Genomic DNA, 72,089 nt, shown 5'->3' on the forward strand with positions numbered 1-72,089 from the left:
GAACTCGATTGAATTCATTCTATTCATTAAGCGCTTGTTTGTTGAATGAGGCCTCAAAACCAGGTTTTTGAAGGCAAAACTAAAATTAGATTTTACCTTCAAAATCAGGATTTTTGGAGGCAAATCCAAAATTAGATTTTACCTTCAAAATCGGATTTTTGGAGGCAAAACCAAAATTAGATTTTACCTTCAAAATCAGATTTTTGGAGTGTTTGGGTGCCACCAAAACTCGGTTGGAGGACACCCAGTTTTGACAAAGTCTCTAAGGGAGAAAAAACTTTACACCTCTCAAGTCATTCATAAAAACAGAGTTTCCGGTGTCACCTAAACAAAAAGAAACAATGTTTTCAAAACTTATTAAAAGACTTGGTTCTAGTAAAAGAAAGTTTTCACAAAATTGGGTTCAACTAAGGCATCATCTAAACGCTAGGCCTGGGCATCGGGCTGAGCTGCCACTTGGATGGGGCCCAGGTAGGCATGGGCCCTGGCCCTGCTTCAATTTTTTTTTTCTTTGAGTTTACATAAAATTTAAAAAACTTCATTTGTTTTATATAAAAATTTTGAAGAAATGATATTTTGACCATAATCAACATTTAGAAACTTTAATTCGAGTAAAATTTCTGGCTTCACCCATGCACATCACCATTGACTTTGACAGACCTCAGTAGTCACAGTCAAGTTCTGTCCCTTTTGATGCTCCTTGGCCATGGCAGTCTTTATGACTTCGCTCTTCCAGTCCTTCATCGCTATCCATACTGCATAATAGCGTGACGTTTGACCCGTTAGACTTCTAAATTGAACTAAAATGAGGGGTTGCATCCATTCCCATTTGTTTGACAAAGATGTTATGCTACCAAGTTCGAGCACACAAAATATTTGTATGTATAATATGTGACAGATTATTCATATATCTAACCAGCAAGAATGATACATGTATATATAATATCGATGTGACCAAGCATACATATATAACCATCATTGTTGTCTCGTTCCGGGCCCGGCCCCGCCCATTTAAATTAAAAAATATTTTTTAATTATAAAATAACATTTTTTAATATAAAATATATTTATTAAGAATAAAAAATATTATTAAAACAAAAAAAATTTAAAAATATATATATATATTTTTTTTAGTTACCGGGTCTACCGGGCTCGGCCCGGCCTATTTAAATTAAAAAATATTTTTTAATTATAAAATATATTTATTAAGAATAAAAAATTTTATTAAAACAAAAAAATTAATATATATATATATATATATATATATATATATATATATATATATATATATATATATATATATATATATATATATATATTTTAGTTACCGGTTCTAAATGGGCCAGGCCGGGCTGGCCCGGCGGCAGACCGGCCGATGCCCAGCCTTATCCAATACTACGGTCAAATATGAGATCACGCGTAAGAGGGTCCTTTGAATAGAACACGGGTTCAAGAGTGGGGCCTGGCACCCGATGGGCTTTGGGATACCCGGTCTGATTTAGGCTGGGCCCGGGCTGTAAAGAAGGGTCTCGGGTCAATCCGACAACTTTTTAAGTGGGCTGGGTCCAATAATATATATAAAAAAATTATGTTTATTATATTTTTTATTTTAAATGAATGTTTATGTATTAAATATATGTTCTAAATATAAATCACGCTGGAGCTGGCCCGAGCATCAAACCGGCCTGCTGCCCAGTCCTACTGATGAATATTATATTAACTTATATAACAGGAGTAGAATGTAAATGGTTCGGATTCAGGTCTGCTCTTGCCTTTGTGGAACTCGACTTAATCTTATTCAGATTCAGGATTTGAACCTCATTTCTTAAAATTAATGAATCCAAATCCGACTAACATAAAATCCTACGTAGGTCTATATGTAATCGTTTCAGACCTGTATCGGAACTTGGAGTATGCTCCAATTCAGATTCGACTACGAGATTACATCCCGAATCAAAACCTAACTGGATCTGGATTATGTTTTCAAATTTGGAACAACGCTTCTGAATTCGGATCAGAAATTAGAATAGGCCAATTCATTTACAGCCGGGAATGCTTGTCTCGGCAAGAACCTCCTCGGAAAGTTTCTCAGAGGCAAGTAAATTTTGATATGTGAAAATTGTCCTGAAAATATCTCTATAATCATGATTTCAAAATGAATTATAATTATATTAAGTGAGCCAAGTAATATGCAGTATTGTATCAACAAATTACATATTTCATACGTAATTTTTATATTGAGAAAATGTTCTTATATACCCATAAAGTGGTATTCTAAATAAAAAATGTGTTACCAAAATTTCAAAAAATTGAACTTGATTTAAAAATGAATTTCCTGTGGTTCTTGCTAGAAACGATGCCTTCTCACACTCAGAAAACAAAAGGAATAGGAATAGAAAGATTTCTAGCAACTCTTCCTACATCTACGATCGCAATGAGTTTAGACAACACCTTGAAGGTATAAAATTACAATAATGCCCCTTACGACCAAAATTTGGATACACGTAAATCAAAGGAAACTTATTTGATATACGTAAATCCGGAGAAGGGCATTAAATTAGGATCAGACTCCACATTCCAGCAAGCAATATCCAAGCTTTGACCTAGACTTCCCCATCACATGAACTGTCATCCCTAATTAATTGAGGCCAAACAAAAGTCATGTCACATTGTCATTGGGGTCCTTCGGGTATCCTAGTCAGGACAACGAAGTACAGTTAGTTACCGGTGAACAACGACTCGACTCGTTAAAGCTCGGTTCATGAACGAGTTTGAGCAAAGTAATTTGCTTAACGAATCGAACTCGAGTTTATGAGCAGAGTAATTTGCTTAACGAATCGAACTCGAGTTTATGAGCAGAGTAATTTGCTTAACGAATCGAACTCGAGTTTATGAGTCGACTTGTTCAAATAATCGAATCGAGTTCGAGCTCAACACGTAATGTCGATTCGAGCTAGAGCTTTAATGGAGTTTGTCAAGCCTTAATCAAGTCGATACATTCAAACGAGTTTACGAGTTTGTCGAGCTCAACATGTAACAATGAATATCAATTCTTTAATCAAGTCGATACATTCAAACGAGTTTACGAGTTTGTCGAGCTCGAGTTCAACACGTAACAATGAATATCAATTATATTCAAACTAGTTTCTCGAACCTTAATCGAGTCGAGTTCAATCTCAACACATAAAGATGAATATCAATTTTCGTGCCTTAATTGAGTTGAGTTCGAGCTCAACACGTAACCGCCGAGTCGAGCTCGAGCTGCTTCTGTCGAGCTATTCTCGAGCTCGAGCTGAGTTGAGCTTGAGGTTTCATTAGTCGAGCCGAGCTCAAGCTGACTGAACGCGGGTTCGTGTTCACCCCTAAGTATAGTTACATGTTCATGGAAATAGATGATTTTTTTTCTTAGGGGACACTATTTAAAAATTCTCATTTCATGTAGAGAACAAGATATATAAATAAACAGATAATTGTGAGACATCTATATAAAAATAAAAAAAAATGTTAGGATTGGTGTAGTGGTGTGGGCTCCATGTAGCGGATGCTCTCCCTCTGGATGTGAAGTTTTTTTATCATACTTGTCACATCCACTTATCAACGTCAGCACATGTTTGGAAGGTGTGCTTCTCATCCTAAGTTTCTCAAAGTTGATAATGCTTTAATCACAATAGTCACCTCCTAAAAGTCTCAAACTAAATGAAGGCAAAAAATTGAACAAATACCACCAGGTTCTGATGTAAACCAGTTGGTCCTGCCAAGCTTCTAAGGTGGAGCTAAAAAATTCTCGTCAAGAGAGACTAGTTGTATAATTTTTATTTTTAAGAAGCACCTGTATGTAAATGAGAAAAACAGATATAAAGTTTTAATATCAAAATGAACACTTTTTGTGGGTCTGTATAGGGAGTTGTCTACGTCATGCTTGTGTGCCAAATTCATTTTACCCATCAAAATATTAACGTGATTCATTGCATCACAATTGTTCCATCACAACTGAAGGGACCTTCTGTTCTATCTTATAATTTCAAGGGGTGCGCAAATTTTATGATTTTCTTACAACCAAGGAACAAGAAAACCAGGATTTAAAATCCTTTGGCTTACCCTGTTTTTTCATACCTTTCTACTTAGAAAGACAGTTAGAGATATCGTCCACGTAGGCAGAGCTAGGGATGTCAATATATCCGATTTGAAGCGGATATTTGACCGAACCGATCCTATAAATTGGAGATGGAAAAAAATTTAATAACCGATTAAGAAATCAGATTGGATTCGCATTCATATTCAGATATACATAAATATCGTCGGATTCAGATACGAATTCAGATTAGATTTATTTTTAGACAAATATCATGTATTTAACACTATTAAATTTTGAAAATTGTCAAAATCCTATTCAAAATTCGGATTCGGATATAAATGTAAAAATAAGATTTGGATCGGATTCAGATTGTAAAAAATCAGATTTTGGATTCAGGTATAACTTTTCTTTATTTGAATTCGAATTTGAATATGTGAATATTTGAAAAAGCAGATTTGATTTGGGATATATCTTATCCATATGACAATCCAATAGAAATAGAAGAACCATATGACAATCCGAAATTCAACACAACTAGTTCATTATGCTAGTCAACTTGTGCTGCCTTTGCCCATTAGTCACATGACACGCCAAAAAAATTTTCATGAGGGAGGATGAATTAAAGTTTCTAAATTTTGAAAGGAGTCGAAATATCATTTTTTTAAATTTTTATATATGACAAGTGAAAATTTCTAAAATTTACATGTGATTTTTTTAAAAAAGTTATGTTGAGAGGTGGGGGGGGGAGCAAAGGGCCGCTGCGGACCCCCTAGGCTTCGCTCTTCTGACTAGCGCATCAGTCGGTCCTAAGCTGCAACTCATGCATGGATCCATATTGACTTTCAGTTGGCATTTCAGTCCAGGAACGGTTCCTGGATCTGCTTGCTTAATCCAAATCAATTAAAAAAAAAAGGGTTTTTACTGACGTGAGAAAAACGTTAAAAAAAATGCAAAACACCAATAAAGGTTTTACTATTTACAAACATCAATGAAAATAGTGTCGCTGATACTTTAACTAACGTTTTGCACTAGCCATGAATCGTTCCGGGTTCACTCAACATCACTTCAGGACCAGGATCAATAAAGGTTTTACTATTTACAAACATCAATAGTAAAAGTGATAACTAGTATTTGGGTTGGGAAACAACCACATTATATACGTAAAAGTGATAACTAGTATAATACCATTTGATATGCGTAAGTATTAGGGGCACAACCACAAATTTTTTATGAGGAGTGTTGAATTAAAATTTTTAGATTTTCACTAGAGTCGAAATATCATTTTTTAAGATTTTTACGTAAAACAAGTGAATGTTTTTTTTTTTTTGCATGTAAGTGAATGTTTTTTTTTTTTTGCATGTAATTTTTTTTAAGAAAAAGAATTGGGGTGGGGCCACGACCCAAACGTGCCCTACCTTGGCTCCACCCCCCGCAAGTACTGATACAGTACGCGACCCAAACCCCAAACTTTTTTATATCCCAAATCAGATAATGCCACAGCAATTTTAGATCTTCTATTTGATAGTTTCCTCTTTAATATATTTCATGAAGAAGTTGGATGTCATTCATGTCCGAGAGATCCGCAAAGTGTTCGACACAAGACAGGAACTAGAAACCAGACCACTTAACGGACCCGCACCTTAAAAGGTAAACAGAGCTGCCAGATGTGTTGCCAACATATTATAGTTACGGCCGGATGAAAGAAAGAAAAGGAAAGGAAAGGAAAAAAAATTCAATATTTGGATCATCCAGCTGGAATTGGGGCTCACCACCGTAACCAGACCACTTAACGGACCCGCACCTTAAAAGGTAAACAGAGCTGCCAGATGTGTTGCCAACATATTATAGTTACGGCCGGATGAAAGAAAGAAAAGGAAAGGAAAGGAAAAAAAATTCATTATTTGGATCATGCAGCTGGAATTGGGGCTCACCACCACATGTAGAGTGGTCGGAGGCATATGTGGGTTTGTGTGAGCAATTGCCCACACAGATTTCAAGCAAATTATCTTGGGGGCGACTGACTTTCATGATAGGGGTCAATATATTTTTTGAATTAAAGCTTTCAAACATGTAAACTTATAAATTATAAAATTTCAAAATCTAAGTAGCAGCTGTCAGCCTCCTTGGCTCCGACCCTGATCCTTATGATCATTATATGGCGTTAAGTGTTACCCGAGTAGTGCACTCCATCAATTAAGAACAGACCAAAGGAGTTGGGATTGAAGCGTTTGGCCGGATTTTTTCGTCCACATGTACTGGGGCAGAGCCAAGGGGGCCCAGCATGGGCCTGGCCCCACTGAAATGCATGTAAATTTTAGAAAATTTTACTTGTTTTATATAAAAATTTTAAAAAATGATGTTTCGGCCCGTGTTAAGATTTAGAAACTTTAATTCGACCCCCTCATGGAAAATTTCTAGCTTCACCCATGCACACATACAACATGGACTCAACCAGTTTCATATTAAGGAGATATGATGATATATCACCCTTTCTGGCTAAGCCGATATCGAACTCATTGTTACGCAATGAGTTGCTTCAAACTTTTTATTAAGTGTGTGTTTGCGCGATATCCTTACATACAGTTGTTCCAGAGTTTTAGGGCGTTGGTGATGGCTGAAACTGAATCTTTAGGAAGATTTGAAATGCTGGTTTGAATATCCAAGAGAGTGGAAATCACTTTCCTTCCCCCAACCTATAGGGTTGAGGGTTGCTTTAGGACATAAGTAGTTAGCATTACATCCGTCAGCTAAAGTGTTGTGCATTGAAGTGAAGGAATCAAAATAACCTTAATTTCAAAGTTTTTAAAAAGGGAAAATGCGAGTAGCGACCATGAAATTTTATCAAAGGGGCACTTACCTTAGTGGGTTTGGTGCCTATGAGACATTAACGTGAGTTTGCCATGAGCACCACATCTGACTGGACCCAGATCCAACCCCTTCCTAATAAAAATTTTCAAGTACTGGTGTTGGTTGGCATGGGCAATGGCCCACACATAGCTCAGCTATGTAAAACGGGCAGGTACATGTCATGATGGCCAGCGTGCAAATCCAAGGCGCGTGCGCCATGGGCCCATAACACAAAGAAGTGTCTAAACGGGCCGAGCCAAATGAAGCCAACTCTGGTCAACAGCTTGGAGAAGGGAGCTAGGAACATCGCAAAATGAAAAAGACAAGGCGGAGCCAGGCCTCTGTTTGCAACTATATACTTGGTTGCTTCTGACTCATCCCCCTTCCCAATCAAACACTGCTTGCTTCTCAGGCGTTGCATGGCGGGCGGCAACAAGTACTTCCATGGGGTCCTTTGTCCCAGTCCGGAAGGAAAATCTAATACTGACCAAATTGGACATTTATGAAGTGACCAAAATACCCTTATGCAAGGGAAATAGTAGGGACACCCTTATATATATATATATATATATATATGAAGATAAAAAAAACAAAGAAAAAACACTTGGCTGAAAATACAAAAATACTCCTAAATCCATCCAGATGTGGTGGCCTTTGAGGGGTCTGAGTGGCTGATGACCCGAGCATCGACCACATTCATACTTTTCTGGTACCACTGCATCACAATGAGCTCAAGTCGTCAGCCATGTTGTGGCTGATGTGGACAATTGCCTACACCAACCTATAAGATTTGCTTTATTTACATAAAAGAAACTTCATTAGTTTTTCACTTTTTAAAGTATAACTGGCCCGTTAAAATTTAAAGTAATAGTGCTGCATAGCCAGAAATTTCTAGCTCGACCGATGGACGTAAAAAAAAAAACTTCAATTTGTGCTCGTACAAGTATATCAGACATGGCCAATATGTATCTAGTTTGATAAAAGAATGTTGTGGCAAATAACAAACTAGCTTTTGTTCTTCATGGGAATACATGACATAGAGTAGAAACATGTGGTTTGTGAAAGGTGAAGCCTTTCCCTTCCATCCACCCCTATTTCTAAGGTTGTTTCAAAATCTTCTACGTCATGTGATACACCATTCAACTCGAGTGTTGCACATGTCACTGTTTACAGTTTAGGAGAGTAGTACCCATAAAAAGCAAATTGAGAACACATCATCAGCAGGATCGTTATACTTACCAAATATGCTACTAGCAACATAAAAAATATGCTACTAGCAACATAAAGTATAAACTTTAAAGTGTGTAAATGCATGTACTCATGTCTATGTCTATAGATGCTGCACAAGTTAACCAATGCTAACTGGGTGTACCTCGGGCTAAAACTTGAATTGAATATTTGTATAACTTGAAAGTGTTCACCATCTTGTGCAAGGTAATCCCAACAAGTTGACTAAGTTAACTGGTTGGTGCAGGCCCGGGGTACAGTGAGTTGTTCTGTTCCAAGCTCCGTTTATTTGGGCTCATTTGTGAAATGAGCTGCTAAGGAGCAGCTCAGCTTGTGCGTGTGGCTCAAGATTATGTGTTATTGTATGCTGCCAACTAATATACGCTATGTATCGTTTTCTAAGCCACTTTATTTGTTATATACATATTCAGTTATTTATTTATTTATTTGTTTTCCAAGCTCATGTAGTTGTAACCTTTTGAAATAAATGTGACCGGTATATATGTATATAATATCTTTTCTGCTTGTATAGCCTCCTTATGTTCACTAAATTAAAATGGCAACTTTGCAATATCAATTGAACGGTTTGTGAATCGCATGCAAATATATAGTTTATTTAATGGTGCAGATTCATATGTAGTTGAAATTAGCGTTAAACTCATCCAGTAAGACCGATTTAGGCTGCATTGTCCAAGGTAAGAGCATATATAGATATGGAGTCCATTTTCTCTTTTAGTTTTGTTAAAAAGATGTACCCACCCCAATAAACCGAGCGCCAAAAGGGGTGCAACATAGCTGATCAAATCGAGGGCCGGTGAAAGTCCAATCATGTTTGCCTCTAGTGGGTGCTACTACTCATCTAAAGTGTCAATGATAAATGCACAACACTTTAGTTGACGGGTGTCTCATACCCCACCCAAACCTTGAAATAGCCCTCCACCTCGTGGCCAGACAAAAAGGAAAAGAGGCTTCGGTCTTTTCAGTATCTCCCCAACAAACTCTGGGTGGGTGGTGTATGTTTGATGCTTCCCGTGCATCGTCCACCCTTAAGGGTAAAATGAGAAATGACCTTTTCTATTCATTTTTAGGAACCATTTCTATAATTTCAGGCACACATCAAACACGTTCAAGAATGATAGAGAAAAATAAACACAGCTGCCTACAATAAAGATCGATAAAACATGGCTATCTTGTTAATGGCTTGTCGATTGATGTATTTTCCTGACCTATGCAAGGGGGATGCTTATGTCCATTCCTAGAACCTGTTCTCAATTTAGATATTCAAGTTTCAATACATCTCCCTTTTTTATGCTTCGCATAAGTGAAGAGGTTCATCCCTACCGCCCAGAGCGAGCCAGAACGAGAAAAAAGAGGTATCTTAAAGTGCATTGAGTTCCAAAAGTAGGCAAATATTGTCTCCGTCACTCAAAACAATTGAAAAATAAACAAAACAGTCGGGATGCGACAATGGATGGTGAAGTGAGCTAAGTTGGCAAGCAAACACCACGATAATTGACTGCCACGATGCTGTGGGATCCATTCATGGTGCGGATCTCTTTGATAAGCTGTGATCAGTTGGTCGAGGGCCCCCAATCAAACAGCAAGCCCATGGCAAGTGGGTGCAACCGATCACCTTCTTCTTCTCCTTCTCCTTGTAGGGATGTGAATGGTAGGACTCCAGTTGGGCCCTTCTACTGCCAAAGGATGGACTAAGTGGAACGTTGTATCTTCAGAATCAGATTCAGCATCCCAAGGTAGATGTTCCTACCCAAATGGCATGACCAGATTGCACACAACAAATATATATATATATATATATAGGGTATTTTTTGAAAATTTTTATAAAATAATAAACATTTTAGATTTTTTTCACTTTTCTAAAAAGCTTTTTTTAAATATTTTAATAAGGGCATTTTGATCATTGCATACTTCTATGCACCAAAATCAGGGGTGTGCATATAACCAATTTTGCAGGCATCAGCTCAATTAATTTGGCCTTTTTATGTGTCTGTGATCCGGTTCTTAGCAGTGGCGGTGCTTAAGGGAAAAACAAATTTTACCACATAAATTTTACAGAAGATTTCGCTTAATAAGTCCTAATGAAAATTTTAAAAATTATAAAATGCCTCCTTTAGGAAAAATTTTGACTCCACCATCATACTGGATCTTAAGGGTCATGTTCCAGCAGCGTCCAATGAATCTGCTCAAAAAATTGGGCCAAATTCACGAAACATTTATGAAATACTCTCGTTAGGGGGAAGTTCTGTTTTAATTCACTTGGTATTGAACTTAGCTTAACTACACATCTTTCTGTACCATACAGGCAAGGCGGGGTTTAGAAGAAAGCTGCCGGTTTAAATCATTGACAAAGCCAGAAATTTTTTTGGTGGATATAGATAAAAAAATATCTTACACCTTTAAGGTACCCAAAATAACTGACGGATGCCAGTATATAAATAGGCAAATGGCTGGGGTCAACTAAATATGTCGCATACTAATTCCAAAAAGAAAAAAATATCTTGCACCCTTCAGATACGTAAAATAAATAACTGAGGGATGTCAATATATAAATAAGCAAATGGCTGGGGTCAACTAATATGTAGATAAGTATATTTTGTGGGGCAGTGTGGACAACTGCCCACACAATCCTACATGTGGCTCTGCCCCCTGTTATTCCAAAAGAGCCACATGGATGTTGAATGCCCATTACCTCCTTAAAGATCTTACGTCAACATATATAGGTCTGACTGTTAGTCAGACTATATATATTTCATTCCGCCAAGCCCAAATAATGTAATTGAACCATTGACATTTCGCTGCAATATATACTGATATAAATGCTTCCGATGTATCTGATCACTTATCTGACTTCAAGTCCATTTAGATTTAGATACAGGTAAAGGAATTTGGACATGATCGTTAATCAAATTCAGATTTAATATGCAGTTTCACTAACAAAATCCAAGTCCAACTTTGATACATCATAAGTGGAATCACATAAAAATCTGCCCGGATTTCATATCAAGAAAATAAACAGTTATGACCCACGTACATTCCTAAGAAGAAGTTGTTGACATGAATAAAAAAATTGTTACTGTCCAATGAAACTCATGAAATATATAACTGGTACATTAATGTGGCGGAAAATTAGGACAAATTCATATGACACCTTAAAAGTGTTTGTGAATCTTCCCCGACTTTTTTGAGATAACTTCAATAGGCAGGACTCAATTATTGGTCCAGTAAATAAAAAATCGTTATGCATTCATGTGTATATTTACCGGAATATTAATTATTGAATTAATAATGTCACACATGTTGATGTCTGAATCTGCATGTCCAAATTCTTCACTTGTTTAGCAAGGACGCAGTACCCTCAAAATCACATCTCCTTGAGAGAGAGAGAGAGAAATGTCAAGATCATATGAAGACTGAGTATAGGAGGTGAGTGCATCTGAAAGACCTTAACGACATCTGAATGAACATGTCCATTCTTTTGTTGACAAACAGCTTCACCTTCTCTTGTTCATGTCGAAAGAGAAAGAAAAAATGGGTTATGGAACAAGGAATCCAAGTCTTGCCCATTGGAAAAGTAGGGAACAATACAATTCCCAATACATGATGTGATACATCCTTTGTACCCATCCTTCTTAAGGAAATGAGTTAAGGGTGACCGCATCTTGGCCGATTATAGTTAACATCAGAACCAGAAAAGTCACTGCTTAATTGTTTTATTCCGACCGTTAGGATGATCTCTACTATGTTCAATAAACAAGAAGTAGTTCCTTCCTATTCAAATTAGGAACCCAATCCATTCAATTGATCGCATATACGATTGAATAATCCCTTTTAGCAGATTTGATAGACAAAATTAAGAATGTTACACTCAAACTGGATTCATATCCAAGTCTGATTTATGTGTTCATGAAGCCAAATAGTTTGCTGCATGTACAAATGCAATTATGCGTGAAATTGTCACAAAATATTATTGGAAACATTTAGTGCAATCGAGCATGCATTACTACTGTCGAATTAGAATCTAGATCTTTTGCGTGAGTTGGAGTATTCCATCCTACCATTTTCCTGAGAAAAAAGCCATTGCCAAGTATCCCAAGAGATGCCGTGCTTTCCATTCTCTTGGGATACTAGGCTTGCTTTTGGTGTCTTGGGATGGCGCTTGAGATATGCTTCAACTTGCATATTGCTGCATTCCTTTTGCAACATAAGAGGTTTATGTCATGAAAGTTCAAAATAAATGCTGGCTGCTTACCAGCCTCACCCATTTTGCAGCATAAGAAGTTATATTAGTTAATTTTGATACGTAAGCAAGCAAGTATATGCACCAAATCTGGCGAGTTTATGTAAGTATCTAGGTATGAAAATGCACCGTAGGTCTAAGTGAGTTTATGGACTTCCGATTAATGAAGGCCACATTCATTTCGAGGCCATTCACCTCTGCAAGAAATGAATATCCGAAATATTCATTTTTTGTGTCCTCATTTTGATAGTAAAAGGTAGGTTTTTGCGACGTCTATACTAGTTTAAATTACATCCTGGTGATATAAATGGTACCTAATGGCTATATATATTTATTGCGCAGAAGGATATGTCCATGGCTGGCTTTCCATCTATCAACTAGATTATATTTGCAAACTTAAATGGAAAAAGACAATATGAAGATATTCCACCAAAAAAATAAAAAGGACCAAGAAGAAAAAACAAGAGGAAGCATGATGTATATATATATACAGGGAGGGATATTTAATTTCATTAGAGGGATGCAGAGTAGTGCACGCAACAAGGTAATTGTCACAGAAGGCCATTTGAAACATCTGTGCATGCAGACTGAACTTGTTGGCGAAAGGAAAGGGACGAAGGTAGGGCCATGAACACATGCTGCTGAAATGGGTGAACTTGAAGTTTCTCATATATTTCAATTGAAGCATGTCATGAGCACCTGCTTACGACTTTTTGTTGGCAGGAGTTATTACATAAAGTTTCCGATGGGCACTAGTACAAGAAAAATTTATTAATTGCGTGAACAGCTGTTTAAAAAACGTATAAGTTTTATATATATATATATATATATATATATATATATATATATATATATATATATATAACGATGACTCTGATTATTTAAAGTAACCCAATCATCTAACCAAAACCGTCAATTTAAAGCAGATAGATGTTTGAGAGAAACACAAAAAGAAAAAAGTATAAACTAATATTAAATGACGTAAATGCTCATCACTTTATTTCTTTATTTTTTTCTTAACCGTTCATGATGTTGTATCAAATAATGCAGATTGTATGTTTGGGTGACTCTAAAAAGCTAGAATCATTATATATATATCCATCTCATGCAATTGAATGGTTAAGGAAAAAACATAAAGAAAAAAGTGGAAATTAAACTAAATGAAAAAATGAGTTTTTGGGCCACTCTTTTAGTATAGCTGGTTATGCTTAGTGTTTCATCAATTCGATCGTGGGAGCTAAATCTTGAAGAGCACGTTGACTCTCAGTAATACCGGATCAGTGAACGAGAGTAGATCATACTGGGCTTCTCATCAGTTTGAAAGGTTTTCTAAGGCAGAACTTTGTTTAAGAGAAACCCCCTTGAAAACTTAAAAAAGAGAACGGAGAAAAAGTGTTTTCTAACATTACCTTTTTTTTTCTTTAAAAAATGACCATGAGTCTCTCTCTTTGTGTAATGATGTTTTCTGAAATGGCGCCACTGAAGACCCGATAATATTTGGACTTTCAGTGATATTTTGTTTTGAAATTGGGTTATCGGAGACGTAGATACTGAATAGAACCTTCAGTGACATTTTCAGAAACAGTGCGACTGCGGACCTAGTGCTGGGAAACTCCTGAAGATGCAATATTTGCTGGGACCTTCAGTGACATTCATTCCCGAATAAATGTTGATGCCATCAGTCGCACTTTATAAAAATAGCGTTACTAAAGTCCAATTCTTGGACTAGAACTAGCGTCAGCGGAAAAACACATCTACTAATGTTTTACTTTCTCGACGTAAGTTGCGCCTCTTATGCTTCTCTTTCCGCATCACTGAATAGTGAATACCCACTTTTTAGTGTTGATTTCTTTTTTGTCACATCACTAAGGGCATATTCTTTTGAAGCGAGCATTTTTCTTCTCAATATTTGAACAAGATTGCAAACAATAGGTCTAATGATAAATTAAGTTCCGCTTTGGAGATTTCTTATAAGAGTTGAGCTCGAGCTCGACTTTATTAGCGAGCGGAGTTCGAGTCAACTCGGCTCGAACTCGAACTCGATTATTTGTTTTCTTCCTCAAGGCCCCGTTTGATTGCAGGAGAAAATACTGCGGGTGAAAATCGTATGGAAATGAAACTTTAACGCGGTGTGTGGTGAGAGCATTGATGCCGAAAAGTTTACCCCGCAAAATTCGTACGAACGGGGAGATTTTAATCCTCAAAAAAGTCTGACCTCCTGAGGTTGGACTTTTTTCCGCTGATTTTTTTTAGATCCGCTAGGACTCTCAAGTTCCTCTCCTTTTCTCTCCACGTTTCTTTTCCCCTCTCGCTGCCTCTCCTCTCTCTCTTTCTCATTCCTCTCATCACTCGCTCTCTCGTTCATCTCCTCTTTCCCCAAGTGGCTCCCTTGCAGCCCTAGGTGAGCCCTATGATAGTCTTTGTCGCTCTCCCACATGCACGTTCTGTCGATAACCCATCCATCTTTACTCTCTCTTCACACGCAGGTCTTCAGCACCATCTTCAATAGGAAATTTGGGTTTATCCCTCTTGGCTGCTCATTTACTAGGTATGCCTCAACACGATTCCCTTCTTTTCACTTCTACCATGCTTTGTTTGGTGGGTGCTTACTATGCAACTTAGAAGAAAACAATGTTGGTTCTTATCTGGTTTTTTGAAGCAGTAAATTGGATGTTTTGGGATCAACTTTATATTTGGGCGATTGTGTTCGTGTGCTCTGGAATATAAAGCCAAGCGAGTTGAAAACTAGTTTTGTTCATGTGATTAGGAGTGACAGTCATCCTTTCTTAGTAGCTAATAACCTACCAGTTACTAGTGTCTTGTAGACTTGGGCAATAGGCTGGGTATCCTTTGGGTACCTGGCCCGGGTCCGGGCCCAGAAAACGGCCCGACAGGCCGGACCCAGGCTTGATGAGCGGTTCGACCTGTTTATAATTAAAAAATAATTTTTTAAATTTTTTAAAACTTAATATATGTATTTTATTATTAAAAATATATTTTATATTATTAAAAAAATTTTATAATTAAAATTTTTTTTATAAACAAACGGGCCGAACCGGGCTTCGGGCCCGACGGGCCGACCTGGGCCCAGTTTTACTGGGCTAGGCTGGCCCGGCCGGGCCCGTTGCCCAGATCTAGTGTCTCGTGCTTCACATTAGCTTGCTGATCTTTTTAGTTAGTTAATGACATTTCTATTATTTTGCCTCTCATAAAAGACTCAGACTCTCAAATCCAAGAAATGACCATTAACTTGGTGTTCTGCTTCTGTGGTGAAGAAAGGAAAAAGTTAGCAGAATAATAATATTGAACTGTTTATGTTTGCCTTTTGATTTTGACAACTTACTTTGTTTGATTCATAGGACTTGCTGTTTGGAAATATGATAATGCATTTAAGTTTTTTAACACCTACATAAATTCATTTGTTTCAATACAATATATTAGTTGTTAATGGATGACGAACTTGTTAATGGATGACCAACTGTAAAAAGAATTTAATGCCACGACAGTTAATTTTATCATGCAATTGCATTGCAAAAAACTTTTCTGTCATGAAACAGGGACCTAAGATTAAAAGAGGGTAAAATTTCATTTTGTATTATTTTCAACATTTTTTTTATCATATAGTTACCACTTCAAATTCTTTTACAAACTTTTTATTACTTTTCCGTTTTTGCTTTTCTCCACTCACCTCACTTTTCTCGAACCGCAACATTACTTTTTCATTCTTTTTTAACCATCATCATTATTCACCCATTTTCCCTCTCTTTTTCTCTCTCTTCACCCATGCTCCATTCATCCTCACCCACCCATGCTCCCTTCATCCTCACCCATGGCTTCATTTTTTCTTATTATCTTTCCTCTCATCTCTCATCACTCTTTCTCCTTCATCCTCAACGGAGGCTTCCTCTATCCTCTGGTGATGGCAGATGGTAACATCCATCGGCCATAGCTACGTTGGTGATTCAACGACCGGCGGCAGCGAGTGAGACCAAAGGGAAGTCATCTGCAGCCCATTTTCCTCCTTCCTCTTCTCATTTGTCTCTCTCTTCGGAGGTTCTGAGCTCTCAAAAACTCTCTTGCTCGAGTGAGGGTTCTGATGCTCCCGTGGCTCGAGTGAGGGTTTCTTGGTTTTTACTTAGAACCTCACTCGAGCTACCTAGAACCAAAAACCCTTGCTCGCCTGAGCTTGAGTTCTTTGCTTGAGCTGAGTAAGGGCTCTAAGCATAGAACCCTCGCTCCAGGGCTCTGTTGCTTGTTCGCTTGCTCGCTCAAATGAGGACTTTGAGTACAAAATCCACAATCTATTTTTTTTTTTTAAGGTTTTTGTCATTATTATTTTTCTGTTTTTCAACAGAGACCTCTAATGCTTGGCTGTCATCATCTCGCCTACGCGGCCATCTCTATCGAAAAATGTAGCAAGGAAGAAAGAAGTCATGTCTCTGTGAACCTAAATGAGTTAAACGAGCCAACTCAAGTCGAGCTTGAGTTCCTTCATTGTCAACCGAGTTGAGTTCGGGCTAACTTTTGAAGCTTGAATCTATTTAAGTAAAAATGAGAGTTGAGCTGAGTTCAAGTTGGCTGAGCTCAGGTTCAATTCGGCAGCCCTACCTAGTGCTGGGAAACTAAGGTGCACTATTTGCTGGGACCCTCTGTGACATTGTTTCTGGAATAAATATTGAGACCATCAGTCGCACTTTATATAAATACCGTTACTAAAGTTCAATTCTTAGACTAGAACTAGCGTCAGCGGGAAAACACATTCACTAACGTTTTTCTATCTCATGTCATGTCAAATAAGACATGCGCCTCTTACGCTTCTTTTTCCGCATCACTGAAGACTCACTCTTTAGTGTCAATTTCTTTTTCTCGCGTCACTAAAGGAATATTCTTTTTGAAGCAAGCATTTTTCTTTTTAATATTTGAACAAGATAGCAAACAATCGGCCTAATGATAAATTAAAGTTATGCTTTGGATATTTCTTATCGTGGCCATAATTAGAGCAGTCATGATTTCTACCTGACTTTAAACATGCCGGCAACGATACACATATTTGCAAGAAATTTCTATTTTCAAGAGGAAATAATGAAAAGAGGTGAGCACGAATGCAAACTATACGCCCTTCCGAAAACAAATAAAATAAAGATGAGAGATGTCAACGGTTCGGACTATGGTCAGATGCATGTGCTCCCTAGAAAATCTTATTAGATGGATAGTCATGTATCGGATTTGGATTAATCAGGTCCGAAGTCCAATGAATAAAAGCCATGTGATATCCTAATATGGTCACCAAAACCGTAACTACCATCTGATCCAAAGTTCTCTGAGGACCGCAATACGTTCAACATTTGAGTTCCAGTCCAAAAACATTGAAATTGAAACCCATATATATATATATATATATATATATATATTCCGATTGGATATCCATGTAAAACTGAATTAAAAAATAACTAAATGAAGTTTGAATTAAAGTGGTTAGGTGGATATTTAATTTGAAACTGATCTAGTTGATAACCCTAAATCTTTTATATTTCAAAATCCAATTTTCTCTTTTTCCCCATAGTCGACTGACTAATTGAGGTGGTTCAGCCAGGTATCTAATCATCCAAGTCTCATTCATTGATTTCACTGTAAAGAAGTTGCATATCAAAACATCCTTCTTCCAGGGCTGGGCATTGGGCCGACCGGACTCTATTCCAAGTCGGGCTCGAACGAGCCTGGAGCCTGTGCCCATGGCCCGAGCCTAGGCTCAACCATCAAGGCCTGGGCTAGGGCCCAGCCCGGCCTGACCCAATTTTTTTTTTAAAAGTCATGATATATGAAATATAGTATTTATAACAAAAAAAAAATTCTTCGCCATTGGGTACTGGCCGGACCCCATTGTTACCTCCTGCCAGGGCATCAAGATATCCTCCTGCTAATAACGAGTATGTACTAGAGATTGACAATACGTGCATGATTGACATCATATTGATACTATTACTGCTTCACAGTGAGGCTTTGGAGACATTTCAATATATCACTTGTGATTCTCAACCATGAAATAAATGCTCTTTCAAAACCTTTATTATGCATGCACCTGTTTGATGATCCGGAAGAATTTTTTCTACAAGAAGAATTCTAGAAAAATTTTCCCCCGAAGACGGTTGAGGAAGAAAAAAATCTTCCTCATTCCATATTCAAGGACTGTTTGATATTCTGGAAACATAATTTCAGAATATCCTCTCTGCTGAAAACCTTTTCCGGGATGAAAAACCTTAGTTACCTCTACATCTCTACGTAGTATGATGCCAAAAATTCACACTTACTACCGGAAATGATATTCCCTACCTACACATCAGCCAACAAAAAAATGTAGGTAGCACGAGTTTCTTTATGATAGTCAACCAGCAATTGCGTGCTTTGTTTTGACTTGCAGAGCCAAAAAAATTGGCTGGAGGGGCACTTGATTAAAAATACTCATATATGGTGGGCATATATATATGAGGATAAATGTTTAAAGATGCCTATTTAAAAATAAAGAAATTTGAAGAGACTGAGCGGCTCTGCCGCTGAAAAGATGGTTTCAGCAACGAAAATATGGACATCAGTGCAAACATTTGTATATATCAGCAGCAAAATCAGTTAAAACATGAAAGCGCTTCAAAATTCTTCCACCACTTAGCAACAAAATTATGTATATGTGATCAGCACAGCAAAATATTGATCAGTTCATCAAAACAGAGTTGTAAAACTTTTCCATTATGCCAAAGTTTTCTTCTAAATAATTGTCATCACATATATGTGCAAGGTAAAAGAATCATGTAGAACTGATCAAACTAGTGACAATTTTGGTTCCAATGAAAGGACCCATGTGCATATTCCATGTGAAAATGTGCTAAGACAGATATCTACAAACCTATTATGTTCAAGCAGACTAGAAATCCCAAGACACCGAATGCAGACCTGGTACGTCTCATAAATCTACCATAAAAATAAATTAGGATTGATTCATAGGACACTGTTTTATCATGGTCTATAAATCAGTCCAAATCTTTATGGTAGATTTATAAGAGAGCAACAACTTGTTACTGTCACCAAACATGCTATAAGCCTAAGGGAATATGAGAAAAGATGGGGCTTCAACTGTCTTGTTGGGTGACAGGATAAAATATTCCTCGTTCTCACCCAACCAAACCATAAATCAACGACTTATAACCAATAACCTAGAAAAAAATATATCAAAAGACAAAGAATCATGAACACATCCTCCATTGAGACTTAAATCTACAACATTTAATCATAGATGATGTGCAAGGCCAAATCCAAATATGGCACTTGGGCTGAAAAACGAAGACTAGAACATAGAGAAAACAAAGACAAGATTTCCAAATCGATGCTTTTGTGTACATAGAAGAAACTGTGTATCACCAACAACGCGCCATGCATCATTTTTTACTCACATCCTAAATTTGTACTTCTACAGGCTTCAGCAATATCCCTGCACAGAAGAGAAGAGGCCATGCAAATATGATACATAAACAGCCTCAATCGCGGCAACATTTCTGACCGATGCCATATGTCACAAAAACAAACAGGCAAGGGTTACCAAATGAACAAGCGTACTATTTTGCTTCAAACAGCTTGAATCTGGAAACAGCTCCACTGGGAGGAGAGGTGAAGTTGTATATGTAAATAGACAAAATAAGCATAGAAGGCATGCATCGTATAAAATGGCAAACGTAACTACCAGAAATGACATGATAAAGAAGGACCAGGTGTCCAACATGGGAGACCAGTTGGGCAGTCCATCCATTTGCAGTGGTGGAGCTAGAAATTTCTTCTGGTGAAGGAGCACTAATGCTCCAATTATAACTTTTAAGTAAGTAAATGTCTGTTACGTACCAATATTATATAAACAATTTATGTGGGCTTGACATGTTCCTCCTTCCATTGATATATATATATATATATCAAATTGAAAAGATATATGCAATCTAGAGAGCCAATGTGGAACCTAGCTCCTCCTATAAGAACATTATTCAAAGCCACCTTGAAGGGAAGGACCAATGCATTGAATCCAATGATTTAGGTACGTCACGTACTTTGACCATGAAGGATTGGCCGTGCAAAGAGTGAACGACCTAATTAGTGAGGACGGTGGCCTCACTTTTGGTCAATCGATTGAATCAACTCCCACCAGCATCTGATGGTCTTGGGCTGTGTTTTTCTTGTTTAATATCTATGGACCTAAACCACTACGTGCTTTTGGGTGGTGGCTATGAATACAAGACAGTCAGTATTTAATTACGTTTTGGAGGACTGCATCCACACCAAATTAAGTATATTCTACCAGTCAACTTGCTATCATAGCTTGAACATACAAAGCAAGTGTCAGCTGGAGATAAGGCTAGGGTTGTACACACATATATATATATATATAAGAAAGAGAGAGAGAGTGAGAGTTAGTAGGTGAGAGACAAAAACCAGACCCTTTAAATATGGTATTGGAATTGTTTTTTTGAAATCTAACCTTACCAATATGATGTTAAAAGAAGATGTTGATGCAAAATATATATTAAGTTGATTATTTTTGGGTTTTATAATAAGTAAAAATGAATGGCTCTCATAGCATCAGCATTTTGATAGTAAAAAAATCAACAATTTTCATAAAAACAGCTTGATTCAAAGCATGTTTTATATCAAAATCGTTTTATAAATGTATTAGGATGTTTGTTTTAAAAAAAATTAAAGGTCTGGTTTTTATCCCTAGCCTAAGTGTTTGGTTTTTACGACTACACAACCGATGCAATGCATCAAATAATATGCTATGAGAGGTAAAAGGATTTTTTCATCCAATTCTAGATATAGAATACAGAAATCCTTCAACCATCTCGATCCAATCACAATAACCCAATGCAATTTATTGGAAAGATGTGATTAAACACACAACTCGATGAAATGCATCGTGCAATATGCTATGAGAGGTTGAAGGATTTTTCTGTCTAATTTTATATATATAATGGTCACCTAACTCATTGATAAAAGACAACTGATTCATAGCCATTGACGTTGAAAAAAAAACCAAAAACAAAAAAAAAGGTATGAAATAATACTGCATGACAAAAATACATGCATTTTCTTCTGTTTGTTTTACTCTTAACGCTATTACGAGGACCCTCCGGAATCACCATTCAATTTAATAATAATAATAATAATAACAGTAATAGTAATAATAATAAAGCTGGTGGATCTGGGGTGTGGTCCAACCCGATTTCCCGCCCCAACTGGATGGTGTATAACACACGGTTTATCGATTGTGGATCACGATGACAATCTTGAGTAAATTTATTGAGATTGAAATCCATGACCGACCAAGATATATCCACCTTGCAAGAGAAAGATGGTTTCCTTATCAGCGTTGAATAAGTAAATAGCTAATTGATATCCAATCTCAGTAGAGCTCTTTTATAATTTTTGCCCCCCAAAGGGCCCAATCTTACCTAGGTGACAAAATCTAAGAATTTTATTGTATACCATGTAAAAATGTAAATATTACAGTGTAGTAACAATGAGGGGGTGGAGGCAGGTGTGGGTATTGGGTGGGCACTTGCCCATATAGACTCACAAAAAAATCTTATTTTTATATTGATATTTAAATTCTTATTTACATATAGAAATATCATTAATTTTTAGTTTTTCATAGATGAGTGCCCTCAGCCAGAAATTTCTGGCTCTGCCATTGCTACGGAGGGCATTATCCTAGACCCTTTTTGTACGCCTGAAGTAATGGACTGATTAGTACTAGCATGCCATGCAATTTCATAGATGGTCCTCCAACTGGTCATCTCACTCCCTCGAAAGGAAGGATATTTTTTTGAAACTAAATTTATGATCAGGTGTCATTTCCTGAATTTAAATCTAATTTAATTTTTTAATTTTTTTTTCTTGTCCTATGTTTTATGAAGATATATTGACATCTCTAAAATGTGAACTGTACAAACAAATGTCAAAAGAAAATGGTTTTTAATGAAATCTTTACGTAAATATGACTTGCCTAATATGGTAGACTTTAAGAAAGAAAATTTTCATGACCTAATAATCTACTATAATTTTCCTAGAAGAGGGCACGTTTGGTGTTAGCCATTTGATAGTTACATATGAACAAGTGGCGACAAATAACTATAGTGTTGTTATCTATTTTGCACATTTCACCTGCGATGGTAAAATAATATAGCAAATATAATTTGTTGCTGTGTGAGTTGTGTGGTACAGAGTTGAAGATAATAGAAGCAACACTTCAACGGGCAATTAAAGCCTAATTCTTTAAGTATATTTGCCACATCAGGTTTGACCATAATAGTAACCGTTGACAGGCGCATGGATGGGACTTCTTTGCTATTTTGAGAAGCCATGTAATCCTCCTATATGAAAAAGTTAGCCCTCCCCATGCTATTGAAACAAAAATGCTGAACCATTTTTAATTTTTTTATAGGAACACGATCGGACTTTAATAGTATGACAAACAGGTGCTTTCCGTTTGAACCTTTTACATTTAATCGCCTGTTTGTTACTTATTTTTTAAGATGTAAAATGAAAGGAATTAAAGTTTAATCACGTTTTTGCAATTCTACAAAAGTTTGAGTACGTTTCTGTAAACTTGCCAACTCTTCTATTGGCTCGAAGGTTAAATTAAAATAGGAAATGAAAAAAGAAAAAGAAAAACAAGAGAATTGTTTTCGAAGCGCGTCCGAGTAAGGCGGAAACAGCAAGCCTCGTCTACCACAAGAAAAAATCGCCGATCCCGCTCCCGGTTTTTCGAACCAAGGCAAAATAACCAGACGCCGGCTGCCGAGGAATCGAAGCAAAGATCGGCGTGGGTTTGAAAATTTAAGAAATTTGGCTTTCAGCCATCATTTTATACGTAATCTCAAAAACAAGACTAGACTTAAAATGTTTTTTTAATATGGTGTCCCTTCTTTTCTTTTTACAAAAAAGACATAAACGCTGATTATTAACCTAATATATATATTTTTTTCTCAAACAAATTCGAGTTAAACGGAACACTACACTTTTGTGGTACCAAGTATACTGGTAGTAAAATCTTTGGCGCGTCTAAGGTAAATTTTTGAATCTAGTCTCTTAGATATGAAGTAGTGAACTATTTTTTTTTTTACGTAATCTCTTAGATATGAAAGTGAGCCTTTCTTGGTAAAGTAATCCTTTTCTTATATCTAATCTCTTCAACGTCAAACTTGATAAATTTTTTAAAATCTAATATTAAATATGAAATGGAATCATTTCTTGGCAACCCTTTCTCTTTTCCTAGAAAAAAGTCAAGTGCTTTCAAACTTACAAGGCAAAATGTGAAAGATGAGAACTTACGTAGTGCCAAAAATGTCAAAAATATCTCTCCTTGTGGTGGAAAAGAGAAAAACATCAGGAGAGGCCTCTGTTTCACGGTTGTCACTTGACAATAAAAGCCCATGAATAGTTCTCCAAAATTTTAATTATACAGGTCATCTTTGTGCATTAAGGGAAATGGATCGGACCAAAATAGAAATTATTTTTTGGAAAAAATCGTTGAGAGTGGGGAATGATAAAGAAAAAGAAAAGAATGGGAAGGGAAGGAGAGAGGTGGCGAAGAAAAGGGCGGGGGTGAGGAGGGGAGGGGAAAAGAAAGAGAGGGAATGCGTGTCGACAGCGACAGTTTGGAGGAAATGGCGGACAGACATTGAGAGGGAGACCTCGGAAGAGGGAGGAGAGAGCGCCTGAGAGAGATTGAGAGAGAGAGAGGGACGACAGAGATTGAAAGAGACAGAAAGAGAGAGAGAGAGAGGGAGAGAGAACGTCAGCGGGGTGGAGAATTCGTTCTTCTCGTCCCGTTCCCCCGTTTACCTTTCTCCTTCGTCGTCGTCCTCTTTTTCGAACCCCACCACGTCTTCCCCCCGCCCCCTCCGGCAGGCAGACTTCTGTTGAATTTTGGCTCGCCGTTGTTATTATCATCTCTTCTCTGGTCCGCTGTTTCTCTCCGGTAAGGATTCCATGCGTATCGTGCTTTCGCTTCTATCTGATCGTCGTTGTCGCAGGAGCGAGATTGCATACTTGGTTTTCTTCTTCGTCAGTCGTCATAGGCATCGCCATAATCGTTTTCCGAGTCATGATTGGAATAGCTACTTTCAATCTTCGTCGTGATCATCAATGGCTCAATCGCCATGCTTTTTCGACTACGTGATATTATGATTTGAACTTTCCCACTATAAGATCTAAACTATGATGAATAGTTTTCTTTTGCCACTTGACTTACGGAGAATTAGCTTCAACATTTATGATTCATCATTAATTTGAAATTCGGAACATTAATTTTAAACTAGTATTTGTTTTTACCGCTAGCTCCGATCTGCGAGTTGATCCCGTTTAGCTACATCATATGAATCTCTGCCTCTCTCTCGCTTTCTCTTCGAGATTTTTATTTACGCATTGTTAAAGCAATCACTTTCTTGACATTTGTTCCGTTATTTAATTCTGGATTAGTATGATCAATATTTCAGTTAATCTTCTAATTAGTTAATTAATTAAATAATTAATGTTTTCACTACGTTAAATCGATTTGCATTTAAAGTTTTGAAGGCTCTTTTATAATTTTCAAATGATTAGATGTTCCTTCTTTGTGCCATTTCATTTATATGCATCGCGTGTCTCCTGGATTGTATCTTTCTCTCTTTCTGTCCTTATGCATTGAAATGTGGCTTTGAAAAACCTCTATTTTTCGTTTATTTTTTTATACTAATTTCTATCTAATTATAGTTGACATCCTTTTTTTTTTTGTGAATACTTACTGTTGATTAGGGCAGAAATTCATGAAATTATATTAAATTTCTTTTTTGCTTCGTCCGGATTATAAGTTGTGAAACAATGAGCGCTTTTCGCGTTTTTGATTACCATTTATATCATTGTTTTCTCGAATTATAAGTTCGATGAATTTGTGATGCGATACCAATCTGATTGATCGAAGTTATTCCGTTTATTCTTCTTCAATATTCTTTCTCTTTCCTACTTTTCGTTCTCACTTTTTCAGAGGATTACTTGCAAAAGAGGTTTCCTTTCTTAGGCTCAATGATTTGGCTTTCTTTCTCTCTTTTATGTCTATGGTGAATGTATACAGATTGGCTTTGGCTTTTTACGTTACAGATTGGTGGCCATTTGCAATGTTGAGTAACTATTTCTCTCTCTCAATCCTTAAATTTGTTTCTTTCCCTTTTGGGGTTTTAATCCTGTGAAAGCGTCGCTTTCATTTCCTTGTAAACCTTGTAAAATATTCTTGAATTTTCAAGCTTGCGTTCTTCACTTGCAGTTTCTAGGTTATCGACAATCTGTAAGCTTGTATTATTTGGCTGCAATTTTCTCGATAATGGATTTATGGGTTCATTTTGCTGATCGTTTTGGACTTAACCCTTCAAAGACATGTAATATTTAATTTACTTTGGTGACGCAGTCTTGGTGACTATGCAGTTGACCCTTCTTTTTTCACCCTCCAGTTTCTTGTTTGATATTTCCTCCTAATTATTTGCAGAAAAGTCAAATTTTTGGCTGCTTTGAGGACGGGTAGATTTGTTCAAGTTGCTCCATAGCTAGAATTGTATGGTTTATGTTTTGACAGATTGTGCTCGCTGAGGTTCTTCTTCGGTTTAGAAAGGTAAGATGAGGTCTGATACCTGTAACAATGAATTCATTACCAGCTTCATGCAAGATAACTATTTCTATATTGTATGCAGGAAAATACTTAATCCTATGGTCGCTTTTGTCTTCTCCAAAGAGATGATATGTTTTTTTCAACTTCGTTGGTAATAAATCAGAAGGGTTTCATGTATGAAAAGCTGGCAACCTCAAAGCTCTTATTGACTTAGCGGTTACTGCATTTGTTCCGTTGAGGAAATGGGCGGTCGAGGGAACCTGTTTGGGTTTCCGCTCCGCTGGATCATTCTTGTAGTTTTGACATTCCTCTTCAAGATCAAAGCATGCTGCTCACTTAATCTGGAAGGTACAAGATTAGATCTCGTCCCTTTTATTCCAGCAAGTTCAAAAGGCAGTTTCCATCAAATTTACCTTTTGTTCTGCGTGCTTCTCTCCTTCTCGCAATTGTCTATTTGATGATTAGTGCTCATAATTTGAAAATCAGGCTTAGCTTTGTTGGAGTTTCGTGCAAGAGTGGATTCAGATCCATATGGTGCCCTTTCTAATTGGGACCCCAATGATGACAGTCCATGTATGTGGTCTGGAGTGCTCTGCCGTGATGATAAAGTGCACATTCTGTAAGTATTGATGTGCTGCCCTTTCTTCTCTCAAATTAATCGTTCCAGACTCCTGAGGATCAGCTACAGAGCTTTTTCGCTCTTTCTTGACCCACCAAAAATAATGTTGTTTTCATGCAGTGATTAATGGTAATGGTGCCTCAAAGTATGAGACTGGATTCTATTTCCTGTCCAAAATTAGAAAAAGTGAATTTGTAATGTTTGTTTTCCTGAGTTCTACATCTCCGTGTCCCTCCCAATTGTTTTGAGGAATAATTGTTGGGCCAACTTTTGACGAACAGTTCATTGTGCGAATCTCATTTTTATATGTTTTTTCATCTGCATCGGTACATTCATCTTATTTTATAGGAGATTCCGTGGATCAAGATCAACCTGGGCCCAAGTAGGTCTTGGTTCTGATTATTTCTTTTTTCAATGGGTCCTTTAGATTCTTGTTTCCTTACCGGACTCAAATTGCTGTATGGCACCAAAGGAAAAATGAGAAAAGAGCTCTAGTTGTTGTTGTGACTTTGAATATCTTGAAAAGTCATGTGGAGCTTCTTGTCTATTTCCAGGTTTTACCTTGTCAATATGCATCACTAACCAAGTAAATTTACATTTCTTTTTGGTTTTATTGGTTGGCTATTGGTGTCAAAGCTTTTGGGTTCATGTTGCAACTGAATTTCCACCTATTTGCTCTGAGTTTCTAATTTAGGACTTCGACTTTCCATGGAAGTTGGAAATGTTTCGTGGTTTATCTTTTGCCTCTTTGACTGGCATTTTAAATTGTCACTTGATTTTACCAGGAATCTCAGTGAGTTTGCTCTAGGAGGAAGCCTGGCACCTGAGATAGGGAAGCTTAGCAACATGAGAGCACTGTAAGCATTTATTTTAGATGTTGTCATGTAATAGAAAAATTTATATCCATGAAATTACATCATGATGTCTTTGCCCTTTGGATACCATATTCTTTGTGTCCTTGATGTATTCCAGTTATCAAAACTATGAAATCCTATTGGCCTGCTTTCACACAGTCTTTAGCTTCAAAATTCCTAGCCATCACATTTTCTCTTGACATTTCCTACCAAAGCATTCTTTCTAAAGGATCTTTTTGCGTTTCTAATGTTTATGAAAATATTTTCTTCTAGTAATATTATTATCGGCTGACTGTTCTTAGATGGGCCCATGTGTTCTTTGTGTTGTAAATTTTAGCAAGCATATGCAGAAACTATTACGGGCATTAAGAAGATTTTGAAGTGTAACTGTTTCATGCTTCTTTATACATTCATTTATTTCTCTTCTCTAGACACCATTTTTGTCTAACATACTCATCGGGGGGTAAATCTCATTGATATAGGACAACTCACTCTATTCTAGAGATCTTCCAGAAAAGGAGGAAATGAAAAGATTTTTTCGTGGATTCAGATTCCTTTTTCATCACTAGTAAATTATTCTTTCATTTGGATATGTACATTAAGTTGAAAGCTTGTCATAGAGTTACTATCATTTAGCATTTTAGGAAAAATGTCATCGTATTGTCATATTATGATAAAATAATTAGATTGCTTAATCATCTGGAAATCATCTGAAATTATTATGAAATTTCATTTTTCCTGTTCATTTGATTTTTATCTTTTAAACCTTTTTTTTGTCTTTCTTTCAAAAATTTTATGTATTCTAATTGCTACCTTCATTTTTTTCCCTTATTCTTTCTTAGTTATTTAAGCTAGAAATTTGTCCAAGAGTATATGCAAAGAAACATTAAATCCATTTTGAGTGAAATTTGATGAGATATGCAAGTTGGAATTTGGTGATACATGCTAGTGAAAGTGAACTAGCAATTGCATTAAAGAAATATCTATTACTTGGTTGGGTGCATATCTTGTACAAGGCACCAATGAACCAACTTATATTATTGACCTTTTGTTTTAAACGAAGTTGCTTGAATGTGCCACCTGAATATATCATCCTGATGAATCCAAATGCATCTACCTTGAAATACAAAAAGACTGTTTGATGTTGCAACATGCATATTGAAACTAAGTAGATACTTGGCATTTAATTGGAACCATTATGCGAACCAATTATTTCCCCATGTGTCTCAGATTCCAAAACAAAGATAATATCTGTTGTGAATAAAAGATATAATGGTAGAACTTAATATTATAGTCACAAATATAGGCAATTGAAAATATCACATTCTTTCTCCCACAACAGTATAGGGCATTTTCAGAAGGATAATTTTATGATAGTATCACCAGAAAATATTTTCAAATATTTTCTTTTATCTTTTTTATCTTATATTTCCGTTTTTATTCATTTTAATTTTTTCAAAAATTATTTCAAATCTTTATCAATTGTTTGGAAGAAAATTAGTGTAAGATTCTTAATTTCATAAATTTTCTATTATTTTTTCTGCTTTTGTCAATGTTTTAAATTCTCAAAATTTCCCCTAGATAAACAAATCTGCCTTAAGACGCCCAACCAAAAGCTAAGATGGAAACCTGAGAGCTATATTTGTGATGATGCTTAGGACCAAAGTCCAGGCGGGTGATTGTGCAGAGGGACCACAGACTGTACACCAATAGCTTGAAAATGGTCTTCCCAGAAAACAGGCATGAACACAGTGGAGTTAGAAAACAAGGATAATGTTATTTGTGAAGAAGTAGGACATCTAACAATCTTCTTTGAAAAACGACAAATGGCCATCACCTAGACAAATGGACCTTGAAGATTATCGTTCTTTCAATTTTGTGCTACTGCTTGAGAAAAATATAAAAGAAAAACTGTAAAGAATAAGATATAAAGAAATTATCCTTACTAAGGGCATAATGGGAGAGAGGGTCTTGACACGTAGTTCTTTGATGATGTTTCTGGTCAGCTGAGTTAGTGTGCAAATCTCTCTTCCTCCACCTGTGAATGTGAAAGGGAGTAAAAGAGACGGCAATGAAGGTTTGCCCTCTTGATCCAGTTCCATATGCCAAGATTTCCCTTCAACTTTGAACCTGGCAACTCATACCTCAGTCTTCATCATTGCCTCTGTTCTGATCTCATCCATAGACCATTCATTCTCTGTGCCCTATAACCTGAAAAACTTTTTTCCAGCTTTCCAGTTCCTCAATGTGTATCTCTAGAAAGGTCACTCATAACAATTTGAAGATGTCATCAAATCTCTTGAGCTGCTGACATTTAACCCAAAACACTACTTCTTATTCATGTGATGGTGAAATTCACAAAATATCTTCTTCCCATGTATAATTATTACATCTTGTTCCTGGTCATGACGAAATAGCTTCCTTTAGTGTGAATAAATTTCCTAACAAATGTAAAGAAGACATTTAAGCACCAAGAACCCAAGTTTGAAAAACTTTCAAACATAAATATCTGTTCCAAAATGTCCATCAATATTTAACTAGTAAGATATATGGTTGTCTGTTGCTCCTTGTGGTCCCAAATTAAGTTCGCCTTGCAATCTTTATGGAACATTTGGGGATATTTTACATGATTGATCTACCGTTTTGTATTAGTGAACAGTGTCTTAATTGTATCCAAATGCTCACATACGGATTTGTTTCCCTTAAACTTATGCTGTATTACATTTTCACTTATTTGGCAGTATCCTCTATAAGAATAATTTCCAAGGTATAATCCCGAAGGAGATTGGAGAACTTAGGAGACTGGAGTTTCTAGACCTAAGGCACAACAGGCTAAGTGGTCAGATTCCTACTGAAATTAGAAACATGTCATCATTAAAGCGCCTGTAAGCCTGTGAATGCAGATTAATATTTGATTTTTTCCCTTTTTGTTTTATATTCATGCATCCTGATTACTGTCTATATTCCTCCCATTGTAGCCTTCTTTGCAACAACAGTTTTGAAGATGGTTTGTCTCCAGAATTGCTAAAGCTTTGCATACACTTGGAATCACAAGTTGATAAAACTCTTACAACAGATTTTAGACCTCAAGCAGACTTCATGAGCAAGAGGTAAAGGAATTGGTGTTTACATTATACATTTGGCAGCTTCTCTGAAAATTTATGTCAACTTTGTTGAAATTGAAAACTTGAAGGAAATGAACGTTTTGTTGTTTAACTTTTTATTCAGTCTTGAACTATGTCACATAGGTATGGGTACGGGTACGGGTACTGGTGCAGGTACGGGTACGGATCATTTTCAAAAAATTTGGGTGCGGCGGTACGGCCGTACACACACGCGGACATATATATATATATATATATATACATGTCAAAAAATTTCAAAATGAATAACATATTCACAAAACACAATATGGAAGTAATTAACATACAAATATATCAGCTTTCTTGATTCTCCGTCGCATCATCAAAATTAGGAGCAACAGGTCATGCTTTTAAGATATATTGACATCGCTATGGTTATGGCTCACACTATTATCGAAGAGACAAGTTATAGAGAAGGAATGGATTTTCGAAACATTATATGAAAGATTTTAAATGAAAAGTTGTGAGAAACTATGTACAACAAAGGTTTAGAGTGAAAAAGGAAACAAGAAAAGAGGGGGATTTTTAATTTTCAACTAAAAAACTGGACAACTTTGGACTTGGTCAAAGTTGACCGAGTCTGAAAATGGACAAAAATGATCTCGGATACGTTGACCGTGCCTAGTACTGCGTTGACCGCACCAGGGCCGTACCCAGGGCCGCCGTACCAGTACTCGTACCCGTACCATACGGGTACTCCTCCTTAAGGGGAGTACCCGTGTGACATAGGTCTTGAAGTGATTACTCCTTTTCTAATACCAGCAAAGAAACCATGCAAAACACACATTAATATTGGTTAGTGGTCAGAGACAATCTCTCCTCTTCCTCTCTCCCAAAACCTATCATCTATAGTAATATTGATTGGGAAGGTTCAGGATAGGGTACTAAAATTATTATTGAGCTAATTCAAAAACTTTTTGTTCTTTAACTTGTGGACTAAAGTTGTTGAGATGATGAGGACAAAACTAATGTAGCATTTTGAAGGCATTAGCAGCATGTTTAGAGTCTTTTCTTTTTATCATTGCCAGATGGGATGCTGAACGCTGGTCGCATTTTCTTTGGCATTTCACTGTCATGATTCTTAAATAGTACTTGCTGACTTAATCTTCATAAATGCTTTGAGTTTCACTTTTGACACTATTTGAGTAGAAAAATCGACATAATGATGGATCAATGATGCCATAGTATCATAGTCAGTCTGAATACCGTAAGTTTTTTTAGCTCAAATTATGTTGTATCTTGAGCTATGGCCATCCCTAGGACTAGGTTCCCCACTGACCAAAAATTGCTGAATGTTCATCTAGTTCCTTTGTCCTTGATGATCATCCACGTTTCTGAAATTCTCATTGCAATACTCTTACTTCTTAGTCTTTCAAGGCAGTTTATGCACTTGTTATTTCAACAGTCTATGGGAACTGACTGCATTTAGTTTTTGTTGCTTTATTTTATGATCCATATTGAACTCTTTTGGTGCATAGTAGTTATACTTTGTGTTCTTAATTGACCCTATGCCATTAAAACTTCAAATAATAATAGCTAGGGATAGTGGTTAGGAAAAAGGCTTCTGAATTCAAAATTTTCGCTCTATGTTTGAGGAAAAGGCTCATATGTCTATTGCTTGGTGGGCGTCTTGTCTATTTTTAGAGAGCATCATTTTTCACAAATTTTCTTATAGGCTTTCAAGAAGTTTGTCAGACGGAAATGAGGGGAATCGTCAGGCACTTTCAAGTAAGTGACTGATTATTTTGAGGCCATCCTTTTGTAGGATGCAGTGTTTCCTGTCTCGCACAGATTGAAGCTATGCTATGCTTGCAGGTGAGGGGAAACCATGTAAAGCTGAGCACATGCAGTACCTACTTACTGCTCGTCGCAAACTTCTTGAAGTGGCAGTGAATCTGCCTGCTGCTCCTAACGACGGAGGTCAAATCTCAGCAGATGTTCCTTCTCTAAGCAGTGGTTCTTTTAAGGCCCATAGTCCTGCTTCAGAAGGGATTTCCTCATCTCCACCTCCTTCATCATCATCCCCTGTTCCTGGCAATGATTCAAGTCAGAAGCCCAGCTCTCCTCCTTCCAAGGAATCAGACAGTAGCTCTGAAATTGGTCAGCAAGCAGCAAGCAAGTGGGTTTATACCGTCGCACTTCCTGGTGTTGTTGTCACTCTAGTTCTCTGTCTTGCATTGCTCTTCATGTGTAGAAGCCGAGGTGTGGCTACAATTGGACCCTGGAAGTCTGGATTAAGTGGTCAGTTGCAGAAAGCATTTGTGACAGGTGAGTCATTTAACCATCATATAAATTGTCTGTATCACATGTCTGAGTGTGTCCAACTTCCTTGCTTTAAACTTTTCCCAATGTTGTATTGGCCATAATATTTGATATTATATGCCATCGAAATAGCCACTTATGAGTGTCTAGCCAGGCTGCTCTTTGTCCTTTTTAATGCTTTCAGTATTTTTGGTGCTGCAGTTGTGCAGCTTGTAGCAAAAAAAGGTTTTTGCTTGTGTGGCCTTTTCATAATATTTTCTTATCTTTTAGGAATCAATTAAATAAATCAAGCTTGTCTGCTAAATTTTTTAAGACTTGAAAAATGCAAATTGAATTTTCAAACGTTATTGTAATTTTCTGTTACGTGGGTATCATAGGTAGGCTACCTGACAAAATGCACATTAGGTGTGGGTGCTACATGGGTTTATATCTCTCTCTCTATATATAGAGTTATATACATATGCACACACAGAAACTTGCATTCGCATCCCGTACCTGTACTCATGTGAAATAGGTAGGTTCTTGGCAAGTTTGGTTGCTTGTGACCTTTGTGCCTTCATTATCTGTATCTCATGATTATTGTCTCTTTGCCTTCGTTATCAGTCACATCGTATCACTTTTTTATTGACTATATTTTTCTTGTTCTAAAGCATTCGCAAAATCATATTTGCCTTTCAATGTTGGTAAAAGTCCAACATATTCATTTCAGTAGGTTGCATTTTCGAGTTATTTATCTTCATCCATTTCATGTTTTGTCTTTTCTAGTTCAAAAAAACTAGCCGTTATTTTAAAAATGTTTTTTTGAATCTATACCATGATTAATGTGTATATATTCTTTTTTTTATCTTTTCTTGAACTGAATGTTATGATCCTTGTTTATTCCTAATGTGTACATGTGGTAACAGGAGCCCCTAAACTCAATCGTGCCGAACTGGAGACTGCTTGTGAAGATTTTAGTAATATCATTGGCACCTTGCCTGATTGCACAATATTCAAAGGAACATTATCAAGTGGAGTTGAAATAGCAGTAACATCGGCTGCAGCTACATCTACCAAAGATTGGTCCAAATGTTCTGAGCTATACTTCCGCAAAAAGGTTTTTTATTGTTCAGTCTAGCAATACAACGTACTTCTTTAAGGCTTTGGTTTCTCATTTATATTTTTGTCATGTGCAGATAGACACACTATCACGCTTAAACCATAAAAACTTAGTCAACCTTCTTGGTTATTGCATTGAGGATGAGCCTTTTACAAGAATGATGGTTTTTGAGTATGCTCCGAATGGGACTCTCTTTGAACATTTGCATGGTAAGTGTCATTTGATTGGTTCCACATATTCATATATTAGGTGAGAAGGTACTAAGATGCTGACTTCTACATCAAGATTAACAATTTCATGTTGTCAATGTCTACATTTTTGTTGAAAATATTTTTTTTTCTAAAGAATGTGATTTTTCTTTAAATTATAAAAAGGTTAAAAAACAATTAAAAGACATGAAAATGAGGTTTTACGTTTATTCTTTGTCAAAAGTAAAACACAGTTGAAAAAATGTTTAAAAATGGAAGACAAAAATGTAGGTGAACGCATACTACAAAATCACAAATATATGACAAGTGTTTCTTTTTTTAGGTTCTAAGCATATATATTTTTTGCTGACACTTTGCAAACCTTGGGATATTTTGAAAGTATTATTGATCACCTTGAAAATAAATTGTCCAAAATTGGGGCACTCCAAATGACTGTTTTAGGGAGCAAACAGTGACGTAGAGATGTTGAACTGTTCGCCTGAACTTTCAATCTGAATGATTTCGATTAGGTAGAGTGTGCTTGTCCAATTTGCACCTCCTGTTCTCAGTCATGACTTTGTGACCCATGCTTGATTACAAACTAATCAATTTTTGTTTCTCTTCATTTACAGTTCAAGAAGTTGAACACTTGGATTGGAGTGCAAGAATGAGGATTGTCATGGGTGTGGCTTATTGCTTACAATACATGCACCATGATTTAAGCCCACCAGTTGCTCATCCTAATCTACATTCGACTTCAATTTATTTGACAGATGATTTTGCTGCCAAGGTACTTAATGAATCATTTTCTATTACTCATGTTGCACGCACTGAAAGTATGAGAATTCAGCCATTTTTTTGTACTCTTTAGTTGGCAGATTTTAGCTATTGGAAGGCACCGGTGGAGAAGGCAAAGACATGTGACGATGATTTGGAGCAACTGGACTGGCCTTACAAAGATTTGGAAAGCAACATTTATAACTTTGGAATTCTTCTTTTGGAAATTATCTCTGGAAAGCTTCCTTACTCTGAAGAACAAGGGTTCCTTGTGAATTGGGTAATGTTTCAAAGCGTGTGTTTTTATTGTGCTTTACATCTCCTCCCTTTCTGCCTTTCATGACACTGATGTGGTAAATGAGTGTTAGCCTTCCACTATAAAAACTTCGGATTTATCGAAGTTTTATCAGCCATCTAATTAAATATCTGGTCTCGCTAATCAAGTCTGTTGTGGATTATAGTCAATAAACTATTTTCATTTTCTTATTCTACTATCACTTGTAGTTAAATGGTTCTTTGCTTTTGTTTAATTTTTTGGATGCACGTGTTTCAGGCTGTTGATTACTTGAATGACAAACGGAGCATCAGCTACATGATTGACCCCACTTTGAAGTCCTTCAAAAACAATGAGTTGGATGCAATTTGTGAGGTCATTCAACAATGCATTCACCCAGACACAAAGCAAAGGCCAACAATGAAAGAAGTAACCACTAAATTGAGGGATGTGTTATCAATTTCACCTGAAGCTGCTACTCCAAGGCTATCTCCTCTCTGGTGGGCCGAACTCGAGATACTTTCAGTTGAAGCCAGTTAGCCACCTCGCTTGCTCGCTTGTGCATGTGAATCACTTCTTGTAAGCTTTTACCATTGTACAATCTGTATGTTTTGTTTCATCATCTCTTTTGTATGTTTTTCTCCATTTCCCTTTGATCAACAATAACCCATCCCCCTGTCTCTTTCGCTTTGGTGTTTATTTTTTTTTAATTTTTAACTTTTATTTTATTTTTTCCTCCTAAGAAACCTAAGAACTCTAAATAAAGGTGGTCTATGTGATGGGGTTACATGTAAATTGAATATGTTTAAGAGATTGAGATGAAAATAACAATGTGCATCTCGATCCAAGTACAATTCATTTTTTATTCTCTTTTCTAACGTTTTAAATTGTGCCATTGTAATCTTGTATTATAGAAATGTCTTTTTGGAAAATTGACGAGAATTGTTTCACAGTGGCTACTCAAGTTTGCTGCAGATTCTTCTTTTGTATGTTCATATGCTTAATTTTCTTAATTTTCTCTCTGTTTGGGTTCCAGATGTTTCTTTCAACCTAACTCATTTTGTGTGAGCTCAAAAGGAACATGGAAACTGAACAAATTGGTGAACATGTTGACAGATCAGCAACTCCTCATATTCTATATATTTTTACTTAAAATTATTTTCGTGTTGAATGTTGCATTGCTATAAAATTGAGATTGTGCGAGTGGACTTGGTTTTATATATGCATTACTTATTTACTTAAAAGAACCTGCAGGCCTCTCTCTCTCTCTCTCTATATATATATATATATATATATATATATATATATATATATATATATATATGTATATATATATATATTGCGAGTGGACTTGGTTTTATATGCACTACTTATTTACTAAAATGAACCGTGCAGGCCTCTCTTTCTCTCTCTCTCTCATATATATATATATATATATATATATGTGTGTGTTTGATTTTAGCGACTATTTTTTAAGATAATTCGAACTAACCCTTTCTCTCGTTATGAATAATGGTTGTTGTTGAGCATTTATCGCAAATGAATACTTCAGTAGAGTCCGAGCTGTCCTGGGAGTATATATATATATATATTTGTGTGTGTGTGTGTGTGGAGAGAGAGAGAGAACCAGTGGGCAACATTATTGACTGGACGGACGAATCGTAATAGTTTTTTTCACATTTTTAAGTTGTTTTCTCGTGAAATCAGCAGTATGGAAGTTGTTTTCGTCATCCAAAAAATTGGAAATCTATATAAAAATGACGTTTGATAATTATTAACTAAGATTCTATAAAAAAATAATAGTATGACTAATTAATATGACGCAGATGTCTATTTCGTACTTTTGATCATGGAGTACCTTTATGTTTCTGAAAAGAAAAATGGAGGATATGTGACTGGACGGATCAGTTGACTGGTTTTATACAAATATATATAACAATAATTAGCAACTGAAGTCTTTTCATAACAAGTACAACAAAATGAAGTACGCTGGCCGAGCCGAGGATAAAAGGGAATGGTCTCCGATTCTGATGCTGGGTCCCTAGGACGTGTGTGGCAGCACGGACACAATGTAGGACGTGTGTGGCAGCACGGACACAATGTATGTGATATTATGAATCTGTTTCAATGATGGGTCAGGTTCACGAAACATGGGGTCAGGTTCCGAAACATTAATTCTAGTGTGTTTTATGAATCTCTTTCAATTTTTGGTATATCCACTGGAGTGCCATTGTTGCCAAATAACCCTTTTAGTTGGTGCCCCGTTACATTTTTTTGTGCTTGCACGGAATTAACGAGGATGAGAAGATAAAAAAGACAAGACAAGTTGGTAAAGACATTGTCACTTTGATCCCTAATGTGGACAGTGAAGACCGTAGCAGCACTATCAGATTCTTTGATTTGCACTTTCATCCTCAGTCTATTGGTTTCATCCAACCACTTATGATGCAGATGGTCACAACCCACCAAAACCACATTATTGTTGCTCTGATGTGATCGGATGAGTAGGAAAAGTATTTCATCCTATTGCCCGATCGAGAGCCGGATCTCCCACCTTTCCCCAATCATAACCCAAGATGCTTCAGCATGCATACCAGTGACCCTTATTTTCCTTTTTTTCTTCTTTTTGCAACATAAAGAGTTGATGCTACAAAAACTCGAAACAGAGACTGGCCACCTATCAAACCTACCCTGCCAGTTGCACCAACCCCATTGCTAGTGCCAGGATGATGTTCTCAAATAAAGTGATCCGCTCTATTCTCTCAGTGGAATGGGTTTTTTAATCAAGAAAAAATTTCCCAAGTGTTTTGCACAAAATAAAAATCTTAGTCAAGCATGAGACAGCTTGTCATCGCTGTCAAGATTTATGAACACAATTAGGGATGTTAACGAGTCGGAAGGATCTGATTACAGACCTAAAACTAGATCCATTTAGTTGGTTCCACTAGAAAAATAGATCCATATTCTAATATAATACCGGATTAAGTACATAGCTGAGGTTTTCAAATCAAATACGTGTTTGAAATTTGATAAGCATATGGCCACTTTCTAGTTTCTATGCAAAAATTGGATCTAGACTCAGTTTAGAAAAAGGTTTCAAGTTTGAACTTGATCATGAGCCTAAATCCAATATAAAGGGTAACCAAAAACAATCTAACTGTGAATCTAACATTGCCGGTGCTAGAAATGGAAACAAAAAAACATTGTCTGGTCCATTCCCATCCATGAATGCGTAACCCAAATTTATTTGTGGAACGGAAACAACTCTTTGGGAGCATTTGACAATCATAATAATATGTTACTATTCTATATATCGGTTCCAAATACTTGAAATGCTAACATATTATTTATGCTACCTAATGTCCCTTTCTAACAAAAAGTGTTCTCCTCAAAGCATTCATCAAGGTGGAAGGTGGACTGCAGAATACATAAACAAACCATTTGACAATGAAAACAATTTGTAACTATTCTATGATTATATCCCAAAATTTAGGACAGATTCGTGAACACTTCTAAGTGTTTCACAAATTTGCTCGAAATTTTGGAGTATATTCATGAAACAGTTACATATTGTTTCTTTAGGGGCTGTTTGGTACCAGTAACAAATTGTCAATGTCCAGTGAAGTAGGCCCAGAAATTGGGTAAATACATGAAATTCTATGTTACAATGTTTCATAAATCTGCCCCAGTTTTTTGGATAGTTTTACTAGACAGTAGCAATAAACTGCCTCTTAGGAGGCGTTTGGTATTAGACACGTTATGAATAATGAATTTATTTTAAGAATAAAGCAGATTCATGGAATACTAGAACTAGTGTCATATGAATATGCCCCAATTTTTAGAGCACATTCATAGGACATTCTCAGAATGTCCTTTCCTTGCTGCCAAATGGCCCCTTAGCTAAACAAGCCCAAAAAGTAAAAACTGCTATTATGTGTTTTGACTGCCTATTGTTTGTTTGATAAATTAAGCATGGATCTGAAATAATATGGGCATGCAGTGACCCCCATTGAGATAGACTACCTGCCACAATATGGATCACATTGACTGATGGCAACTCCATGGTAGATGTGACAAGATAAAAGAACTACTGTCAAGTGCATAAATCACATTAGAGTGTTTGTTTCACTGTAGGTTTGAGGTGTCTAAGATCACTAGGATCTCAAGTTCGTGGATAGGTCAGAACCCCTCAATAGACCTTACCATAGACCTCAGCATTGGGCCGGGCTGGCCTGATAAGAACCGATAAGAACCAGGTCCTAGTCGGCCTGACGTCCGAAATTTGAGCATGAGCCCGGGCCTGATGCCTGAAACCCGAGCCCGGGCCCCACATGGTTACAATAAAAAATATTTTTAAAATATAAAATAACTTTTTTGAATATAAAACATATTTGTTAATAACCAAATATATATTATTAATAAATAAATTTAATATTTAAAAGTTATCGAGTTAGATCGGACCCCGTGGGGCCGGCCAAAGCCTGTTTTCTCTGGCCCAGGCACGAGCCCGATCGGGCCAGGTACTAGGTACCCATTGGGTACCTGGCCCGATGCCTAGGTCTAATGTACCATGGATTTAAGATCCACATTATTGAGATAAGCTAACCTTCTAAAGCATACCTTTTAATGCAGCCTGAAGTTACCAAATGCAACCATTGACAATTGCTTAAATTGACATATGTAGTTAGTGAGAAAGGGTACTTGCTGAGTTAAGAGTAAGCGAGGCCTTGTGTGAAAGAATTAATACTCTTAGAAATTGAGATACTTCTTTCGTTCACTATGCATGCCTAGGTTCCATTTTTCATCTATATTTATCTTGTTTTCAAGATAATCATCAGTTACATGAGAATTCAAAAATTGAATAGAAGTTATAGATAATTGATGCAAACTTTACAAAAATAAGAGATTTATTATTATCTCAAAATATCTTCCCTTTATTCATGTTGAGATTGATTTCCATGATTGTTGGTTAACTAATGATGAGAATTTATGTTCTTATCATCCATAGTTATATTTCCATTAACACACCCCACAATCTGTGCATAGGGTTTTGCACACACAGATTGCCTCAAAATAATGTGAAGATAGAAATACTAGGAGTTTAATAACACCATCGACCAACTGATTTTACCATATAAAAATTGAATTTGAATATCTTGCTTACATGGTATCTAACAAAATGGAAATCAATTTTAACAAGTTTAGCTCTGGTGTGAAAAACTGGATTGGCTGCCAGGTAAAGTGCTCCTATATCGTTGCACTAGAGAGTAGGAGCCTCACTAAAACTAAATCCAAGTTCTTTGATTAATGATTGAAGCCACAGAAGTTCTGCCACGCCACTAGCCAACGCTTTATATTCGGCTTTTTTGTACTAGGTTATGCAACAATTGTTTGTGTTGAAGTGGAGGTAGTTTTTAGAATATTAAAGAACCTGAAAGTTCTTTAATTATTTTCACAAAACTTTTCGTTTACATTGTAATTTTGTTTTTACCCTAATTTTCCCTTAAGTAAGGGTTAGGGTACGTGATGAATAATAAGTTGGACGTGTTTTCTTTTCTCTCCTTCTCTCACGACAACATGGTATCAGAGCCAGCAGCATGATCACTTCAGGCTGCCGGCAACTGACAGATTTTCGGCGATCTCCTCTCTGGTGACTGTTAGGTTTCTAACCCCCAAACTCTCTCTTCCTCTCTCTTCGGTTGATGGGCAGAGACTGAATCTCCCTCTCTCGTTCTTCCCCCTCTCTTGTTTCTCCATCTCCTTTATCATCTCCTTCTTCTTCCTTTTATTGCTCGTTGGAGGGTGGAATCTGATCACGCCTATGTGGAACGCGTGATCAGATCCACTAGTGGAACATGGTGTGGCTGCTGGGATCCTGTCACTGCTGCTGATCAGAAATTGCTTGTTGCTGTTTCTGGTTGTGGATAGCTGCTGCTGATCGGGGAGATGGTTTATTGACGTTGCTAATTGTGGAACAGCAAGATGTGGACTTGCTGTTTGAGAGTTGAGGTTGAGAACAGAAAAAGCAGCGGCAGTCTTCGTCTGTAAGTTTGTTTTTTCAGCAGTAATTATTGTCCAAGTTTCCTACTATTCAGGGACGTGAAGGAAGTGTGACTGCTACCTGCTTTGAATGCATGTTAACAACATCTAGATGTTAAAATCTGTGACTAGATTTTTCTGCCTGCACGTTCACTTTTTTCAGCCGTCTATATTTAAGTGTGCAAAGATTCTTTTCTTTGATCTTCACTATGGAGCAGAGGGATAGTATTGTTGATACACAGGGAGAATATAAAGTCTCTGGGAATCTTCTTTCATTTGGGTCTACCGTGAAGTTAGATGGCTCAAATTATGAAATCTGGTGTCGCGTATTTATGATGTCTGTTAAGGGGCATAGAAAGAAACATGTTATTGAGGAGGAAGAACCCCTAACTAAGACTGAAAAATATTCTACATGGGAGGAAGATAACAATATTGTGATGTCATGGATTATGAATAGTGTAGGCACACATCACTCCTACGATTGCTTATTATACCTCTGCCAAGCATATGTGGGAATTTCTAAAGCAAACTTACTCTCATGATAAGAATATGAGCAAAGTCTTGCAGGTTGAAGAAGAACTTCCTAAACTCCAACAAGGTGACTCAGATCTGGCCCAATACTTTGCGTCAGTCAAATCAGCCTATGAGAGGCTCAAAGCCCTACGTCCCCCGTGTCAATCATGCTACAAAACCCACTTTGAGCAGCACATGGTGGCGAAACTTTTAGCTGGGTTATCTCCTGATTTTGCAGTGGCCAAAGCCCAAATGTTGACTAGGGCTGAAATTCCAGACCTTGCTGGAATGTTGGGGGCAAAACCTACCACCATTCCCATGAATCCATGATTGCACCTACATGATGAGCAGTCAGAACTTGTAGAGTCCAAGACGTATAGATCCTTAATTGGAAAGCTTCTTTATGTGACAGTTACAAGACCAGATATTAGTTTTGCAGTGAGAAAGTTGAGTCAATTTATGGAGAAACCGAGGAAGATTCATTGGGAAGCTGCATTGATGATACTCAAATACTTAAAGTCTTCTCCTGGTAAAGGACTACTATTCAAGAAAGGGAAAACCTTAGATGTCCAAGCCTATAGTGATGCAGACTATGCAGGATCTGTTGAAGATAGAAAATCTACCACTGGATTTTGTGTTTTTGTAGGAGGGAATCTTATATCTTGGAGGAGCAAGAAACAGAATGTGGTCTCACGGTCTAGTGCTGAGTCAGAATATAGGGCCATGGCCCAAACGGCAGCAAAATTAACATGGGTTAAATCCATGCTTGAAAGCCTTGACATTCCAGTTCAACTACCAATAACAATGTTTTGTGATAACAGGGCTGCCACTTATATTGCAAATAACCCAGTCTTTCACGAAAGAACTAAACATATTGAAGTTGATTGTCATTACATTCGTGATTTAGTTCAAGGAGGAGTGATTTCTACAACTCATGTGGTCTCTGAAGAACAAACTGCTGATATCTTTACTAAGACTCTTGCAATTAGAGAATTTTCAAAGTGTTGTAACAAGCTGAGCATGGTAGATATCTATGCTCCAGCTTGAGGGAGAGTGTTGAAGTTGAGATAGTTTTTAGAATATTAAAGAACCTGACAGTTCTTTAATTATTTTCACAAAACTTTTCGTTTACATCGTAATTTTATTTTTACCCTAATTCTCCCTTAAGTAAGGGTTAGGGTACGTGATGAATAATAAGTTGGACGTGTTTTCTTCTCTCTCCTTCTCTCACGACAACAGTTTGTTTGCAAGAAGACCAAGATATAATATTTTCTCCAAGGTAGACAACACAACCAACCGTGGTTTTTTTGTTGTTTAGGCATTCTGTCCAGTTCACATCGGCAAAGGCTTGCAAAGTTAGAGGTGCTCGATTAGCTTTGAAGTGTAGACTGAGATTCATGGATTCCTTTACATACCTTAATATCCATTTTACCGCTGCCCAATGCTTATCCATAGGACTTTGCATGTATCAACACATTTTGTTTATCACAAACTTTATGTCAAGGCAAGTGAGACATACATATTGTAATGCTCCTACAGTATTTTGATAACAAGTTGGATCACTAAAGGCCTTCTATATTTGATTTAATTGAACTGATGAACTCATAGGCATCAGGGCAGGTTTTGAATTCTCCATGTTGGTCTCTTTTAGTATACTCTGGAGATAACTTTGCTGATCATGATAGAGATAATCTCCTTTGGATGATGCCTTTATGCCAAGGAAATATGACAGCAAGCCAAGATCTTCAATGGAGAAAGATCTCGAACTCTAGTTGATGAATATTCCACTGATGTCAAGTTGCTTGGGCCATCAACACTCAGATGGTCGTGGGCTGGATGACTGGGGGAATGTCTTTCCATAATCCACTCAAGCCTCTTACAAGAACCCCCTTGTAGTAACCAATAGTTCCATTAGGATTTTCTTTTATTTTATAGACCCACTTGGAGTCTATTACATTCATGTTTGACTAATTATAAGGAACAAGGTGCCCTGTTTTGTTGGCTTCCAAAATATGAAATTGATTATCCATAGCCTTGTGCCACTTGTTTGAGCTTGCGGCTTGAACATATGAGAATATATAGTTCACTTGCCTTTAGATCTTGTTCACATTTTGTCATTAGAGCTTTGGGTTTCAATGAACCCATCATTGATCTTGTCACCACTAAATGAGTATGATTAGTGGGGGACAAAATAAAACTCTATTGGAATATGAAAGCTCATTTTCTTGAGAACTAGCAGAAGCACTTTCTTTACTTCCTTGTTCTAAGGTTGGAGTAGTTAGTTGTGACATTAACACGTTTTCATTTCTTTCTCCTCCTTCATGTTCAAAACTAGGAAAAACAGATGCATTATGATCAAGAATATTTTGATCTTCATGCCTTTCATCTTTGGTCATGTTATTCCTCAAGTTAGGGTTTACAAGATCTATATCTCAGTAAGATAAATCTGTATTGGAAACATTTCTTCTTTCAAAGTTTTCAGATTTTGCTTTTATCAAAATACACATGACAAGAGATAGTTTTCTTTGTCATAACACAAGTATCCCTTGTGCATGCTTCCATAACTGATAAAGATGCATGACCTTATTTTTGAGTTTAGATCATAAGAACATAGGAGAAGTTAGTTTCAAATACTCTCCATGTTTCGTAATCCGGTAGTTTGCAAAACAACAATTCATAAAGAGTATTTCTTCCAAGATTGAGCATAGGCAAGTGATTCACAATAAATGTGGCACAATGAAAAGTATCAGACCATAATGACAAAGATATTTTTTCCTTGATTAAGTAGTGTTAGACCAGTCTCCACTACATGACGATGCTTACACTCTACAAGGCTGCTTTATTTTGGCATGTGTAGACAAAATAGGCGATGTAAAATTCCATGTGACTTTAGATAGCTTTCAAACTGATTACTCATAAACTCATCCCCATTATCGGTTTGGAAGATATTGATCATTCCATGCAACAGATTTTCATTAATGTTCTTGAAATAAATGAAACAATCAAAAGTTTCAGACTTGAATTTCAAGGAAAACAACCAAGTAATAAAATCATCTACTAGAAGTAAGTAGTAGTAGATGCTTTGCATGAGCTGATTGGTTCCGGCGTCTAAATATCTCCATGTATAATTTTCAAAGGTCTATTTTCCAAATGTTCAACAACTTTGAATGGAAGGTGGTGAGCCTTGCCCACTAAATGATCTTCACATACAAGTCCTTATTCTTGATGCCAACCTGACTTTGCCTTTTGGAATTGAGATATTCCATAATCCGCTTGTTTGCATGCCCCAAGCATCAGTGCCAAATATCAAATAAGCCTCCATTAGCACCCTTATCTGCCATTATCACACGTGGAGCTGTCCTCTTAGGCTTAATTTGGTACAACCCTACCTTGTTTTTGTCCCTTTGACGATGAACCTCTTGAGTTTGAAGATCATTAACACTTTTTAGTAACATTAGGAGCATGAAGTAGATTTTAAGAGTAATTGAAGTTTGCCCTGCATTCAAACACGTATTACCAATATGAAAAATTGGAATACAAGACCCATTAGCAACAACTATACCTTTATCGCCTGGATATGTCTTTTCATTATTCAGTTAAGAGTCATTACTACTGCCATGGTGAGTGACACCTACATCTGGGTACCAACTCTTATCTTTGCTTTTTCTATTAACATCATCGAGAATGCCTTGGGATTGAGATCCTAACAATTTCTAGCTACGTGACCTTTACGACCACAGTATTGGCATTCTACATAAGGACATTGGTTGTTGTTCGAACTTCCAAGAAGGGCTGATTTGTTTGAGTTCTGATCATAAGACTGTCCCCCATAGCATCACGACATCAGTTTGTCAAGAAAGCTACTACAGTACTTTAATTTGTTTCAGTTGGTTTAGGCTTCATGATATCTACATGTTTCTCTTGATTAATCAAGAGATGATATAAGTCTGAAAACATCGAGGTTGAAATGGATGGCCCAGTGGTAAGAGATGTGATGAACCTTTCATACTCGGGAGGAAGATAATTGAGTGTGATTTGAATAAGATTTGTATCTAGAACATGTTATTTTGCAGCAGCAAGGAGGTTGGACAAATTCTTGATTTGCTCCAAAAGTGCCACCATATCAATTTTTTTTTCTTTTTGATGAAGGTTAACTCTTTTTTTATCATCAAGATCCTCAAAGGAGATCGAGATCCATAGGCTTGCGGGAGAGCATCCCATGCCTTCTTAGTTGTTTCATAGTGAAGAATATAGTTTAATATTCCTCGATGGTAGCTTTGATCCAACTTAATGCAAGTTGGTTTGAGCTACTTCAATCCTCATACAAAGGATTGGAGACTCGTTCGCTTGTTGCTTCAATAGTTTTTGATGGAGCACTCTTAGATTCATTAACAAATGATAGTAGCCTCTAAAATTTCATGACTAAAACAAGTTAGATCCTCCAAAGAATATAGTTGTCTCTATCTAGTTTGATAGACACAAGACTGGCTACAACATTCCACTAAGCTCTGTGACTTGATGACATGGTGAGGCTGATAAAAAAGGAAGGCAAACTGAAGAGCTACAGGGCATGCAAAAAGATGCAAGGGTCTAATACCATGACAAAATTACTCTTAGAAATTGAGATACTTCTTTGGTTCACAATTAATGCCCAGGTTCCATCCTCATCTATATTTATCTTGTGTACAAGATAATAGTCAATTACATAATAATTAAAAAATTGAATGGAAGTTAGAAATAATTGTTACAGACTTTGCAAAGATAAGATATTTATTGTTATCTCAAAATATCTTCCCATGATTCACATTGAGATTGCTTTCCATGATTGTTGCTTAACTGATCATGAGAATTTAAGTTCTTGCCACCTATAGTTATATTTTCATTGACATTTTGGTTCTATTATTAAGGGGTACATATGTATTGAAAAAATTGACCATTATTGTATTTGAAGTTTGACATTTGTGAGATTTGGGCAGCATTTGACTTCAACTAGTTGATTTTTCTTGGAACATTATGAACATGAACACACTTTCTTCAATTCAGCGTGATTCTCAAAATGGTTTGTACTATATAGATACGCAATATATCTTTAAATTAATTAGGTTTATTGAGTACCTGTACTGGCTGATTTTGAATTAAAGTGGATGTGTAAAATTTTGCTACCATGTTTTTAAACTACTATCTGAAGTTTTATCAAACCTAAGACTAGAAATATTGCTTTATAATGTTGGACAAATTACATTTAGTTGATAGAAGAAGATCTAATTTTAAAAGTGAACACAATTAAATGAAAACAAAAAGGCAGGTACCACAACAAGAGTCACGCACAACCATTAGTTAAGATGGAGAAACATTGTGGAAAGTATTAGTGACTCAATTTGTGGCATAAAACTGAACATTAGTAAAAGCAATGTCATAGATAATTTAATGGCAAAAATGCATGTGCCAGAGAAAGAGGACTTCTATCATGTGGAAGGAGTGACAAAGATAATGTGAGAAAAACGTGGATTATCGAAGAATAATACATTTTAATGATGCGGTAGAGAAAGTGTACATTTTGACTTACTATGTGCACAATTGAATTAATGTTCGCATACAATGATGCAATATTGACATGCAAGAAGGGTCTAGTAGTCACCATAGATTTTCATAAAAATATTGAATTGCATCACTAAGGATCTTTCAAAAAGATTTATAGTGCACAATTAAACAGTTTTAGTTTCTGTGGCACATTATTTCGTGCCAATGATGGCTATTTGTTAATTTTTATGTATATTACAAAAGTACATCTACTTTTGGAACATAAAATGCCTGTATTGTATAAAAGTATCAGCTAGACCAACAACATACAACAACAAATGTATATTTACATTTACATAAATCAATACATCTCTCAAAAATGGGAATTCAAGATACAACACTAGTACATCTATATTATGTTGAACCAGTATATCCTAAATGAAAAAATATACAACAATAAAATTGTATGTACATGGAACATGTATATTTTCAGCCCACATTATCCCTTTCTTTTTGTTTCTTCTCATGCATCTTCAATCCTTGATTTTAGATCCCTGCAAGAACATAATAGTAACTCACAATTAATAATACTCCATAATAAAGACAATTCCAAATGAAATAACATATATACAACAACAATATAGTACATAGAATATCCATGCTTTCAATCCTCATTATCTCCTTCTCATTGTCCCTACTCATGCATCTTCAATTTTTTACTTTAAGGCCTTGCAACAATAATTAGCATTTCTTACTGTCTTGTTTGTTTTCCCTTTTTATGTGTTTTTTACTGTTTGCTACTGCCATTTATATAAATTAACGTTTTACGAAAAGAAATTACCTTTTTTTGTCCATTTTCCCTTTCTATGTGTTTTTTACTGTCTGCTACTGCCATTTATATGAATTTTTCATTGAAATTAACATTATTTGTTTCCAGTAAGTTTCTTTGAAATTAAAGTTGATTTTCCGGTGAGTTTCTTTGAAACTAAAGTTATTTGTTTAGGATTTTAGAAACCCTGTTCATTCAGAAAAGTTGTTGGAGTACTCTAGGGAAGGAAATGTTTCAGATCCCGATGGCTTGAGTCCCTAATTCCAAGATGTCCAACCTTTTCAGAAGTGACCAGCCTTTATAAAAAATGCAAATGAACAAATATGGCTCAAAACAAGCAACTCTTTAGGACTTCTTTCAATGATGGGTGCATATACATGAGACTAAATAAAAAAAACTGGGATATTCTCTATCCTCGAATCTTTTTTGCCCTTTATGTATTTTCTATAAAAGAGAAACATAAACATACAGCTTGTGAAAGTTTCAAAATACCCCTGACCTAAGCAATTGCAAATTTAAGGATGGTAAATAACCAGTTTTCAAGAATTCAAAACGAACTTGATCAAATTAGACTCCAAAGTAGATAAAATTTATGCAACTTATCAACATGTAGTGGAACTGCTGTAAAAATTTTAAAATAAATCTCAAAAGAAATCTCCACAAAATGGCCTGCAGCGTTACTGGAAAATAATGATTTTTTTATTGTTCAACTATCTTCAATAATACTTGATTTCTTGAACTATGAACTAACGTAATCCTAAGTCTAACACCATTCTAAAAGTATATAAAGCAACTTATTAAAAAAATAAGCTATCCTAAAGTAAGAACCTAACAAACTTCAACAATAGTGAATAACTACTGTTACAAGAAAATGAAGAAACCCAGTCTAATCGCTACACTACTAAGTAAAAGCAATATATACTACTTAATCTAAAATAATACAGCAAAAGGCAATGAAACAGTAATTATTAAATTAATACATTAATCAACTAAAAAAGGATATACATGGCACTAGAAGCAATCTAACTCTATAATAAGGAAATAATTCCTAATTGCTAGCTATAATGTGACATGAGCTGAAGGCCACGTTAGTGCACGTAGGCAGCTAGGTCATAAAGAGGAGGGAGATCAAGTAGGGAATCTGACCATAAACCGTCAAAGTTAACAGATAACATTATAGGCATCAAAAACCTCCTCCATTGCAATTAGGGCTGCACACAAGCCGGATTGAGCTGAGTCTGGCCAACTCGAGCTCGACTTGACTCAGAAAACTCGAACCCGAACTCGTTTCAAACTCGAATCGAGCTCAATAGAACAAATTCAAGCTCAACTCGACAATACAACATCGAGCTCAAACTCGACTTGTTTGACTCATTTATGTTAAACATGTCTCATTTTTAAACTCATTTAACTTGTTTAGTTGTTATTCATTTAACTATTTTCTCATTATAATTCAACATTTATTATATAGTTGAGCTGAGTCTAGTTTAAACAAATTGAGTTCTTGTAGATCAAACTCGACTCTTTAACATTTCGAGCATACACTTGAACTCTAGCTCGACTCATTTGTAAATGAGTTGAGTTTAGATGTGCAAGTTCGAGTCAAGCTCGAGCTGGCTCGACTCATTGTGCAACCCTAATTGCAATTACATGGACTTCGAAGAAAAATATTGTGTTCTAAAATATGTTCATAGTTCACATACTCTTTCTTGGATCAAGAAACAGAGGAATGTATATTCTTCTAAATCAAATATTCAAATGACAAACATTTTCCGCAAAATGCTTCCAAGGAGACAGGTCCCCATTTTTTTTTCAAAAAAATAATAATAAATATATATATATAAGATCCCATAATGGGAACAAAACACTGCAGATACACAAAATGGGGATCCCGGCCCAGAAAACGAGCCCAAAATGAAAAATAAAAAACAAGGCAGTAACAAATCAAGCAAAACCATGCCTCGATACTTAACTATATCAAGGAGAAGCTGCATCCTAGAACAACCCATGGCCATGTAAATCACTCCACCCTTGTGAATGGAACCTCACAAAATGGGAGGACAGGTGAAGATCGTACTCCTGCTACACTAGTACTAGTATGTTTATCACGCCCTGACTTGGGTCATTTGACATGTATCCAACTGAAATTCTCTTTTATTTTTCTCCAGCAATTCTCATTAGAAGGTATATAGAGATTGCCATCCACAAGCTTGACGACTTCCGTTTCAGCAACCTGCAGGCCATTTTTCTTTTTTCGAAGCGACTATCATCCTTGCATTTTAGCACGGCTTCATATATATGAGGGGAAGGGCCAATAGTGTCAATAATTACAACCTCACACAAGCCATCAATTGAATCCTCCACCAGACTCATCTCAAATTCGGCAATCAGCTTGAAATTGAGAAGCACTTCCAAATAAATTCAGGCATAACCTGATTGAACCTCCAAACAAGCAAGCAATAGCAGTAAAATAAAAATATGTCCCATCATGGCATTGAAGGCAACCTTCGAGATTATGATTCTTTAATTTCCTATGGCCCATCCTATGCACCTCTAGCAGTTGGACAGGAGGGAGCACGTTCATCTTGCAATCTTTTGCCACCAGACCTGCCCAAGAAGATGAGGGAGAGGAAACACCCAAACTGACCCATTCCTTGCATTCCTTGAAAATAAAGCTGAGGTAGCATGGGCACCACCATCGACGTCAATAATGGCGAGAGGGAAGATACATTAATCTCCTGTGCAGATGGTTTCTTTTATATTAATGCTAAATAATCATAGATTCTAATTGTTGGTAGGATTGTCTTAATTTGTGAGTTCATTACAGAGTTTTCATAAAAAAACCTGTACTAAATTAAGAAGGAATGGATCATTATTAAGCCTGGGCATTGGGCCGGCCGGCCCGGCCCAATAAAAGAATCCAAAATTGAGCCTGATTATTGTATCACACCAGCCCGATACCCAGCCCATTAATAATAGGGCCGGGCCGACAGTTAATCGGGCCTCGGGCTTGATCTTATGCCCGAGGCCCGGCCCGGTCCGATTATTAACGGGCCCTGAGGGATGGGCTGGGCTTCTTGCTGTGAATCTTCTCTTTCTAGAGAGAGAAGCATCAAGAAGAGGCAGGTTTCCCTTCTTTGGTCACTGGTTTCTGAAAGAGAGAGGAAGAGTATGGGAATAGAGAAGGCAGAATGGGGTCGTCGTCCAATGGCATCGACGCGGCAAGCAAGGGGGCAAAGCTGGAGCGCTATAACAGCTACCTCCGCCGGATCAACACCACCAAGTTGATCGCTGCCTCTTCCAAGCTTCTCTTCCACGCCAGCCTCCTCATTGCCCTATTGCTTGTCCTCTTCATCAGCTTGTTCCTCACCACCACCCGCTCCTCCCCCACCGACGCCCACTACCACCACCGGCTCCTCCCTCCACCACCACTGCCGTTCTCTCTAGTTGCATAGCAGAACGATGGTCAATGGGGGACAAACAATGAAACTATAAAATGGAACGAAACCAAACTGAAACCCTAACATAACTTAATTTTTCAATATATATATATCTATATCTATTTAATTACCGGGCTTCTCGGGCCCCTGGCAATCAGAGTTTGAAGCCCAAGCCCGACCCGTTTATTACCAGGCCGGGCTGGGCCCGTTAATATGAGATCGTTATCACTTATTTCAGGGCCCGGGCCTGGACCGGGTACCGGGTACTGGGTACCTAGCGACGGCCCGGCCCAGTGCCCAGGCTTAATCATTATTGAACAATCGGTTTATCAAGTCAAATTTTGACAAACCAAATCCAGATTCAAACTGGATGCATTTAATGTTGGAACCCTTATATTACGCGTTGTTTGGATGGAGGGAAAAGGAAGGAAAAGAAGGGATGGAAAGGAAAGAAAAGGAAAGGAAAGTGATGAGAAATGAAGAAAATGGAAAGGAAAGGAAACAAAAGAGGTGATTGTAAAGCTTGTTTGGATAGAAAAAAAAAGAAATGATATAATTTATAATATTTCACAATAATATCTCTAACTTTCAAAATATTTAAAAAATTGAGAGGTTTCCCCAACATCTGAAAATCATCCTTCATCAACAAGATCACTCGCATTGATGTTGTTGTCCAACCCTACACCTTCTGATATATTGGCATGGCTTGAGGAATTGTAGAGGGAGGAGGGCCTTTGTCTTCAAGCAAAAGAGGGCAACGAGGACGAGGAGATGGAGGGAGCAGAATTGACAAAGGAAGAACAGAAGGTGTTGGCAAAGATAGAGTTGGGTGGGTGGAATGGGTATAGATGGTAGAAAGAGGCAGACGATTCATTTCCTTCCCAATCGCTCCAATTTTGGAGCGATTGAATTTTCCAATCCCTCCAATTTTTGGAGCGATTGAATTCTCCAATCCCTCCAATTTTCGATGGATTAAATTTACATTACATTTCCCTTTCCTTTCCCTCCCTTGCCTTTCCCTCCATTTGCAACCAAACAAACTTTTTAATTTTCTTTCATTTCATTCCTCTCTAATTAATCAACCAAACAAAGGATTGATTGTTTGTTCTTACCCCACCCCCTTTCTCAAAGGGGGCCGCAATGCGAATTAGCAAAATTCTTTTAAAATTGAGGTTTTGAAGAAAAATTTTTAAGAGAAAGGGATCCGCTCGTCTGTACGAGGTCCAACCGTTCATGCCACCTTTAACATGGGTAATTGGACCAAGGACTAAGGATCACTTGGATCATGTACGAGTTATTGATGCAAATCCTATATGCTTGTGCATTGAGATTTTGGATTCAAGAACCAAAATTCATTTTGAATAAGTGATTTGAACTTGTTTTGAAAATGGATTCCTTTGATTTGAAGATTGGAGGGTTTTTAAATTGATTTAAAAACCTTTGTTTTTGTGTCATTTGAAATCCATAATTCTTAGAAAATTTGAAATTGAGTTCTTGTTGTGAACTCAATTTGATTCATGAGTTAAAATGATGATCATCTTATGATCAAAATTGATTTTGAACTCTTATTTTGCCAAATCGTGTGATTTAAAAACTTGTATAGAGTTCATTATTTTGATGGGACATAAGCCCAAATTGTTAGAAAACGTTTTGTTTTCTAAACATATTTTGATCAAAATTATGAATGCATTGCTTATGTTTTCTTTGAAAGTTAAGTGAAGTTTACAAATTCTTGTTATTGATTTTACGTGAAAGTGAATGCATGAAATGAGAAGATAAACTATATGAAACATTCATTCTTGTCTCTCTCTCATAATCTCTCAATATTCATTCATTGCAATCACACGTCATATAATCTAGCATGAAGATTTATTTTAATTAAAATATAGGACTTTCTCTAAATGTGCTTATTATATTGTTAAGCACATGATTTAAAGATGTAGTCCATAAGGTTGAGTCATGGATGAGAAATTCAAAACAATTAAGAATTAAGCAAATAAGGATGAAATCAAACTTTACAATATAGAAGAAATGTGGATATCATTCTTTTTCCTCAAAATTGTCATAAAAATCGGATTTTATTCTGATTTAAATGGATTAAAATTAAAATATTGATTCTAAGAGTGTTTGACTCTTGCAAAATGATGAAATTCAGTTTTACTCCATACGAACTAAGCATCAAGTTGGCAAAAATCATGTGCCACATGTTCTCGTTCATGCCATGGAGTTCTAAGAACATTTCTTTCTCTCCAAAATCAAACAAAATTTCATATTCTTGTCCTTGAAGATCCATTCATTTCTTAGACTATTAAAACACTTTTGATATTGTTCTTTAAGGGATACAAAGATTATGGTTTTTGAAATGTGATCTTACATTATTTTTGAGACTCAATCAATCACTGAAAATTGGTAAAGGAAATCGGAAATTTCTAAAAGGCTTTTGGAGAGCCGATTAGGTAGGGCTAGAACCTTTTTATTGTTCTTCAAAACATAGCCACTTCGTGGCTGAAAATTGACATTTTAAGCATATTATGGTCTGATTTCAACAACTTACATACATCTTACGTATGAATTGCTGAAAATAAATTAAAATTTAAGGTTAAATGAAATGATTTTATAGCATTGTACTACGAAAACCAACAAAATGATCCCCTTTTCTTAAAAAAAAAGAACAGTTTGAAAACGTGTTCCAACCTGATTTCAAAAGGAAAAAATGATTTTTAACAAGAGATTGCATGTGCATATATATAACTATATATATATATATATATAACTATATATATATATATATATATATAAATATAAATATATATATATATATATATATATATATACGTACCCTACTATTCAAAACAAAATTTTACCAAGGGACCGCACGACTCATGAATCATGATGATTCATGGCTGGGTTCTTTTACGTATAAAGATTGAAAACTTGTTTCTAATCTCCTCTACCTCCCTTGATCAACTAAATTGAAAGACATGAATCCAAATGACTTCAAATGAGAAGGAAAAAAAATGCTCAAGCTAATTTGTCAATAATTTTTCCATACAAGGGTGGATCACATTCATAAGAATGTATCCATCCCTAATAGGCATTTTTATCACATATGTTGCAGCAAAATCATTGTCTCACCGTGGTATTCTCTCATGGTGAGAAGTTCAAAATGGTTTTAAGCTTGTGGTTTTGAAATGGACGTGGCCTTGGGGCCCTTTTTCAAAACTTGATACATGGGTTCATCTCTAAGAAAAATTGACACATGCATACATTATGCATTAACATGTACATTCAATCGTAGGTTTTCCCTAATTGGACATCATTCCCAACTATAAAATAAATGACAATAAGCCCCTCCCACGAATTGTTGAAATTAAAATGAACCAACAACAAGCTAAAGTATATGAGAAAATAGTTAAAATCACCTACATTGCAGTCGGTCTTGATGCTTGATCTTCTTCTTCACTTGTTTTCTAAATCGAGCAATCCTAAGCAAGAATCCAAGTTTGGATTCGAGCTTAGCAAAGGTAGAGTAAGAATAGCTCGTGTGCTGGAATTTACAGTGGGAAAGAAAGATCTTCTCTCTACGAAAATCCTAGTAAGGGTTCACTTAAGCACCCTCACTTAGCAAACTTGATAGAGAGAATAGAGGAAACGAAGAAGAAAATGAGATAGAGGGGGGAAGAAGGCTTCGACGAATCTTCTTTCTCCTCCTTGGCTTATCCCTCCTAGCTCCTTGGCTTCAGCAACTTGATGGAATCTTCAAAATTTTTGTCCTCCTCTTTGGTGGCCAAGTAGAGGTTTATATAGATGAGGAGGTGGGTTCAACCACCTTCTTAACTCACCTTGGTAACTTGCTTCAGACATTGGGGACTTGTAAAATGGGTTACATAGGGTTTAATGGCTCTAATTGACCATTCTTAGCTCATTTACATGAGCTAAGAAAGACCTTAATTGAGCTGAACTGTACTTCGACAAAGTCTAGTCAGAGTGGGTTTGATTTGGTCAAAGTCTATTCTCGTCCACTGATTGGGTCGCGGGATAGACCTACCTTTTGAGTGTGCTGAGCCCAAGTTGACCGAACCTAGCTGAAATTGGCACCACATTTGGGTGCACCTGGGTCAAACCTACTTGGATTAAGTAGGTTAGGTGAATTTGACCAGCTTAGTTATTGCTTTTTAGAAATTGATTCCTCTTTAAAGAGGACCTGGTTAAAGAAGAGAGAGACATAAATGTCCCCCTTTTCCTAGGTTTCTCATTCATTTCTCCTTGAAAATGACTTTTCTTCATTTAATTGAAAAAAAATATATTATTTTTTTGAAATGGGGCGGTTGTGACCCCTGGGGGGCTCTTGACCATATGGGCTAGGAGGGGCCTACACGTGGTTCCCACTTAGCATTCTAGACTGAATTAGATCCAATTCTTGGATTTAAGTTAAAATTTGAATTTTGTAATTAGATTTGGATTTCAAACGACATTTGCACATAGTTTGGATTCCTGATCCTGCACTGAGATTTGTGTCACAGGTTAAATTGAATCTAAATTGTTCTTTAGATTTGAAATTAGCTTTGAAATTGTAATTTTTCACAATTCTTTTGTAAAATTTTCACATTGCTTCAATTTTGATGTGAAAAAAAATTGGGGTGTTAACAAATGGCCCTCTTTGCTGTTAAGCACGTTGAAGAATTTGGTTAATGGCAAAGATTTACGCACCAAATTTTTGCAAGTTGAAATTGAAAAATCCATTTTTCAAATGATGTTGAACCATCCTCACTCGAGGGGAAATGCTAAGCATAGACCTGAAATAAAAAGAATTTCCTCCATCTCACTGGAGACTTTGTAGAGAAATTAATGTTGGTTGAAAAATTTTGCAATTGTAAAAGTTTTTGCATTTGATGCTTGGAGAACTTAACCCTTGACGCCTTCTAGACCATCGACAAGTGCTTTTTCTCTCATTTTTACTTAGTTTTTCACTTATTGACTTGAGCTTTTAAATTTTAATTTTCTTTTTGAGCTACCATTCACTCTTGGGGGAAATTCTTTTGCTTTGGTGGTTTTGTGTAGTTTGCTTTGTGCAATATCAAGTCTATCAGGCTTTTCTTCTAAACCATTGTAGCAAGCTTTGGGCCGGTAACTCCTAGACCAGTTGGCCTTAGGGCACCGAGTGTAAAACACTCCTTAGACTTACTCGAATTCAGAAGGCTTTAGGAGACTTAATATAAGCAAAATGTTCATGGATTGCTTTTTAGCTTCACGGTGTAAGCATAGGTCATATGCCCACCCCCGCCTGCAGAGCTTTGAGCCAGAGGAACAACTAAACTCACCCTGAGCTCATTGCTCAACTCATCTTGCTTGATAGCTTTTTCTTGCATCTTGCCAAGGTCTTTTCGGTCACAGCGGCTTTTTCTTATGGCGTCTCATGCTATACCTTTACAAGTGTCAATTGTCGGGACCAACATTAATTTCTATACATTAATCCCTCCATTTCATTGAGAATTTCTTGTGTAGTTCAAGTCAATGCCCTTGCTGTTCTTCTCAAGACGTGGGCTTAGTTTGAAAATTTTGAAAATTTTGATGCATTTTTGAAACTTTCTCTAAGGGATACTATGCCCCTTAGTTTGAAAATTGTTTATCAAAGCACAATTGTTTTGAAATTTTTGAATTACAAATTTAAGTATAGAATTTTTTGAGATGAAAACATTAATTGGATCAGGGATTTCGACTCCATCGGCATCAACCAGCCGATAAGAATTGTGAGGTAGAACCTCTTTGACGACATATGGGCCTTCCCAGTTCGGTGCTCATTTTCTTTTGGGTATACTATTGAGTGGAACTATAGATCTTAGTACCAAATCATTTACTTGAATTTTCTTTCAATGACCGATTTGACATAATGTCAGTGACTCTCTTGCAATAGACTTTAGCATACTCTGCCGCTTGTAGCCTTTTCTCGTCTAAGAGGTCTAATTGAGCAAGTCTCTTTTTTTTAATGCTTGCTAATTGGGAGTTCAATGAGAGCAGCAAATTTCATTGCTGGTTTTTGGACATGTAATGGAAGGACTATTTCTGTTCCATATACTAATTCTGTTGGTGTAGCATTGGTGGGCGTTCGAATTGTGGATTTTCTCGTGCCAATTTTGGCCTGTTTCAACAGTCCTTTCTAAGACACGAATCAAAATCTTGTTGGTTGCTTCTGTCTGACCATTACCTTGAGGGTAATATGGGACAAAAAAGTGATGTATTTTGTGTTTGTGATAGAGATTGCGCACTTTCTCATTTTTAAAATGAGTACTGTTGTCAGAAACGATATCGTGCGGGATGCCGAATCTACAGTAAAGCTTTTTGTGAATGAAGGACACTATATGTTGTCATTCGACTGTTTTTAAGGTGATTGCTTCGACCCATTTGGTGAAATAATCTGTACCTGCAAGAAAATACCTATGTCCATTTGAAGCAGGTGGATTGATTGGACTGACCATGTCGAAGGCCCACATAGAGAACGGCCATGGTGAGCTGACCGAATGAAGGTATGCTGTTGGAGCATGAATTGATGGTGCATTGTTAACATCCCAACTTTTTTCACATCAGAACTGAAGCGATATCAAAATTTTACAAAAGAATTGTGAAAAATTGTAATTTCAAAGCTAGTTTCGAATCTAAAGAAAAATTTAGATTTAATTTCACCTGCGACACAAATCCCAATGCAAGATTACAAGTCCAAACTATTTGCAAACGTCATTTGATATCCAAATTCAATTGCAAATGTCATTTGACATGCAAATCCAATTGCAAATGTCATATGAAATCCAAATCCAATTGCAAAATTCAAATTTTGACTTAAATCCAAGAATTGAATCTAATTCAGTTTAGAATGCTACGTAGGACCCACATGTGGGCCTCACCTAGCCCGTGTGGTCAAGATCCCCCCCAGGGGTCATGCCCTTAAAAAAAATATTTATTTTCTCTCAATTAAATGAAAATAAGTCATTTTCAAGGATAAATGAATGAGAAACCTAGAAAAAGAGGGACATTTACGTCTCTCTCTCTTCTTTAACCAAGTCATCTTTAAAGACGAGTCAATTTCCAAAAAGCAATAGATAGGCTGGTCAAACTCACTTAACCTACTTAATCCAAGTAGGTTTGACCCGGGTGCACCCAAATATGGTGCTAATTTCAGCTAGGTTCGATCAACTTGAACTCAGCACAGTCAAAATGGTAGGTCTATCCTACGACCCAATCAGTGGATGAAAATAGATTTTGACCGAATCAAACCCACTTTGACTAGACTCTGTTGAAGTACAATTCAGCTCAATTAAGAGCTTTCTTAGATCAAATTTATTAAATTACCTCAAATAAAGTCAAACTACCCGCAAATGAGCTTTGACTTTGGTCAATTGTTCGAAATTGACCAATCTGAACAATTTTGCCCTTTATGATCAAATTGAGATTGCAGAGCCTAAATTAGTTTATAAAAGACAAATATACATTTGGATTTGTCAAATATATAAATCAAATATCAAATTAAAATTCAATATTTCAAACCAAAGTTTGATTCAGTTGAAATCCATCTTTAATTAAGTTATAGACGAAAATACTCTTTTCAAACCAAATTTGGTAAAATTTTCAAATTTCATTCAAATTTAAATTGAATTATCATAATTCAATGACATTTAGAAATTAGTAACTAGGTTTTAACCTAACAAGCTCGATTTCAAACAAAGAAAATGATAAATAGCACAAAATAAGGAAAAACCCTATGCAAGGGCATTTTCGTCTAAAATTTTGGTCAAAGTTGGTCAGCTAGGTCTAAACTAATGTTGATCAAACCTAACCCAGCCTACCTAACTCGTGTAAATGGACTAAGAATGGTCAATTAGAGCTATTTAACCCATTTTACAAGTCTCCAAGGTCTGAAGCAAGTTCCCAATGTGAGTTAAGAAGGTGGTTGAACCCACCACCTCTTCTATATAAACCTTCCCTTGGCCACCAAGGAGGAGGACGAAAATTGTGAAGATTCCATCAAGTTTCTGCAGCCAAGGAGTTAGGAGAGAGAAGCCAAGGAGGAGAAAGAAGATTTGTCCAAGCCTTCTTCCCCCCTCTCTCTCATTTTCTTCTATGTGTCCTCTATTCTCTCTATTGAGTTTATTAAGTGAGGGTGCTTAAGTGAACCCTTAGGATTTTCGTGGGGAGAAGCTCTTTCTTTCCCACTGTAAATTCTAGCAAGTGAGTTATTCTTACTCTAGCTTTGCTAAGTTCGAATCTAAGGTTGGATTATTTCTTAGGATTGCTCAGTTTGGAAAACAAGTGAAAAAGAAGAACAAGCATCAAGACCGACCGCAAAGTAGGTGATTTTAACTATTTTCTCATATACTTTAGCTTCTTGTTGGTTCATTTTAATTTTAGCAATTCATGAGAGAGGTTTATTTTCATTTATTTTATAGTTGAGAATGATGTCCAGTTGGGGGAAACCTATGATTGAATGTACATGTTAATGCATCATGCATGCATGCGTCTGTTTTTCTTAAAGATGAACCCATGTATCAAGTTTTGGAAAAGGGCCCCAAGACCACGTCCCTTTCAAAACAACAAGCTTAAAACCATTTTGAACTCCTCACCATGAGAGAATCCCATGGTAAGAGAGTGATTTTGCTGCAACATATGTGATGAAAATGTCTATTAAGGATGGAAACATTCTTATGAATGTGATCCACCATTGCATGGCAAAATTATGGATAAATTAGCTTGAGCATGGTTTTGTTTTCCTTCTCATTTGAAGTTATTTGGATTCATGCATTTCAGTTTAATTGATCAAGGGTGGTAGAGGAGATTAAAAACAAGTTTTCAATCTTTCTACATAAAAGAACCTAGTCATGAATCGTCTTGATTGATGATTTATGTGGTCCCTTGATTAAATTCCATTTTGAAGAATAAGATACATGTGTATATATATTTTTATATATATACTAGCGCAATCTCTTGTTAAAACCATTTTCTTCTTTTAAAATCAAGTTGAAACACGTTTCCAAATTTGTTTTTAAGAAAGGTGATCATTTTGTTGATTTTCATGGTACAAGGCTATGAAATCATTTTTATTTCATCTTAAAATTTACTTAATTTCAGCAATCCATACGTAAAATGTATGCGAGTTACAGAAATTAGACAATTCTTTGTACAATCAGATTAAGAATGTCAAATTTTATATATTTGAGATGTCAATTTTCAGTGACAAAGTGAATATATTTTGAAGAACAATGAAAAGGTTCTAGCCCTACCTAATCGGCTCTCTAAAAGCCTTTTAGAAATTTCTAATTGCATTCATCAATTTTCAGACTTGCATTTGATTAATTGAGTCTCAAGAACACTTCAAAAATGTTAATCTTTGTATCTCTTAAAAAACAAGATCAAAAGTGTTTTCATAGTCCAAGAAATGAATGGATCTTCTAGAACAAGAATATGAAATTTTGTTTGATTTTGGAGAGAAAGAAAGGTTCTTAGGACCCCATGACATGAATGAGAACATGTGCCTCGTGATTTTTGCCAACTTGATGTTTACTTCTTATGAAGTAAAACTGAATTTCATCATTTTCTAAGAGTCAAACACTCTTAGAATCAATCTTTTATATTTTAATCCATTTAAATCAGAATAAAATCTGATTTTTATGACAATTTTGAGAAACAAAGATGATATCCACATTTCTTCTACATTTTAAAGTTTGGTTTCATCTTCATTTGCCCAATTCTTAATTGTTTTGAGTTTCTCATCCATGACTCAAGCTTATGGACTACATCTCTAATTCATGTGCTTAATAATATAATAGCACATTTAGAGAAAGTTCTGCATTTTAATTAAAATCAATCTTCATGTATTGTATGACGTGTGATTGCAATGAATGAATCTTGAGAGATTATGAGAGAGAGAAGAATAAATGTTTCATATAGTTTCTCTTTTCATTTCATGCATTCACTTTCACTTAAAATCAATAGCACCACGTACACATTCTCAAGAAGTTAAGCGATTCAACTTTGAGTTACAAAAATTGACCAAGTCATATTGCAACAAGAATTTGTAAACTTCATTTAACTTCCAAAGAAAACATAAATAATGCATTCATAATTTTGATCAAAATATGTTTAGAAAACAATACGTTTTCTAACAATTTGGGCTTATATCCCATCAAAAGAATGAACTCTACACAAGTTTTTAAATCACACGATTTGGCAAAATAAGAGTTCAAAATCAATTTTAATCATACGATAATCATCATTTCAACTCATGAATCAAATTGAGTTCACAACAAAGAACTCAATATCAAATTTTCTAAGAATTGTGGATTCCAAATGATACCAAAACAAAGGTTTTTAAATCAATTTAAAAGCCCTCCAATCTTCAAATCAAAGGAATCCATTTTCAAAACAAGTTCAAATCACTTATAAACTTTGGGTTTTGAATCCAGCAAATCACTTTGGTTTTCGAATCCAAAACCTCAATACATAAACATATAGGACTTGCATCAATAATTCGTACATGATCCAAATGATCCTTAGTCCTTGGTCTAATTACCTCTGTTAAAGGCGGCAGGAACGGTTGGACCTCGTACCGACGGGCGGATCCCTTTCTCTTAAAAATTTTTCCTCAAAAACCTTAATTTTAAAATAATTTTGCTGGTTTGCATTTCGTCCCCCTTCGAGAAAGGGGTGGGGTGAGAAAAGATGGCACACCCGATGGGACCCGTCATCGTCCGTCTAAGGACCTATTTGGACCATATACAAGTTATTTCACAATGCCAGATATCAATTGCACAAAAAAATTTCATAAACATGTATACCGGCATCATGTAGTATACATTGAGGAGATTCCATGAACCTCTTTCATTTTGATTTATCCTACCCCTTCTCAATTTAGGGATTGTATGTAGCCCATGTATGCTATAAAATTTTCAAATCTATCTCTTAGGAATGTATGCAATAGAGTCATCTATTTCACATCTTCTCAGGAGTTTTGAAACACAAAAATCCTTACCAACATCATATCCCGGTCATTATGTTGCCGGACTATTTCTAGGACATCAATGCAAGATATAGCCTTACAACCAAATCTATCTCTTAGGAATGTATGCAATAGAGTCATCTATTTCACATCTTCTCAGGAGTTTTGAAACACAAAATCCTTACCAACATCATATCCCGGTCATTATGTTGTCGAACTATTTCTAGGACATCAATGCAAGATATAGCCTTACAACTAGACCACCCAATTGGACTGAGAAGACTTCCTATTAGTACTGAAACGAACAATAGTCTTGGTATATCAATGGGAGAACAAGGAGAATTGGAGAACCCAAAACCCTTGAAGGAGTCTATGCCAGTACCATAAGTTTGGAATATAGGCATACCTTAAATTTTGGATAAATGAAGAACAATTTACCCATTTATTCTCCATAGGTTCCAAGACCAATTTTCAAAACAATGCATATAGGCAAGAGTCCTAGGGATTGTATATCAATTGTTTGTATGATGTATGAGATGTGATGTTTTACCTTCTCTTTAAGTCCATGTCCAAATCACATTAAAAGCCTTTAAGGAGGTAAATCCAGAACTCACAGAGGCAGAATGTCCAGAATTCATTCAAATGAGAAAGCAAGATCAACTATCACCTTTGATTAATGATCCGATTGAGGAAATTAACATTAGCACAGAAGAGAATCCAAAGATTTTACAAATTGGAACAAGTCTCTCAGCGGAAGAAAGAAAAAAGTTGATAAAGTAATCACCCCAAATTTTTCCAAAATTTTTTAAGATCTGAAATAGATCCACAACCCAAGTTCATATCCAAATCGAGCATTTTAGATCCAAAATTCGAATCGTGTTCAAAACGACAAAATTTGAGTGTCGTGCATGCATAGACCTTACCGTGCCACAGTTGCGCGGGACAGCACTCTGTGCTGTTGCATCTGGGTGCTGTTATTTGCCCAACCCCCCCCCCCCTCCCCTCTCCTTTTTGTTAAAAAAACGCCCTCCAAGGGGCGGTTTTAGTCTTTTTTGGTGGGCAACTACCCTGCCCACATCAGAAAATGTTTTTATAGGCCTAATGGCCAATTCCATTTATTTGAAGCCTATTTATTTTATAAAAAAAATTAAAATAAATCAAAATTTGTTGAAATTCGGATGAAAAAGTCATAAAATTTACAAAAAAATCAAAATTTGGGTTTTGTTTCCAAAATCCTCAATAAATACCCCTCACTTTCCCCCCCTCTTGAGTAAAAGTGGTCTTTGGGAGAAACCCTAGAGTATTCTCACTTGAAGACTTAGAGTTTAACTTGAGCTCTCTCTCTCCCTCTTTGTCTTTCCATTTCTCCTCTTGCTCTCCTACTTGTAGCAAGCTACAACTCTCTTGGAGGCATCATCTTGGAGCTTCACTCAAGGGGATCTTCAAGTGAAGGTGTTCATCTTCCCTAGGTCATTTCTCGTTAAAGGTATGTAATCAACCTCTTCTCATCTTCATCTCCCTATGGCCAAAGGAGATAGCACTCAACCTCTTTTAGAGACAATAGGCTATGCTCAGGTGCACCGAAAACATGAAAAGATGAGATGATCTTCTATTTCATGATTAAATCATGTTTTCTCTTTATTGAATATTGCATTGTTTCTTTCTTCATTTTTCCCTCATCTTCATCTTCCCATGGCCAAAGGAGATAACTCAACCTCTTTTTAGAGACAAGAGGCTATACTCAAGTATATCGGGAGCATGAAAAGATGAGATGATCTTTCATTTCATGATTAAATCATGTTTTCTCTTTATTGAATATCCATTGTTTCTTTCTTCATTTTTTCTCTCATCTTCATCATCTCTCCATGGCCAAAGGAGATAGCACTCAACCTCTTTTTAGAGACAAAAGGCTATGTTCAAGTGCATCGGGAGCATGGAAAGATGAGATGATCTTTTATTTCATGATTAAATAATGTTTTCTCTTTATTGAATATAGCATTGTTTCTTTTTTCTTTTTTCTCTCATCTTCATCCCCCTAATGGCCAAAGGAGATAGCATTCAACATCTTTTCTTTAAAAACAAGAGGCTATGCTCAAGCGCACCGGGAGCATGGAATTATAAAATGGTATATCATTTCGTCGTTAAATCATATCCTCCCTCCTAGTTGAACTTTTCTCTTTCCATCATCCTCCCTCTCTCTTTCTATCTTTTTTTCCTTCCTTGAATATTGTCTATATATTAGTCATGCATAGTTGTTTGGATTTCCCTTTTATATGTTAATGTATGGTGGGAATGAGAGTGTGGTTAGGGGTTCTTTATTTTTACCTTCATATTAATTTTTTGAGGTTGGAACTTGTTCAACCCGGGGAAACCTTCACGAATATGTACATTTTAAAAATGCATTCTCATGACATTGCGTATAGTTTCCTTCTTAATCACCCAATTAGAAACCCTAATGAGTGCCTCATTATGTTGTTTGATTTTCTTCCATACCCAATGGTAAAAGATTTTCCCTTGTAACAAACCAAATAATAACATTCTATGTTTGTATATAAATCATATTTTACAAACTATTTTTAAAAGGCAAATATCATTTCTAAGGTGGCTTTGGAGATTTAGTTTAGGCTCTTGCATGAGTCCAAGCTCCCCTCCAGCCTACATCAAACTTGAAGTCGGTTATTTTTCATTTCTTGATTTTTAATCTCATGAAGATATGTATATATATACATGTTATATACATATATGTGCACATGATGATTTTCTTCTATCTCTCTCTATCTATGTTTTCATATTTACAAATTTCCATATATACATGAATACATGTGTATATGTGTTCTATTTTCTATCTCTTGAATTTTTATCTCTCTTTTCAAGACGCATATCTTCTGTTATAAATTTTCTTATACATACACATATAAGTATGTATACTTATTTCTCTTTTCCTCTAAAAATCTATCTCCTTATTCAAATCAATATCATTTGTTACAAATTTTCATATATGTGCAGATGTGATGGTATGTACACGTATATATACATCATTTTCTATCTCTATCTCTATCTCTTTGGAAGTCTTTCATCTTTTTCATTCTTTCAATATTTTTTTCATGTCATTTAAGATTTTAATTTTTCATTTACCGACTTTACTAAGACCATAACTCAAGTAATGACCCAATATTGGATTCATGTTTGATGGTCTACAACCCCAAACCACTTTTAAAAACTTTTTCTTCTTATATATGATATTTATCAAAACAAAATCTTAGATATGAATGAATGATTTTTCTTTCCAATCATATAGGATCAATGCATTCATGCATTCTCACCTACTTTATTTCACTTATGATCACAAGCACCTCTCCAAAAGAACTTCAGTAAGATGAGATGAGGCTCTAATTAGGTGGTAACCGAATTATAGCAAAATCTCAAACCTACTTAATGTCTTAAGAGAACACTAAAGTCATTTCAAAATGATTTTTTCAAGCTTTCCAAATGATATTCATAAGAATTTTTCGATTCTAGTTTTTTCCAAAATGTCTCATATTCTCAAGTGAACTTTCAAGAATCTTTTCAAAAGATTGAAACATCAAACTTTCAATATTTTTCTACACCGCATTTAGAATAAAAAAATATGTTTAAGTTAAAACAAAATGCATCAATGATAAACATTGCCCTTCGATTGATTATCCCGGTAAAGGCACTAGAAATGGTCGATCCTCGTACCGATGGGCAAGTCACTTTCTTTCCTATTTTAAAACAAAACCTCATTTTTCTGGAGCACTCCAAAACAAACCAAAAATTTTAGGGATGCAAACAGATGGCGACTGTGATCGGACATTCCCAATGATAAAGCATGTCCCTACTTTGGCCTTAACCCCATTGGCATTTTATTACATTTCTTGGTGATTGTGTTTGATTTCTTGCATATATGACTAATTGAGGAGGATCAATTATGTTCACTTAGATCTAGGATCAAATACAACTTTCCTCAATTTAAGAGTTGTTTGAAGACAATGTTTGATCTTTTATTTATTTTAATCATCATCTTAGGCAACATTGCATTAAAGACTTTGCATGATTTCTCATATTTCAAAATTTCTCATACCTATTTGTCCTGGTCTTCTTGTTGTCGGGCTTGGTCTTAGGCGGTAGCACAAGACTAAGCCTTACAACTTGACCACACCTTGGGCGGGAAACCCTCTCGTTTGTACCATGAGTGGTAATTTGTGGTATATCAATGAGCGATCAGGAAGAAGTTAATGAACTCTTCCCTTAGTTTCCTAAATAAGAATCTATGTTAGTACTAAGCCATTCGGCTAAGGTATATAAGCATAACTTGACATTGGAGTCCATTGTGACACAAAATTATCTCAATTAGGTACCTATACCCATTTTCTATGAAAATTATTTCAAATGGCATATGGATGTGCATAAAACCTTGTGTGATATTTTACAATCTCATTGCATACCTCTACTTCATGTTGTCTTGGTCAACCTAGTCAATCTTTTCACTAATTCAATCTTTATCCTTTAGAGTCATCCTTCAATATGTATTCTTTCTAACGTGGCGTCACCTTCCCTTATGATCACATTCTCTTTGGGGAAGGATCCGAACGGCATACTTACATCTCTCTTGAGTTTAAATCTTTGGCTCCCGAATAGTATCGGTCTTGGCATCTCACTTTCTCTCGGATGTTTCCTTCTTACTTTGAAGAATGTGGGATAGTGACAGTGGCAGCCGGAGGAATGCAGTCAGTTGATGAAAATTTGGTACATGCAATCACCGTGCATTGGAACCCAAGGACCTCCTCTTTTTGGTTTTCATGGGGAGAAATGACAATACTACTAGATGAATTTGCTGAAATACTAGACCTCCCTACCCCAACTTGTGACCCAAATGATCCATTGAAAAAACAATTTCTTATGAACCCAACCAAGATCAATGTGAATGATCTTATAGCCCATTTTACTGGACAAAAAACTTGGCATCTAGTAGAAAATCATGAAAATCAAAGCATCAACTTGAAAAATTTATACGAAGAATTTGGAGCCTATGTTGAACCTTCCACTTTGCCTCGAAAAGCCATAGGGAGAATTAAACATTGTAAGATGCTTTGCACAGTCGGAGTGACCCTTTTCACAAATGGAAATGACCTCCTAGATGTTCGTATTGCCCAACTTTTTTGGGTATGGGGGCATAGTGGGACCCGACACTTATCAGTAGCAATGACAACCTTAGCCTTCCTTTACCGAGGACTCACCCGTTTCACCATATGAGATATTGACTTCATAGAATGATGCACATATGCTTTGTAATTGTGGTTTCTTAAGCACGCGGGATCCCAAGTCAGTCTATTCAAGAACGTTGATGGAGCATTGACTGCCTTAGAATCATACTACCGTCTGATCGAACACTTAGATGGAGATGAGATCATTTGGGACTATTATGGTCATCGTAAGAGCCCACCTCGTTACACTCACCATCCTCATGGGCGTACTACAATCTTGAGCTCCTATTTCATAACTGATTGTTATGCTGATAGATGCATGAGACAGTTTTTTCAAAGGCAGAAGATAGTTTCCGTGCACACACTAACTGAAGCAATTCCCAAATTCGACCTCAGTTCTCCTCAATGGGTTGCATTGTTTGCAGTAGCCCGACAAGAATGGAAAGCGTAGATATCTTACACTTGGTTTGCAAGGCCCAGTGGTAAAGAAGGATTATGTCGAGTGGTGGGATGCCAACCGACCACCATCTATCCTTTCCTAAAAAGTTTATGTTGTCAAACTCTGTACTCCCTATGTCATCTTCAGTCATCATCGTCTTTGTTAGTGTTTTATTTGATGTAACTTTGAAATTTTTATACGATATGAACTTTCATTTTGTCATCATTTCCCTCCAATAACTTCCATTTTCTTGTGTCACAAGGTGAATACTTGAAAGCCAACAAGATGGTTGAAACCAGATTGCAAGCTAAGCAGGCTCCTCAGAATGAGGTGTCAGCTTCTTAACTCCGGCAAAAAACATTAGGCCTCCCAACAATCGAGCCAGAAGGTTACCATATGTTCCGTTTGTTCATGGAGCGATTCATGAAGGAGCAAGAAGAACAAAAGGCCTTGGTGGTTACTTCAGAACTAAATGAAAAGGCTGCCAAGCAGAAAAGAAAGAAGAAAAACAACAAGTTTTCTCCTGTAGATCAGGATGAAGATTATTTGGGTTCACATTCGGCAACTAGTAAGGAAGAAAAACCCGAACTGCTTTCTCTCAAAAATAAAAAGACAACAAAGAAAAGCAATAAGGAAAAAGAAATTATGACAGAAAGCAGCTCACCTAGCCCTATCACCACTGAAAGTTCGGAAGAGAAGCCCAAAAGAAAGAGAAAGCCTACCAAGAAAGGCAAAAAGACCAAGAAGTACATCCCCAACGGTAGCTCAAACAGTGAAAGTTCTATAGAAAAGTAAAGGAGATCAAGGGCAAGAAGAAAAAGACCAAGCTAGAATTGGTCGAATCAAGTAATGATGAAAGTCCGACTAAGCGTAGATTCTAAGAAATAAAGAAAATGATGAACAATCTTGAGTTTAGGAGAAAAGGGAAACGCTCATATTCATGTGAGGATTATTACCTCGGTATTGAAGGGGACAAGGCTTACCCAGGGAGTTCGTCAGATATGATGGAACCACCTGTCCACATGTTCATCTTTCAACATTTTTCAATGATTGCTACAAAATTCGGACAAATAACATAGCTTTGTTTTGATATTTTTCAAGAAGTCTTGAAGGCACTGCCGCACAATGGTACAAAGAAAATGTCAATCCAGTCGAGCTGAAGGAATTTGACAAATTAATTAACATGTTTATCGAAAGATTTGAACAAAATGCTCTCATGGCTCCAACCCTCAGTCTCCGTCAAAAACAGGGAGAAAAGGCTCGAGAATTCATCCAAAAATGAAAAATTCGATGCAACAAGATGAAGGAGCTCATTTTTGAGACACAAGCATTGTCACTCATCAGGAAAAATCTTACTTAACTCTTGAAAAGTCTCATCCGCAATGCCGATCAAGACTTTTGCTAAGTTAATTGAACAAGGGAACTCAATATAAAAATGAATTGAGGAAGAAGATTTTGATGGAATTATTGCTCCCAAGTACAAAGAAAATAGAAAGAAAGAAGAAAAGGCACAGTTGCCTGCACACTTTATAGCCAATGTTGGCATTAGAAAGGACCATGGAAATAATTATAAGCAGGACAAAGAAGTCAGTCTCAAGAAGAACACGCACTTTCCTTCAGGCGACGATGAATCATCAGATGACTCTTCGGATGAAGATTAGTGCTACTTGGGTGAAGTCCTCCCCTTAGAAGAGCGTATGGCTGAGGGAGATTGGATTTGACCTTCTAAGAACAAGTCAATTACCTTTTTAGAGAAAGACCTCTCAAAATGGGGTTATTACCATGAAGATGCTCTTTACATTGTCGTCCAGATTAATGAGACGACTATGCCACATGTATTGATCCATAGAGGAAGTGGCTTAACCATTTGTCATGATCTCACGGCCAAAGCATTGGGGTTTTGTGAAGACAAATACCGCTCTGAGGATATCAAAATCTATGGATACGATGGCCGAGACATGAACAGCAAATGTACCATCGACATGAATGTGATCATTGGAAATACCAGCCATTGCATCATATTCCATGTGGTGGATGTTCCACCATCATATAACTTGCTTCTGGGACGACCTTGGATCCACCAAGTATGAGGAATCCCTTCCACTCTTCATCAATGCCACAAATGAAATTTTGGCCCATCAGTCATCACCATATGTGCTGAGGATCCGACCGAAAGGTTAATGTAACCAATGCTCCTTAGGCCAATTAATTTGATGGATGTTCCTAGCATAAGAATACCAAAGGACAGACCTTTAAAAGAATAGATGCAGAAAATGGAGATAGGTGAATCATCGGGGAGTGTCCATACCATTTCAAGTAATCGTGCAGGTTATCAAAAACATCCCTTATATGTTCATTTCATGGAAAACCCTAAGAGATTTCAGTTGCTTCTCAAAGGTGGTTATCGTCCGTTCAATGGCCTCGGGAAGAATGAAGATGGCCTCTTGCAGTCGATCAATATCCCTTTTTAGATGAACACTAGGGGACTGGGATATCATGAAGAAAATTGAAGAAGATCTTGTAGGCTCATAGTGTTCACCTTTGTTTTTAATGCTCCCATGAATTTTGTAATCTTAAACTTCTTTTTTTTTTGTTCTTATGAGAGGACCCCTTCTATGAACTAAGAACTTCTTTTTTTCTACGTAATGCAAGTAATTTTTTGTTGTCAATTTTAATTTCATCCAATTCTTTCCTTTATCTTCTTTAGAGGATGTCAGAACTCAACATATCTCAATTTCTTCTTTTTCCTTGGAAGTCCCCCCAAAAGGCATTTTATCGAACAAGCAGTTGGTGAAATAGATTCTATGATAATACCTGAGTCAAAATTACTAGAATTCACTCAGATTCAGAAACAATAACATCTTCATCCTTATTAATGATCCAATTGAAAAGATTAATATTGAAACCAGTGAAGATCCTAAAATTCTTCAAATTGCACTAGTTTGTCAGTGGATGAGAAGAAAAAATTGGTGGACTTTTTTATAAGTAACCAAGAACCTTTTGCTTGGACTTATGAAGATATGTCAGGCTTACACCCCCAACTGGTCGAACATCGTTTGCCCTTAAATCCTAATTGCAAGCCGATTAAGAAAAAGTTGTGGAAGCTTGAACCTCGACTAGAAGGCCATGTAAAAGAAGGACTAGAAGACTTGCTAAAGGCAAAATTCATTCGTTCATCGATTACCCGAAATGGTTGGCAAATATGGTGGTGGTCCCCAAGAAAAATGGAAACTTATCAAAGAGCCATAGATACCATCTTCTATGACCAGATGAATAAAATCATGGATGTGTATATCAATAACATATTGATCAAATCCAAGACGAAAGAAGATCACATTGAAACTCTTGCCCAAGTATTCGAGAGGCTTTTACTGAGTATAAGCTTCGTTTAAATCCTCAAAAATGTGTGTTTGGGGTTGAGTCAGGCAAGCTCTTGGGTTTCATGGTCAGTAAAAAGGGTATCGAAATAGATCTTACCAATGCTAAAGCAATTATCGAAATGCCACCAGCAACCAATATTAAGGAATTACGAAGTTTGCAAGGGCGAATCCAGTCCATCAGACGATTTATTTCCAATTTAGCCATGAGATGCGAACCATTCAACCAGATGCTAAGGAAAGATAATTTGAATGGAGTTTTGAATGCCAACAGTCATTTAAAAAGATCAAAAAATACCTTTCGAATCCACCAATTCTAAAACCCCTACTGTTGGGTAGACCATTGTTGTTTTACATCACAGTGAATGAGTCAGTATGTGGTGGCTTTTTGGCACAATATGAGGAATGAAGTCACATCGAGCATGCAA

At 36.4% G+C, this 72,089-nt stretch overlaps 1 protein-coding gene across 3 annotated transcripts; it reads left to right on the forward strand.

The window, feature by feature from the left end:
• Nucleotides 1-24,022: 24,022 nt before the first annotated feature.
• Nucleotides 24,023-36,433, forward strand: LOC116261235 (protein MALE DISCOVERER 2-like). 3 transcript variants are annotated; one of them, XM_031639905.2, is made up of 15 exons: nucleotides 24,023-24,420; nucleotides 25,960-26,082; nucleotides 26,162-26,427; nucleotides 26,566-26,698; nucleotides 27,484-27,555; nucleotides 30,294-30,437; nucleotides 30,531-30,662; nucleotides 32,371-32,423; nucleotides 32,511-32,963; nucleotides 33,863-34,053; nucleotides 34,133-34,265; nucleotides 34,877-35,034; nucleotides 35,116-35,301; nucleotides 35,575-35,874; nucleotides 36,332-36,433. In XM_031639905.2, exons 3-14 carry the CDS (start codon nucleotides 26,322-26,324, stop codon nucleotides 35,833-35,835), a joined length of 2,022 nt encoding a protein of 673 aa, XP_031495765.1. In that variant the 5' UTR covers nucleotides 24,023-24,420; nucleotides 25,960-26,082; nucleotides 26,162-26,321; the 3' UTR covers nucleotides 35,836-35,874; nucleotides 36,332-36,433. The 3 variants fall into 3 exon arrangements, with proteins under 3 accessions (XP_031495765.1, XP_031495764.1, XP_031495766.1); XM_031639904.2 differs by lacking the exon at nucleotides 36,332-36,433 and having other exon boundaries at nucleotides 35,575-36,182; XM_031639906.2 differs by lacking the exons at nucleotides 24,023-24,420; nucleotides 36,332-36,433 and adding an exon at nucleotides 25,360-25,596 and having other exon boundaries at nucleotides 35,575-36,182.
• Nucleotides 36,434-72,089: the final 35,656 nt, after the last annotated feature.

Source organism: Nymphaea colorata, chromosome 9 (assembly GCF_008831285.2).
Source record: "Nymphaea colorata isolate Beijing-Zhang1983 chromosome 9, ASM883128v2, whole genome shotgun sequence".
NCBI lineage: Eukaryota > Viridiplantae > Streptophyta > Magnoliopsida > Nymphaeales > Nymphaeaceae > Nymphaea > Nymphaea colorata.

Coding starts and splice junctions, on each gene's coding strand:
- LOC116261235 (XM_031639905.2), top strand. CDS start 26,322: ATGGGCGGTCGAGGGAACCTGTTTGGGTTTCCGCTCCGCTGGATCATT. Junction 30,663..32,370: donor GCAGACTTCATGAGCAAGAG/GTAAAGGAATTG, acceptor ATTTTCTTATAG/GCTTTCAAGAAGTTTGTCAG. Junction 34,054..34,132: donor AGCTATACTTCCGCAAAAAG/GTTTTTTATTGT, acceptor TGTCATGTGCAG/ATAGACACACTATCACGCTT.